The sequence below is a fragment of the Phyllobates terribilis genome, unplaced genomic scaffold (assembly GCF_046119375.1).
Source record: "Phyllobates terribilis strain yellow unplaced genomic scaffold, ASM4611937v1 Scaffold_7__3_contigs__length_470593459, whole genome shotgun sequence".
Classification (NCBI taxonomy): Eukaryota; Metazoa; Chordata; class Amphibia; order Anura; family Dendrobatidae; genus Phyllobates; species Phyllobates terribilis.
The window spans coordinates 300,672,435-300,744,523 of record NW_027362767.1 but is presented as its reverse complement, the minus strand read 5'-3'; the positions used below and the strand labels follow the sequence as shown (position 1 = coordinate 300,744,523).

The following is a 72,089-nucleotide window of genomic DNA, read 5'->3' as shown; positions in this document are numbered from 1 at the left end:
CACAGTTTTATCTGGTCTGATCTAGCAGTTCTCTGAATGCTGAGCTCTGTATAACTCCGCCCACACCACTGATTGGCGGCTTTCTGTGTACACTGAATAGATAGAAAGCTGCCAATCAGTGGTTGGATAATACAGTGATAATCTCCTGGTGATTAAACAGTGATTTTATCAAAACTACAGCAAGCAACCCAGTAAGTGACAGATCACGGGAATCAGGGCATCTGTCTCTGTATTATTTTTCTCTCAGATTAAGTGGCAAAAACCTGGTGATATATTCCCATTAACACTTTATTTGTTCATCATAGCAAATAGCATAATAGCTCCTGGAAAGCAACAACATAAAAGTGTAAAAAAAAACGCCAAACCTGACTGTGACACCAAAGGTTTAAAAAGTAAAACTTATTTTTTTTCTTGGTTAATTCGAAATATAATCATAATTGTTTCAGCTGTCCATTGGCTGTACAAGGAAAAGTGAGGCAGTTTGAGAATAACCTAGATCCAGTGACAATACTGTGCATTAATACTTAAAGGGGTTGTTAACTACTAGGACAACGCCGTCTCAATTTGAATGTTTGCCCCCGTTAAAATAAAGACACCTATACTCACCTCCTGTGCCGGTGCTGTTCCAGCGGAGTTGGCTCTCGCTCTCTTGTGGCTGACTGCAGCCCATTGATGGAATAGAAAGGCGACAGTGACAGTAGTGAAATTAATTTTTTGTTTTTTTTTTCATTTTAAATGGAGGAGTACAGCATTTAAGAAGGAGTTGTCAAAGTAATGTCTTAAGTATTTGATGACCTATATACAGGATAGATCATCAATAGCAAATCGGAGGGGGTCTGACACCAGCCCCTATACGGATCAGTTGTCATCTGCTTTGGCAGCGGCTGGATGTAAACACTTTGAACGGAGTTGTTGAGAACAGTCATTCAAAGTGCCGATGTGTTATTGATGACCTATGCTCGAGACAAGTCATCAAATACCTACTCCCAGACAACCCTTCTAATTCCCTGACTTCATCAGGCGTGATGGAATAGCTTGAATGATGGGTCCCAAAGCGGCATCCTGTATGTATTTTCCATTTCCAGACAGTAGTTAGAGAACAAAAGAGTAGTTGGGTCAGAATTATATCAGAGCAAAAACAAAAATAGCTTCAGATTTCAAGCTTGGTACAGCTAGGCCTCATGCATCAAAACAATGTTTGCTGCCCATAGCAACCAATCACAGCTCAGATTTCATTTTTCTAGAGCAGTTTAAAAAAACAAAAGCTGAACTCTGATTGGTTGCTACAAAGACAATCTTACTATAAGACAGTTTAATAGATGAGGTTCTTTATATTCAATTATGTCTCGATAGACATGTCACTTTTATCCCCTTATCTGCCAATTTATTTATAATGTTACTGACAAATAAAGTTATTGTAACAATGGCTTTGGCTAGTGGAGCAAGGGTTCACTTACACTGGGAAATGCCAGCGTTAAACTACTGCCTACCGGTAACATGTTTGCCAGTCTTCGGTCATTTAATAGCCTTTTTACACAGGACAACTGCGGTTCAGATGTACACTAAATGATCTGTCATAGATGGTTCGGTGCGAGTAGGCTGCCATAATATTCAGCAGTGCAGGCCCTATTTAAGGCTCATGCAGACGTCTGTGGATGCGCGAGATTTGCACAGAGCCAGCGATGACACCGACTCTTGCAAATCATGTTATCACACTGCTCAGTCTATTACAACCTCTTCTCTCTCACTACTCCCATCTGCCACTAAGAAAGGGGAAAGTAGACACAGCCAGGAACCGTGTGCTGTCAGAAGATGTAGGACAGATATCAAGGTGAGTGATAGAAGCTCTACAACATTAGAAAGATAGAACCTTATTTAAGAAGACCATTTAGAAGGTTGCTTAACTTTTCATTTAGGAAACAAAGAAACAATAAACATTTCAATGGAAATATGTTCATAACCTTAAAAGGGGTTGTCCAACACAAAAACTCATATTTAAAAAACGAAACAAAAAAAATAACATCGCAGTTAGTTACCACCTTTGGTAGGGAAAACTGGTGGAAAATGCAGAATACAAGGTCTATAGAAAAGTGTACTTCTTCATGTACACATCTAAAACTGTTTTTTTTTCTGAAACTATAGGTAAACTTTAATATCAAGTAGAAAACTTTAAAAAATGTATAATACAGCCAAGGTTACGTGGATTTACAAAGTAGATGACCTGGTGTCATCAGGTCTAAGTTGTCTATTTAATAATGTATCCAGTTTGTATTGCAAAATCTAATGACTATACAACTTCAAAGAACATCTGACAGGTTTGTATTTTTAAGCATCTGAATGCTAATAAAGGTGTTTGCACAGATAGAAGATGCCATCATATAAACCCTTGTGACCAGTAAGTATCACTGAATGAACACACATTGAGGGGAAACATTTGATCATTCTATCTGTAAGGACCCCTTAGACTCTGCTTATATTATTATTTTAGGATTCGTTGACAGTCTTGATAGAAACCACAATGGAACAATTTCACCCATTAGAAGTAGATGTGGTCTGTTGCAAAATGGATCCAGAAGAGCATCGGGACAACATAGCCCAAAAAATAGTTATGTCACATGACAGATGCTCGTTAAAGAATCTCTAATCCCTTTGCTGTTATGAAATGTGTGTTTAAATCTCAAATATCTTGTTCAGTTTATGCAAGTATTAAATGCCCTGCCCTCTGTTTCAGCACAGATAGCTCTTACCAGTTCCAGAACTAACCCCACTCATGGTAAAAATTAATTTAAATATGATCAACATCATTTATTGGAAAATGGTTCAAAAGGCTTATCAGAATTGTGACATATACGATACTAGCTGATAGTACTAGTCAAAAAGATTTTGAGATGCATTGAACATTCCGGTCATAGTTTTTTAATGTTTACATGATTATAAATGATGTCTTTGAAGTTTTATTGAAAAAAAAACATTGAGAAAAATGCAATAGTTTTAGCGTGTTATGTTATGAAAACAATTATATATCTTTAGCGTGTTATGTAAAAAATATATATATATATATATATATATATTCTATGAATGTACACATGCTTTCTTTATATTATTTTTTTTGAAAATCAACAAAAAGGGGAAACCTCACTTCTCCTTCATTTCTAAAACCCATTTTAAAAAGTAGTCCTGGTGTCCCATACAGTCTGTGAAGATGGTAGATATGAGATAGCATGAAGATCTTGGGAACAGTAACTTTTGGGATGATTTGGAAAATATCTCGCCATTGGTCCTCTGTGATTGTGTTAATGTTTTTTCTCCATTTACAATATCACGTCATAGGTTGTTACTTACGCGGGACCTCTGATAAGACATCGACAAGGACTTGTTCACACATTGTGTTTTTGATGCTTTTTTACATACTTTTTTTGAGCAAAAAAAAAAATGCAGCATTTTACAGTAACAGCAAAATGAAATGGGGCATTTTTCCTTGTATTGCTTTTTTAACTATAGTCTATTTATTATAAAAAGTAACATATGAATTCTTTCAGTATTTTATTTCACTTTTCCCCACTGAAATAAAAATGGTTTAGCAGCACCCAAAAATCACAACAAAAATGCATCAAAAATCACACCAAAATGGGCGTGAATTCAGTTGTAATTTTCTGGCCATAGTATGTATTTTTCATGCAGAAAAATAGTATAAATAAAACCTTTTATATACAGGGTGGTCCTAAAGTAGGTGGACAGAAAGTGTAATAAGGTTATGAAGGGGGAGATTTATCAAACATGGTGTAAAGTGAAACTGGCTCAGTTGCCCTTAGCAACCAATCAGATTCCACTTTTCATTCCTCACAGACTCTTTGGAAAATAAACCATTTGGTACTCAGGCCCCAAAGAGACAAACCATTTACCGCATTCGTGACAAATTCAATGCCACTGGCTCAATCCTTAATGCTCCAAAAACTGATCGACCCAAAACAGTCTGTACAGAAGATAATAAACAACTTGTTGCTGAAACATTGGTTCAGAGTCCAAAAAAGTCCACCAGAAGAGCCTCTTTGGAATTGGGAATATCACGAGTTTCTATCATGCGAATCCTGAAATCTATTGGGTGGAAAGCTTATCATCCACGTCTAATTCATGGTTTATTGGAGGATGATCCAGACAGGCGGCTGCAATTTAGTGAGATTATGCTTAACGAAATTTAAGAAAATCCAGTAATTTTAGATAACATCATGTGGAGTGATGAAGCTTCTTTCAAATTATCCGGCCATTAACAGACATAATTGTATTTACTGGTATAATGAGAACATGCATTTAACATTAGAGCAACAACTAAATGAGCCTGGTGTCAATGTTTGGGGTGGTATTTAAAGTTTTGGTGTTTTAGGACCAATATTTTTTGATGGAACAGTCACAGGAGATAAGTATCTCGAAATTCTAATGAATCAAGTTGTTCCCCAGTTACAGCAACAGCCTAATTCAAATGACCTTTATTTCCAACAAGATGGGGCCCCTCCATATTATTCAAGAGTAGTCCGCGAGTATCTTGATGAAACATTTCCTAATAAATGGATTGGCCAAAGAGGCGCACTTGATTGGCTAGCACTTTCACCAGACTTGACCCCAATGGATTTTTTCTTTTGGGGAGCACTCAAGGACAAAGTTTATAGTCGAAAACCAAAAAGTGTCAGTGATTTGAAAAATTACATAAGAGATGCATTTCAAGAAATTAATACCCAAAAAGACTTGTGCAAAAAAGTTTGTCGAAGCGTAAGAGGCAGACTTCAAAGCTGTGCAAATTGTAATGGAAAACAGTTTGAGCCCCTGCGTTGATAAAAGTTAAGGGCTTTTGTATTATTGTTCAGAATGAAATTAAATTGTCACTGTTATGCTTTTGTTAGTAAATATAATTTTAGATATAAATCAAAATAAATGTTATTTTATGGCCACCTACTTTTGGACCACCCTCTATATTTTTGCCTGATGAAGAGGATATAACAGCCTCGAATCGCGTAGCAAATAAATATGGATTTTCAAGATCACTCCTTTGTGGCATCGGTTCCTGGGCAGCGCTATCGATCACCCATTCCAATCATAAGTCATCCGAATTTCTTGACTCCCATTGGAACCCAGTGGGTGAAGGTGCAGCCCTCAGGAAGCATCTTATTTCCTACCTGTGCAGAGTTGTGCCTGTGAGCACAACCTCACAGGGTGAGTAATCATCAGTGTTCCATCCACCTTGTATGATTTTCACTAGGGGCGCTTCCCTTTTTTTCTTTATTGTAAATATTTAGAAGCAGTTAAAATTGAAAAAGGAGGTCACATCACATGCCTGAAAGAAAAGGTTCACATTATTGTGCAACTCACAGACTCGTGATATTGCGTCATTTTCTAATTTTAAAAAAATAACCATCTAATATTTTTTACTCATTGGTTTCGCATTTTCCTCTTTTAGGATTTGTTTGGAAATCTGATGTAGTTTTAGGTCAAATTTATGCAGAAATATGGAGTGTGAAGGGTTCACAAGCTTTCAAGCACCACTGTACATTTGAAAAAACGTCAGACCATCTATTGGTTGGCTTTGTTTAGACCAACATTTTGGTGCTCATTGTCACATGAAGCCAAGCCACCTTACCAATAGACCATTCCAACTTAAAGTGTAAGGCCACGGCCCCACTATCAGTATTTGGTCAGTATTTTTTCTCAGGAGTGGGAGCCAAAACCAGGAGTGGGTGATAAATGCAGAATTGGTGACTTGTTTCTATTATACCTTTTCTCTGATTGTTCCTCGCCTGGGTTTGTCTCCCACTCCTGAGAAAAAATACTGACTGAATACTGACCAAACACTGATAGTGGGGCCGTGGCCTAAGGCACAAAAAGTGCTTACAACACGTAATGCTCTGCATTTCATCTGCGCCATCTTTTTTGGCACAAATTGAGCCAGAATTCTGGCACATTTGTTACCCAATGTTTCTTTTTATCCATAAAGATTTATACATTGCTTTGTTTTTACAAAGTAATGTATAAATATTTATTGATCACATTAAGGCCTCATTCAGATGTCAGTGTTTTGACGTATGAAAAAAAGGGACCAAGTTTCATCAGTGATTTTAATCAGAGTGTCATCTGAGTTTCATCAATTTTCTTCACTGATAAGAAAAAAAGCTTCTCCATCTTCTCCTATCTATTAGGCCACGTTGACACGTTCAATATTTGGTCAGTATTTTACATCAGTAATTGACAATCAAAACTGCAGAAGTGGTGACATGTTTCTATTATACTTTTCCTCTGACTGTTGCACTCCTTGTTTTGGCTTCCAAATACTGATGTAGTTCTTTTGCATTATACATACAGTATAGAACATGATTGTAATACAGCTTATGATATATGTACATTTTGATGTAACTATATGTAAAAGCTACACTTTAAGTTCTCCCTTCCCCTTACCCCACCTTTTTCCATCTAATCTACGGTACTTAAATAAACAATGTTTTTTCCCTCCTCTCCATACTATCTTTCCCTCCCCTTTATTTATGTTGGTAAATAGTTAAAAATTCAATAAAAATTATAGAAACAAAAATACTGATGTAAACTACTGACCAAATACTGAACGTGTGAACGTGGCCTAAGTCAGTGAAAAACTTTCACTGACTCATAGACTTTCAATGATCGGTTTGATAAGATAAGATAAGATAAGATATACTTTATTTATCCCGGAGGAAATTGCGGTATCACAGCAGCAGAACACAGATCTCGAACATGACACATATGATAACAAAACATTTGGAATGCTTTAGACATTGCTTTTCAGACATTTGTTAAACACCCCCATAGCTGTTGGAACAAACGATCTCCTGTATTTTTTGACAATCAGATCAATATCGGACATGTCTCTGCGATTTTGCACGGACCACTTACTCCACAAAATGCACTGAAATGTGAACAGCCCCTTAAACTATCACATCTACCAGTGCTACCTGTGAAAAACAAGGATAGCACTCGTACGTGAAAAACTGTCCTGTGAATGAGCCCTTAAAAGAAATTTGTACAATAAAAATCAATACACATATAAAAATCTAGAGAAATTAGGCAAACATGAAAATGTCTTCAAATACATTTCTGCTTTCAGCCTGTTAAAATGGAAGTATAACTTTAGTGTGAACAAGGCTTTTATCATGTATTGCTATTTGTCAGCTTTAGAAAGACCTGAGGAATAATAGCATTTTAGACCTCTGTTTAGCTGATGGCTTTTCACAAGGAGGAGAGGACAGCACTTTATACTGACCGTTCCTCACTTTGTACTTGTGGAGCAGTTTGATAAATACTTGCTTATTTTTGGAATCACTTTGTCAGACTGTGCATCAAATAATAGGCAGAAAAAGAACATCATGCACATGCAACATATACACTTTTACACGTTAGCCCGGTTTGTTAAGCTGTGTAGAAACTTTCTATTATTTCAAACTAATTATTTTATCAAGATGTTTATAAAGAGGCAGATTATGGCATGGAAATAAAAAAAAAATCTATTCACCATGTTGTTGTATTTCTATTTCACCGGAATCCAAGTTCAGTTTCATAATTTAGACATCAATGGTATACAGAATGATGACTGATAAAAGCTAGCCGTGGTTCTTGTCTATACTACCAAAGGATTGTGTATCATATAATATTAGACTTATTTAGGTTCTAAAAATACAAACTTTCGTCCCACAATTTTGGGAAAACCTGCTTACTTCAAAATCTACGTTGTGCCATTCCTTTATTAGGATATGTTCACACGTTGCGTTTTTGCTGTGTTTTTTGCAATGTTTTTATGCAAATTTCTGCAAATTGAAAGCTGCATTTTACAGTACCGGCAAAAGCTATGAGATTTCAGAAATATAATGCACACACATTGTTTTTTTCCCCGACGGAATTGGAAAACTGCTGCGTTTTTGAAAACTGCAGCATGTCACTGCAGCATTTTTTCAACCATAAAAAGCAATGAGTAAGTGCAAAAATGCAGCAAAAAATGCAGGTATCAGGTTTTGCTGCGTAGGCTATGTGCCCACGTAGCAGATTTGATGCAGAGCGTTTTTGCCTCTCTCTGGCAGAAAAAAACGCATGCAGATTTACATGCGTTTTTTCTGCCAGAGAGAAGCGTTTTTTCAGCGTTTTTACATGCGTTTTCGCATGCGTTTTTTCAAGCACTTTTCCAAGCGATTTTGAGCATCACTTGGAAAAGTGCTTGACAAGTTGATCACACAATATAAATCCATGCAACCGGCATGGATTTATAAGTGTGAACAACTTAGATGCTTTAAATAGTAAAAAAAAAAGACTGAAAACGTTAAAAATAAAAAAAAACCTGTATATTCACCTCTCCAGCGGCCACCGGTCTGCTCTCCGGTCTCCTCCGGTCTGCTCCCGGCCGCGTCGTCTCTCTTCAGCGTCCCGCAGTGTACTGTCAGGACCTGCGGTGACGTCATTTAGTCAGCTGATGGTCACGCGACCATCACGTGACCGCCGACGTCAGTGGTCGCATGACCATCAGCTAACTAAATGACGGTACCCAGGTACCACACGCACCGCGATTACGCTGCAGCGTAATCGCGGTAGAAATGGTCATGCTGCGTTTTGCAAAGCAATGCGAATTCAGCACGCAAATTAGCGCATCATGTGCACAGCACATCCGAATTGACATTGCTTTGCATGGCAGACTGTTTTACTAGCGTTTTCGCGGCCATAAAAACGCCACAAAAACGCTACGTGGGCACATAGCCTTATAGTTACAAAACAGCATGTACACCAGTATGTGAAAGCCATTTATTTTTGTGATTTTCCCAAGTCTAAACCCAAGTCTTTGTCTCCTCACCTAAAAAAGGCAATTAGGATTAGTACAGTTTAATTAAATTAGTGATGCGTGTAAAGTAAACATTGGCCGACTAAATGTAAAATTGAACAATACCTGATCAACTCAAGAGCTGACCAAAGTGTGCAAGTAAACAGTGTCCTACAATCTCAATGCGCCGCCTTAGGTAAACTATTCCCCACCAATTCAACTCCAACAGTGTCCCTATAGCCAGCCAACCAGTCTTCTGCCTTGCGATGATAAGGGGAAAAAAAAAAATAGCTGTATGGAAACAGAGATTCTGGTTTGGTTTTATACCTAACAGTCAAGTATTAAGGTTCTTTAACCGCTTCCCCTATTAAGACATTAATGAACATCCTGGAAAGGGGTCTACAGATGTGGACAGCAGCATTTAAATGGAATGCATGCCGGTGATCACACACACGGGCTCCCATGGACACCTGCAACGTGATTGCGGAGAGACTAATGGGTTACTATGACAGCCGGGAGTCTGCTGAAGACCCTCATCACTATCATCTCAATCCTCCTATAAAGCTCAGCCACAGCCTGAGCTCCACAGGAGACCAAGATTTTGCTATATACTGCAATACCATGGTTTGCAGTATATAGTACAAATGATCAAATGATCCAGGTGCAAGTCCTCTATGGGGACTAAAAACTCATGGAGAAAAGAAAGTGTTTAAATATATAAAAAGTTCAAATTACCCGTCTTTTCCCCCCACTAAAAAGAAAGCAAAAAAAAAAAGAAACACGTGCAAACGGCCGTTCTTAAAAGTCTAAAGTATATTAAAATATGGAATTAATTAACCCAAATGGTTAAACGCCGTAAAGAGAAGAAAAAAAACACCAGAATTGCTGTTTTTATGATCACACCATCTCCCTAAAAAATGCAATAATAAGTAATCAAAGCATCTGATATACACAAATTTGGTATCAATAAAAATATCAGCTTACCATTAAAAAACTACCCCTCTGTCAGCCCCATCAACAGAAAAATAAAAATGTTATGGGTTCATGAGAATTGGGACACAAAGAAAAAATACAATAGTTACTTTTTTTTTTCATCACTTTAGGTAGAAAAAAAAATCAATGTATGTTCGATATCGACGTTTTCAGACTGACCTGAACAATTAGGTATCCAGGTCATTTTTACCGGATAATGAATGTGGTAAAAACAAAACCCAAAAAAACTATGACGGAATTGCATTTTTTCACCATTTCACCCCCTCTTGGAATTGTTTCCGGTTTTCAGTACATTATGTGATAAAATATTTGTTGAAAACTACAACAAAAAAAGTAAAAAAGCTCTTGGGGAGGAAAGGGAGGAAAATATCACAGTGCAAAAATAAAAAATTCATTGGTCATTAAAGGGAACCTGTCACTAGTTTTATGGCTTATAAACCATGCCAATCAACTTTAAAATCATGTAAATGGGGTCCTACAATCCATTTTATATACTCAAAGGTGCCCCTGCATACCTGTGAAAAAGTGTTTTATCCATGTCCTGTGCTGCATGTAAATTGTGGTCTGGTCCGATGGGCGAATCAAGATTGTGATCAACGCCACCCTGGTTCCTTCTAATGCCGCCTCTTCTATCTGGATTGAAGTGGATAACGTCTCTATGTCATCCATACGGTGCTCGAAATCTTGCGCCTGCGCAATGGAATTTAAGAGCTGTGCAAGTGCGCTTCAGTCCGCCCTATTGAACAGCCAGGGAGCTGGTGACATGCAAGTGAAGCTGGCGCCTGCACATTACATGACTTTGCACTGTGGTCTCTGATTTTACTGCGCCGGCATAAGATTTCGAGCAGTTTACCACAGGCGAGTCAAAATGTGTTTCCATACTAAATTAATGTAAAGCATGCCAATACCAGTGTCACAGCAAGTTTTACGTTTTCCTATTTTTCCCTCCCATTGTTTTTTTTTAATTATTATTTATCATTTGCTCTTTTGAATTTAACACGAGTCTCTATACAAAAAACTGTTTCACTTGATTCATTTTTTTCAGGAGATATTCCACATTATGTACTTAAACTTCATGGGTGCCAATAACGACGAGCAGGACTGTAGAAGAGGCAGTGTTTGAAGGGATCAGGGAGGCGCTGATCATAATCTGGATTTGCCCATCGGACCGGACCACAATTTACATGCAGCGTGGGACATGTATAAAAACACTTTTTCAGAGGTATGCAGGGGCACCTATAAGGATGTTGAGGGATTGTAGGAACGCCATTTACATGATTTAGCAGATGATGGGCCTAGCCAAAAAACTGGTGAAGGGTTCCTTTTAAAGAGTTGATATTGACATATAGAATTATAACCTCCAATAGGTGGCACTAGAGTCCTTGTTCTCTACCTCTGCGAGAAGCTTTCTGCATATTATGTGAGGCCTGTGACTGTAAACTCTGATACTGGACTTAAATACAACTGTATTTACAGGGGCCGGACTGGTTCTAAAAATCAGCCCTGGCACAAAAACCTCACCAGTCCACATAAACTGCGGTATTTCACCCATCAACGAAAAATGGCAGCGCACAATGCAAAGTTCAATGAATTTTGCTTTACTTTGTTATGCCTCCCTCACCACTCACTTAAACGTGTAACCACAACATCAACACAACAAGGGATAGAAATCCCAATCACACGGTCAAAGACAAATGTACATTATCACGATACAACCAACAATGGTATATAGTGACCATATAGTGACCAGATATCAGCTCTGCAGAATATTACCATGCTGCAGACTATACAAAGGTATGCAGTACTGATCAGGCATGATATATACCAGTTAAAGAGCTTCTGATATCACTCCTGACAAAAGGTTGGACACACCAGTTCATGCAATGTTTTTGCTTTTCCTTTTTGAAATGTGCACATTATATATTCAGACGGAAAGCAGCAAACAGAACACACATGGAAACGAGTAAAGAAAAAAGTGTATGAGTTAAATCTTAGATTCCTCACGGGAGCCCTTTCACTGCGAGGAGTTCTTTACACACACTTATTACTGTCTGGAGCAGCTTCATCAGGTAGTCACCTGGAACGGCTTACCGACTGTCATGAAGACATTACCAGAGATGCCTAGCACTTTTTGGCTACTTTTTCTTCACTCTTAATTGACTCGTCCGAAACCATTTCAAATGGGTTGAGGTTGGGTGACTGTGGAGGCCGTGTCATCTGCTGCAGCACTCCATCCTTCTCCTTCTTGGCCACATACCCTAACACAGCCTTGAGGTGTGATTAGGCCCTTAGTCCTTAAAGAGGTTTTTAATTGTTTTTAGGGCATAGACCTCATCTGTATAAAATAATAAAATTAGCGTTATTTAACCCTTTCAGCTTCACTTCCTTTCCGACACTGCCCCCGCTCTTTGTTGATAGGTTGCTGCGATGACATAACAGTTATGACCGCACCACTGCAATGGCAGAAAAGCAGCAGTGGAATGGCAGGGGATAAGTTAAGCTGGTTTTATTATTGTCACACAGTGCATGCTATGTACTATAAACCTTAAAAAGTGAAAAAAACATCTCGCAGTATTTGTAGGAAAGCAAAAACGCTCTAAAAACGACATGAAAATATGCACAAAAAACTTTAGGCTGCAGTCCACCAACACTTAGACCACATTCACACGTTCAGTATTTGCTCAGTATTTTACATCAGTATTTATAAGCTAAAACCAGGAGAGGAACAATCAGAGGAAAAGTATAATAGAAATGCGTCACGACTCCTGGTTTTGGCTGACAAATACGGATAAAATACTGACCATGTGAACATGACCTTAGGCCGTGACACACTTTGAAAATCCAATGTTGGCATTATATGCTGCTGATGCAGCACACCATCTTGTGAGTGAATGTGGTCACCTGGCGACCTACAGGAAATCCAAATTATTTTTTTCCCACTTGTGTATCATGGCAACGTGCCAATTACAATGTGACCGTATTCCTAATGTGGTACGTAATAGCAGCAGCACAGCTTGATCTTTGACAGCACAAAGTGTTTCACAGCAAAAGTGGCTGTGTAGCCCCAATATTAGGTATATCCAAACAGTATAAAGACTACAGTGCAAACTAATATACTGCATGTTATCAGCAATTCACTCCAATACATTTATGCAACCATTCTATCACAGCACTCCTACACAATAAGTAAAAATCATCCACATGACAGACCACATGCAGGTCCCGTCTTGTGGGTTTCAGATTAATAAAAGCTGCAAATCCAATAACATGTGAGAAAGCTCTCTGCACCTGCAGTAGTATCATCCCGGGTGCTCGGCAGCCAGAGCAGGCATACAGGCAAAACCAAATTGAAGAAAAGTCGGCACTTCGTTTTCCTTGGACATATTCTTCATTATTTATCTATGTGCTAAGACAACATTAAAATAGGTATCCAAACCCTGATGCGTTTCGGAATTAGAGCTATGACTGACTAATCCCTAAACATGTCAGTGTTTGGATACCTATTTTAACGTTGTCTTTGCACATGCACTAATAATAAAGAATATGTCCAAAGAAGAAAGAGTGCTGACTTTTCTTCAATAAAAGCCGTGACATATAAAATAAAATTAGCATTTTGGATTGTAAATATTCACATTTTCCATAGAGAGACCGGTCAGGGGCGGACACTGAAAGTAACATGCCACTGCATAGGAATTGTGTATGTAACACATATTGCATACTATTAACCATGTTCCACATACAGTATATAAGAATATCACAGTGCAAGCATCAGAAAATCACAGAGAACGTCACACAAGCACAGCGCGCACGACACACGCGCACGACACACGCGCACAGTGCTTTGACCCCATTCGCAGTGCTTCTGTGAACAGTACACACTAAGTCAAATGCAAAGAGGGCTATTAACATGAATGTTTAACAAGTGAGCAAGGAAATAATAAGCCTCTCACATTGTAGTGTTAGGATATTACACTGTTAGAATAAATACTGCTTAGAAATTATCTTCTGTTCTTAATTGTGAGGTTTGCTGATAACACGACACACAAGCGCAGCATACACATCACACAAGCGCAGCATACACATCACACAAGCACAACATACACGTCTCACAAGCACAGCATACATGACACAAGCACAGCATACATGTCACACAAGCACAGCATACACGTCACACAAGCACAGCATACACATCACACAAGCACAGCATACACGTCACACAAGCACAGCATACACATCACACGAGCACAGCGCTCCAATACATTCCAGACTACACGTTTTCTTCCAAAATGACTTTGTAAAGGCCTTTCTGGGCACCTGAGCAGCTCCACGTGCTATATCTTCCCTACTGCTAAACACAGCCAAAGAGCAGATCTGACAGTAGAGATCGGCCACACACAGAGTGAGAATGGAGCTAGGAGACTGAAGCAACTCTATCTCTTCCTCCACATCACGTCCTAACAGCCAGCATCAGACTTTACAGCAGGGCGTTGTATGCACTGTGGACATGTTAAGGAATCAGCAGAGGTGGAGACAGGCAGCCCACCAAAAATCTGGCCCGGTCGGGCAGAAAGATAGTTCTTGGCTGCTATTTGCTTTTAGTCGATTTCTGACTTTCTAAAAAGGTACTTTTTAACATTTTAAGGAAGAACTGTTCATTAATATAGTCCATGGTCTCCATATAAACGTACTACATTATTTTAAAGGCAAGTACTTGGCATAGTGGCATAAGGGTATGTATTAATGCTTTTGTTCCTTTTTGCGTAGGATGACAAGAGCTTCCATATGTATTCAGCCCTCTTTTAATGTAGAGTGCATATAACAAAGAATTCTACATATGTGCCCATATTGTTATTAAACAATTCATGTCTGAAACAATCTGTTTTAACTTAAAAGAACATATTGTATGATAATACTTTCCTATGTACAATGCAAAGAGGGTTGTATGGATAGAAATGGATTATAAGACTGCTAGAAGAGTAGGTGTTTATACAACACAAAAGTACATTCCTGGCTTCTCTATGAAAAGCCATGTTTTACTGTTCACTGTGTTTCTATGAACAGCGCAAACTAAGTCAAATGCAAAGAGGGCTATTAACATGAATGTTTAACAAGTGAGCTAAGGAATAATAAGCCTCTCGCATTGTAGTGTCAGGATATTACACTGTGTTTGAATAAATACAGCTCTTAGTAATTATCTTAATGCTTCTGTTCTTCACCGTGAGGTTCGCTGAAAGGCACGTTGTGAGCCTAACCTTCAATTTATCTTATTATTTAGTGGAAAATAAAGAGAATACAAAGACTCCGAGTTTACCGTTCCTCCTGTTGGCTTGGTAAATGGAGAAAAAGAAAATAATAGTTTCATTTGGTGGTAATAACTATGAGGTTTATTCAAAGCCTAAAAAAACAGAATAAAAACAAACAATGTGTGACTATGGTTAACTCTAAAATTCTTCATGTACCCTAATGAATTTTCATGTAGTAAGTGTTCTGGGACAGCACTTTGCTGATCCATTCAGTCTCTATGGGACTTATGGACAGTGATTATGGCTGCAGCAGTGCCATTCCTTCAATGTCATTTAAACCAATGAGTGTATAATACACCCCTTTAGGGATGAACTAATACCTACTACCAAATTACCCGAGGGGTAAATGAGCTGTGATTAAGGAATGCACTAAAACATGACTTACTGTATTATTTATCTATAACACTATTTACCACTTTTTACGATAATTAATAAAATTCCTCCAATGTCAGCACTGCTATTCCCTGTGGGCCAGGTGACTTCACTGAATTGCGTGGCCGCTGCAGCCACATACTCGGCGGCAGCTCCTCAATATTCTGTGAGGAGTAGACGTCATCTCTGACAAAATACTAAAGGCTGCAGTGGTCGCGCGACACAACAATGTTACATGACCTGCAGGGAATAGCTGCACCTTCATTGCTGCTAGTGGTGAATATAGATTGTGTTGTATTCTATGGGGCATCAAAAGGACTCCCAGTCCTGTGACGACCACACAGCCACACTACCCACATCTCTCCTATATATGAATGAACAAGAAAACTGTGCCATTCAGCCCGTGGCAAAAATACGTCCTTGATTGCATTCCAGATGGAGGATTCAGAAAGAGAAAAGTGACAGCCGTTTCACACTGCCAAGCGCTTCATCCAGGGTCCCACATATGAATGGTTCATATTTAATGACTGCAAGTCGAGGTCTTTATAAATGGAAGTTATGTACAATTTATATTAAGCATTGGATGAACTGTATAATAGGCTTTATTTGGTGAATACCCCTTTGTCAAAATGCTCTACAATTAAGAAAATAAATGACATAAATATATAAATGAATTACCAAAATGTTATTATATTGTTATTACTTAGCTACACATTAAATATTCATTTATACTGTGTAAGAACTACAAAATGAGAATATTTCAGTGGAATGCAATGAGGATAATTCTGAAAAGCCTTTACCACTTGGTACCAATAATATAGTGGCATCCAGAAATATTTCCCTGAACACATTTAGAATTGAAAATAAGTTTCTTTCTTTAGACAAGCCTCAGTGAACAGTTATAACCCGTTCTATGTGCCTGCTGGTACATCACATTTATTCAGGACTATAATGATTGATTACAATATTTATGACTCCTGCTGCGGAGGTAAATAAGTCATGGACATCCACACAACCCGCATATTTTTATATATTATATATATTATATATATATAAAATCATCATACATGAATGTTCCAAGTTTAACCAATCAAGTACTTGGAATTATATCACATCCGATGTTTCTTCTATACATAAACCATACACACTATCTTATATGATTACAAAACACAAATATTAGTTACTGTAGCTCCGATGGGAAGGATAAAATATTCCTCCACGTTCTGCTAACCTGATTTATACACATTATTTAACACTATCTTGAATTCCTAATAGAGAAGATTTTTATGTGCCTGTGCAGCTGGGAGAGCAGATTGTTTCCCACACATGTAAGGGGTGAATGGGAACAGGGATGTGTAGAATGTATGTATGCTACAAGCATCAGCCTATAATTCTAGTTCTCTTTTTGGCACTTAATATAGCTATAAATCTGGTTACAAACGGAATGATGCAGCAAATATGTATAGTGTATTGTCTGCAAATATCGCCACTGGTTTATATATTGTAATTTTTTTTTAACATGCCAAAGGTGTACCCATCTACAGTGCTCAGCATAAATGAGTACACCTTCTTTGAAAAGTAAGATTTTAATCAATATCTCACTAAACACAGGAACAATTTCCAAAATGTTGATAAAACTGCCTTTCATAGAAAATTTTTCAACTCATAACATGAAAGAAAGGTCAATATTATCACTTTCATTACAAAAAAATTCAGTTTTACTCAAATTAGTTGATGCAAAAATGAATACATATAATTCAGCATAGGCCAGTACGTATTTTAATCCAGCATAGATACAGCAATAGAATTTATTAAAATGTAACTTTTATTTGATAAATATAAAAAAAACAAAGTGCTATGTGCAAATAGGTGTATAAAATATACCCAGTGATTTATAAAAGTAAAAAAAGCATGGTATATATACCCAAATACCATAAACTTTTACACCATCATTTCCCCATAAGAAAGTCTCACATAAAGGGTAAATGATGTATGCTATAGGTATCAAATAGATACAAGGCTATATAGAGTCAAAGCCTTATAGAGACCCAAATAAATGACAGTAGTACAAAAAAATCTCTGCAGTTGCTAACATGCATCACCAAGTAAATAATAGCAAAAATCTGGCACTCCAAAAATATGATGAGAAAACGATTTTTATCATGAATTTTTATTATCAGATTCTTCAAAATGACGTTTCGGCCTCATATGGCCTTCATCAGAACTGTAAATCAAATTAACATAATTATATATGAGTATAGCCCCCATATTGTAGAATGTGTAACATAACAGTTAATCCATATATGAATCACACATTTTATATATTAGATATAAAGATAAATCAAGTATACAAAAAAATAATATTTAATAGAAAGGGGATAGTGGCTGCTCTCAACAGGTGTGATTCACAGACATAAAAACCAAATAACAGACATAATGGAAAAAATCCAAGGATATATATCAATACAGATCATAGTGAGTTATCATAGATCATTATTACCAGGGTTCTGCCCAATGGGTGTGAAGAAGCAACCAACCAATGGCTGTAAAATAGAAAGATATGCCATGGATCAATAAGAGCAATGTGTACAATCATATCACAATAGAATCCACTACAATCGCAAGGTACAAATTGCAGCTCACCAGGGTCAGAAGAGAAGTCTAGGTTATTCAAATCAGGCTGTATAAGAGGAAAAGCACTGCCGTGCTGGAGATGATGCGGTGTCTGCCATGGGGATCCAGCGTGTTTATATACTTCCTGGTTGCGGCGCTAAACGAGCACCCGGAAGTCACGTGATTGTTTGTTAGGCGCGTCACCGGAAGTGACGCGTCAAAAGGAATATGTCGCCGCTAGGCGCCATATTGGTGGGATACAAGTGATATCATGTGTACCATAATGTAACGTCTATCCAGAAAAGCCATAGCAATATTATATGCAAACGTCTGACTAGTCAGACTAAACGGACCCTTGGGGGATACCTGTATTATATTGATATAAGAGACACTGATCAAATATGATCAAACTAACTGCAAAAGCATAACCAGAAAATAAAATGAGGGATGGAAATGTAAATATAAGAAAAATTAGGATCAAAAAAAAAGAAAAAAAGAGGGGAAAGTAGAAGGAAATAAAATAATTATAAAAAACATGAAAATTATTCCTTTTGCCCGACTTATAAATTAGATACATTTGAATTAGACATGGACCTTCAACGCTTTTACAGAACTCTACGATTAAAAGTTCATTTTGGTGTAGATCAGACTGCTACAACTGCTCCAATTACTAGTGCCCCTACACTATTCAATTTGGGTGATTTGGGCCTTAAACTTAAGAGCAATTTTATGCCATTAAAAAATAATCCACAGGTAGAGACATTTATAGGTCTGATCAATTGTGAGATTGACCTTTTTAAAAAAGGTATCTCTAATGTCCTACCAACATGTCTAATTCCGAACACCTAGCTCTGCAATCTCTGATTAAGGACAGAGAATTAATTATAAAGCCTGCAGACAAGGGTGGAGCAGTGGTTATAATGGATCTTAAAGATTATATGGAGGAAGTTACCCACCAATTATCTGATACTAATGTTTATTTACCACTAGCATCTAATCCCACATCCAGAATAGCTTCAAAAATAAAGATTACTGTGGATAAATTCCTGGGGAACGGTACAATCGATAAGAAAGTAGGGGAATTTCTAATTAATCATTACCCTATTACTCCTATTTTTTATGTGTTACCCAAGGTACACAAAAGACTTCATAAACCGCCAGGACGTCCCATAGTAGCATCCACGGATTCTATCTTATCACCTCTTAGTGTTCTACTAGAGAAGGTTTTGTCCCCTTTAGTTAGGAATACTAAGTCATTCATCCTGGATACAGGTGATTTCATTAAAGCGATCCAGACTATAAAATCGGTACCCACCAATTCCATTCTAGTAACTTGGGACGTTAGTAGTTTATACACGTCTATGAAACACCATAAAGGTCTAGAGGCCATTGAAAACTTGCTCTCTTCCTCATTTGACAACAGGAATAAGGTAGATTTTTGTATCGAACTTAAGAATATAGTTTTGAAAGAAAATTTTTTCATGTTTGGCGACCGCTTCTTTCTCCAGGTACAGGGTACAGCGATGGGGTCCAATGTAGCCCCGCCATATGCTAATTGTTTTATGGCTCATTTCAAAGAAAAATTCATCTATATCAATTATCTTTTTCAGCAAAACGCCATATTGTGGCGACGTTATATAGATGATATCTTTTGCATATGGCGGGGCTCATTGGACTCCCTCCTCATGTTTCATACCCAACTGAATGAAATATGGCCAGAACTACAATTTGTTCTACATTATGATGCCAAGACGGTTAGTTTCTTGGATACAAGAGTCACTAAAAAGAATAATGGGCACTTGGAGGTGGATCTTTTCGTCAAGGAGACTGATCGTAACAACTTGCTACATTTTTCGAGTTGTCACCCGAAGGCTACAAGGGAATCCATCCCCATATCCCAGTTTAGTCGGGTAACTAGAATTGTCTCTGACCCTCAGACCAAAATTACACGTTTGGATGAGATGGAAAGTAAACTTTTGAATAGAGGATATCCACAGGCACTACTGACAAAATGCAGGTATAGGTCCAATTCCCGTAGGGAACAAACGGGGAAGAGGATTCCCCTAGTACATACTTTTCACCCATTCATGTATAAGGTACATAAGAGCATACGTAAATTTTGGCACATTCTAAAGGAAAGTTATCCTTTAGTGGAGGAATTCAAGTTACCCTTTATGCTATGCTTCCGACGGCCTACTAATTTACGCGACAGACTGGTACGAGCGGATGTTGGTTCCAGCCAGACACTTCCTAGACAAATCTTTTTACACACCCCCAAAAGAGGAACATTTCCCTGCTTGCACTGCCCTCAGTGCAATAATGTCCAAAAGGGTGATACATTCTTTCATCCCCAAACGGGAGAAGCCATTAAATTCACAGAATTTTATACATGTGACTCCTCATTCGTTATTTATGCCATAAAGTGCCCGTGCGGTCTCGTGTATGTTGGTGAGACTACCCAACATATACGTGACCGCATATCACAGCATAAATCTAGTATCCGTTGTGGCAAGACCTATTTACCTATTCCATTCCATTTTGAGCGTATGAAACACAGTATAGCTCAGCTTAAATTTCAAGTTCTTGAATGTGTGCCAGTCCCTAGGAGAGGAGGCAATAGGATTAAAACATTAAAACGCCGTGAAGCCTTTTGGATACATAGATTGGATACCTTAGAATCAAGGGGCATGAATAGGGATTATGAAATTTCAAGTTTTATCTAATTCTTTTTCCTGTCTTTTTCTTTTTTTATTTATTTTTATAATAGAGCCGTTTAAACTGAGTCCCACCGTCAAAACTGGTTGGTATGATTATATTTGTATCATAATTATTTCCTACGCTCCTTTTTAATTTTTATTGTTTATTTTTTATTATTATTAGTTTTTTTTTTTTTTTTTTTTAACTTTTTATTATTTGCATTTTATTTTTTGATAATTTTCATGTTTTTTATAATTATTTTATTTCCTTCTACTTTCCCCTCTTTTTTTCTTTTTTTTTGATCCTAATTTTTCTTATATTTACATTTCCATCCCTCATTTTATTTTCTGGTTATGCTTTTGCAGTTAGTTTGATCATATTTGATCAGTGTCTCTTATATCAATATAATACAGGTATCCCCCAAGGGTCCGTTTAGTCTGACTAGTCAGACGTTTGCATATAATATTGCTATGGCTTTTCTGGATAGACGTTACATTATGGTACACATGATATCACTTGTATCACACCAATATGGCGCCTAGCGGCGACATATTCCTTTTGACGCGTCACTTCCGGTGACGCGCCTAACAAACAATCACGTGACTTCCGGGCGCTCGTTTAGAGCCGCAACCAGGAAGTATATAAACACGCTGGATCCCCATGGCAGACACCGCATCATCTCCAGCACGGCAGTGCTTTTCCTCTTATACAGCCTGATTTGAATAACCTAGACTTCTCTTCTGACCCTGGTGAGCTGCAATTTGTACCTTGCGATTGTAGTGAATTCTATTGTGATATGATTGTACACATTGCTCTTATTGATCCATGGCATATCTTTCTGTTTTACAGCCATTGGTTGGTTGCTTCTTCACACCCATTGGGCAGAACCCTGGTAATAATGATCTATGATAACTCACTATGATCTGTATCTAATATATATATAATCGTCTTATCCCGTTTGTCTGTCTGTCTGTTCAGGAAATCCCGCGTTGCTGATTGGTCCGGCCACGGCCAATCAGCGACGCGGGATTTCAGAAAAATATGGCGGCCGTTAGCGGCTCATCTGCCGGACGGAGGTCAGCGGCGATGCAGCAGGAAGATGAGCGGCGCTAGCCGCTCATCTCCCGCCTGCTGCAAGCACAAGTACCCTGACGGGCGGCGTCGCTGACCTCCATGCGGCTACCGTCGGGAGATCAGCGGCTTGGCCCGCTGATCTCCCGACGGCAAGTGTGAAGGGAGGACCGGTGAGCGGCGCCGCCGGTCGGGATACTTCAGCTGCGAGCAGCCGACCATCTCCCGGCTCTTCGCAGCGGAAGTACCCGCACAGGCAACGCCGCTGCCCGGTCCTCAGAAATACAATTCGCTGATTGGTCGCGGCCGCCGGCCGCGACCAATAAGCGATATTGGCGCCAAATTTAAGCAGGCTCTCTGTCCCTCACTAACACGGTTCGCTGATTGGTCGCGGCCGCCGGCCACGACCAATCAGCGATATTGGCGCCAAATTTAAAAACCGCTGTGCTGATTGGCGCTAAATTTAAACAGGCTCTCTGTCCCTCACTAACACGGTTCACTGATTGGTCGCGGCCGCCAGCCGCGACCAATCAGCGATATTAGCGCCAAATTTAAAAACCACTGTGCTGATTGGTCGCGGCTGCCGGCCACGACCAGTCAGCGATATTAGCGCCAAATTTAAAAACCACTGTGCTGATTGGTCGCGGCTGCCGGCCACGACCAGTCAGCGATATTAGCGCCAAAATTAAAAACCACTGTGCTGATTGGTCGCGGCCGCCGGCCACGACCAGTCAGCGATATTGGCGGCAAATTTAAACACCGCTCTGCTGATTGCGTCCGGTGTACCGCATACATATTCTAGAAAACCCGATACGTTTGAATCGGGCCACCATCTGGTTGATATATATCCTTGGATTTTTTCCATTATGTCTGTTATTTGGTTTTTATGTCTGTGAATCACACCTGTTGAGAGCAGCCACTATCCCCTTTCTATTAAATATTATTTTTTTGTATACTTGATTTATCTTTATATCTAATATATAAAATGTGTGATTCATATATGGATTAACTGTTATGTTACACATTCTACAATATGGGGGCTATACTCATATATAATTATGTTAATTTGATTTACAGTTCTGATGAAGGCCATATGAGGCCGAAACGTCATTTTGAAGAATTTGATAATAAAAATTCATGATAAAAATCGTTTTCTCATCATATTTTTGGAGTGCCAGATTTTTGCTATTATTTACTTGGTGATGCATGTTAGCAACTGCAGAGATTTTTTTGTACTACTGTCATTTATTTGGGTCTCTATAAGGCTTTGACTCTATATAGCCTTGTATCTATTTGATACCTATAGCATACATCATTTACCCTATATGTGAGACTTTCTTATGGGGAAATTATGGTGTAAAAGTTGATGGTATTTGGGTATATACAGTACAGACCAAAAGTTTGGACACACCTTCTCATTTAAAGATTTTTCTGTATTTTCATGACTTTGAAAATTGTACATTCACACTGAAGGCATCAAAACTATGAATTAACACATGTGGAATTATATACTTAACAAAAAAGTGTGAAACAACTGAAAATATGTCTTATATTCTAGGTTCTTCAAAGTAGCCATCTTTTGCTTTGATGACTGGTTTGCACACTCTTGGCATTCTCTTGATGAGCTTCAAGAGGTAGTCACCGTAAATGGTTTTCACTTCACAGGTGTGCCCTGTCAGGTTTAATAAGTGCGATTTCTTGCCTTATAAATGGGGTTGGGACCATCAGTTGTGTTCTGCAGAAGTCTGGTGGATACACAGCTGATAGTCCTACTGAATACAGTTAGAATTTGTATTATGGCAAGAAAAAAGCAGCTAAGTAAAGAGTGGCAATCATTACTTTAAGAAATGAAGGTCAGTCAGTCCGAAAAATTGGGAAAACTTTGAAAGTGTCCCCAAGTGCAGTTGCAAAAACCATCAAGAGCTACAAAGAAACTGGCTCACATGAGGACCGCCCCAGGAAAGGAAGACCAAGAGTCACCTCTGCTTCTGAGGATAAGTTTATCCGAGTCACCAGCCTCAGAAATCGCAGGTTAACAGCAGCTCAGATTAGAGACCAGGTCAATGCCACACAGAGTTCTAGCAGCAGACACATCTCTACAACAACTGTTAAGAGGAGACTTTGTGCAGCAGGCCTTCATGGTAAAATAGCTGCTAGGAAACCACTGCTAAGGACAGGCAACAAGCAGAAGAGACTAGTTTGGGCTAAAGAACACAAGGAATGGACATTATACCAGTGGAAATCTGTGCTTTGGTCTGATGAGTCCAAATTTGAGATCTTTGGTTCCAACCACCGTGTCTTTGTGCGACGCAGAAAAGGTGAATGGATGGACTCTACATGCCTGGTTCCCACTGTGAAGCATGGAGGAGGAGGTGTGATGGTTTGGGGGTGCTTTGCTGGTGACACTGTTGGGGATTTATTCAAAATTGAAGGCATACTGAACCAGCATGGCTACCACAACATCTTGCAGCGGCATGCTTTTCCATCCGGTTTGCGTTTAGTTGGACCATCATTTATTTTTCAACAGGACAATGACCCCAAACACACCTCCAGGCTGTGTAAGGGCTGTTTGACCAAGAAGGAGAGTGATGGGGTGCTACGCCAGATGACCTGGCCTCCACAGTCACGAGACCTGAACCCAATCGAGATGGTTTGGGGTGAGCTGGACTGCAGAGTGAAGGCAAAAGGGCCAACAAGTGCTAAGCATCTCTGGGAACTACTTCAAGATTGTTGGAAGACCATTTCCGGTGACTACCTCTTGAAGCTCATCAAGACAATGCCAAGAGTGTGCAAAGCAGTCATCAAAGCAAAAGGTGGCTACTTTGAAGAACCTAGAATATAAGACATATTTTCAATTGTTTCACACTTTTTTGTTAAGTATATAATTCCACATGTGTTAATTCATAGTTTTGATGCCTTCAGTGTGAATGTACAATTTTCATAGTCATGAAAATACAGAAAAATCTTTAAATGAGAAGCTGTGTCCAAACTTTTGGTCTGTACTGTATACCATGCTTTTTTTACTTTTATAAATCACTGGGTATATTTTATACACCTATTTGCATATAGAATTTTGTTTTTTTTATATTTATCAAATAAAAGTTACATTTTAATAAATTCTATTGCTGTAACTATGCTGGATCAAAAATGAATACACCCCACATAAAAAAATTACATTAGTATTCTGTATGACCCCCATGAATTTTAAGGACAGCGCCAAGTCTTCTGGACATGGAATGAACAAGTTGGTGATACAGATATCTTTTTCCATTCTTCAAGAACGACCTCCTTTAGAGCCTGGATGCTGGTTGGAGAGCGACGTTCAACTTGTCTCTTTAGAATTCCCCATAAGGTGTTCAATTAGGTTCAGATCAAGAGAGACTTGGCCACTGAATCACTCTCACACTGTTCTTTGTCAGAAATGCAACAGTGGCCTTAGGTGTGTGGTTTGTATCATTGTCATGCTGCAGAAGCGTACGTTAACCAAGGGTACTGAGTGATAGTAGCATCTTCTCTTTCAATATAGACCAGTACTTCTGTCAATTCATGATACCATCAATGAAATGTAGCTCCCCGACACCAGCAGTACTCATGCAGCTCCACATAAGGATGCTGCCACCCACACACTTCACTGTAGGCACCACGCGTTTTTCTTTGCACTCACCTTTGAGACGCAAAACAGCTTTGAAGCCATCAGTTCCAAAAATATTTATCTTGGTTGTTACGCACACGCCCAGACAGACTGGCGTGAACGTGGTTAGTGATCCCACTGGACCATGAACCGAGGAGTGCCTGGAGGGGCGTGACTAAGTATCAACTCGGTCTGACCAATGTCGCACGGCGGCTCAGTCGACTCCGTGAACCAGGGTGGAACCGAGCAGAGAGACCAGGTGCTACGCCAGGTCAGACCCCGGTCACAGCTGTTGACCCACACCGGGGAATGCAGGAACAGGCAGGTTAGGCTGCCATACTGACAGGTGGGCACTGGTAGGCACGGCTGGTATGCAGACAGGTGGGTACTGGTAGGCACGGCTGGTATGCAGACAGGTGGATACTGGCAGACACGGCTGGTATGCAGACAGGTGGATACTGGCAGGCACGGCTGGTATACAAACAGGTGGGTACTGGCAGGTAGGAATGCAGGCAGGATAGGGACCAGTACAGACTGGGATACAGGAACAGAGCCGCAAGTGCGGTAGACAAGCAGAGCAGAGCAGAGCAAAACCCGCAGGTGCGGCAGACAAGCAGAGCAGAGCAAAACCTGCAGGAGCGGTAGACAAGCAGAGGAGAGCAAAACCAGCAGGTGCGGTAGACAAGTAGAGCAGAGCAAAACCCGCAGATGCGGTAGACAAGCAGAGCAAAACCCGCAAGTGCGGTAGACAAGCAGAGCAGAGCAAAACCCGCAGGTGTGGTAGACAAGCAGAGCAGATACACACAAGGTACTTACAATGAAGTAACGAGTGGACACTAAACTCACAAACAGAAGTACAGAGACAAAGAGTTGGAGTTAGGTGCAGGTTCAGACACTGCGAGGAAAAGGAAAGATAAGAACATAAAGACAAACAAGTAACGGGCTAGGACACTGTTCAGACAGGAACTGAACAAGGAACAAGATACAGGCAATGGACCTGGGTATACAGCCCCCAGGGTGGCGGAACAGATTAGAAGTCACAGATACAGGTAACAGGCCTGGGTACTCGGCCCCCAGGGTGACGGAAACAGACAAGATACAGAACAGAACCTGGCAACTCAGTTGCATAGAACACACTGAAAGAAAGTGTTGCTCAGGCACCTCTTACTGGGTGGAGGGGGTTTAAGTATCCAGTGACTCACAACAATAAGCTGGGGACGCATTAGGAGTGCGCACACAGTAACAATAAGAATCAGGCAGTAACCGCGCCGCCGCCCTAAGCAATCAGACAAGAGACATGCACACAGCAGGTACTGGAGCAAAGTGTGCAGCCTGGACTGATAGGTAAGATGGCGGTCTTGCATGCTGGGAGGTGGTAAGCCATGCCAGCACGCCGCCAGGGATTTTACATTGGTCTTTCCACTCCAGAGTATATAGTGCCAGAACTCTTCATATTTTTCAGCATGGGTGCTGGCAAATAGTAGGCTGGCTTTTTTGTGCATGGGCTTTAGGAGAGGCTTCTTTCATAGACGACACCCATGCATGCCATTCCTCTGCAGGGTACACCGTATTGTGTCACAGGAAACACTCACCCTGGTTTTGCTTTCTACTTATTTAGCTAATTGCAGTGGACTTGCATGTCAAATTACTTTAACCCTTCTCAAGAAAAGACGCTCATGTTTAGGTGCTAACTTCTGTGGTCTGCCTGGATGTCTCTGTGAGATGGTTGCAGTTCCATCTTTGTTATATTTTTGTATCACCTTTGCTACAGTAGTAAAGCTTTGCTAATCTTCTTGTAGCCTTCACCTTTTTCAAAGAAATTATTTTCTTTCTCAGGTCTTATGACATTTCTCTTCCATGTGGTGCCACTGCTGACAGCATGAAATGGGTAGGGGTTTTCTCTGTTAAGTAACAACCTTTTATAGTCTGCTGGACACCTGATTAATGAATAATTAGACTTACCTGAGGTTGAATTCTTGTTAATTTGAATTTTGTAGTCTAAACTTTAACTTTGCTCCTAAGACTTTCATGGGGGGGTACACATTTTTCCAACATTGTCTTGTACGAATTTGTTAGGAAAATCACTTTTTTGGATGTGCAAAATAACAATCTTGTTCCCAATCAATGGCCCAAATTTGTGGCAGTATTTTGTAGTATGGCATCCCTTAGAAAATTTTCATTCTAAAAGGAAACTAACGGTTTTTGGACAAATCTGTAGAGTTGTACTCATTTATGCTGAGCACTGTATATCTGAAGCCAACTGCAGAAGCATCCAATGTATGTGGAGTGAAGCAAGCTACACTTGCCTCAGCATTACCTGAGCACTGAACATGAGCTGGGTGGCACCAGTGCAGGCTTCAGATACCATTCCAGCCTTAGGGACATCATTCCAGTCAAAGTGTTAAAGGTTAGGGTACAGGTGAAATGACTTTTTACATGCGGTTCTACCTCCATAGTTGCTAATAAATAACTTGCAGACTTCAAAAGAAGGCATATAACTTTTTTATTTTATATAATGCACTTACTGATAATACAGAGAGGGACGTCTTTAAAAGTTAAAAAATAAATGACAGTATAACAGTACAAGGTGGTGGTGGTGGTAGTGGTGGTTTCGGGACACAAGAGCTAGTAATAGATTCCCTTTATCCCCTTCCCAAAGTATGACATGTTTGTGTGTCCTACGTTGGGTCCTGATGTATGGAGTGGGCTCATGAGCGGAATCCGTAGCATACCCAGCAGATGCGGGCTGTGTTATACAGAACTTCTTTTGAATGCTGCTGTCAATCACTGATAGTGGCAATCAAATGTGATATTGCTGGTTCATGTGCACTGGCTTCTGTCAGCACCCCCAAGCGATGCGATTGCAAAGTGCCAATGGGTTGTCAAGGTAGTCCTTCCGTGAAGACGAGACTTCATAGGAGAATTACATTTTTCACTATACGCTGTAATACAGTTGTATTTTTATTTATAAAATAAGGAATCAAACAATTGTAGGTTCAAGACCAGGCAGTGTGTGTGTGTGAGTAATATAGATGTGCATATTACACATACACACAAACACACATACAAATTATACACATACACACATACCTATCTCCCAAAAATTAGTCAGGATATCCAATATTGGTGCAGAGATACTTTATACACCCACACCAACTATGTTCAGCTCTCTCTACGGAGCCTTTATCAAGGCTTTTTTTTTTCTTTTCAGAAAACACAGCCTAACATGTTTTTTTAAAGCCTAAAACACTATAGAAAAAGCAATCAAATCACCTTACATACTCCAACTTGTGGTAAATAAAAACGTCAATTCACAATGCAAAAAAAACAAGACCTCACACAATGCCATTGATGAAAAAATAAAAGAGTTACGAATCTCAGAAAACGGCCACACAATTATTTGGAAGAAGGGGAGGAAAAAACAAAAGCGTAAAACAAAAATTGTCTGCTGTGAGAAAGGGGTTAATCTTCAGCTCTGGAATCCCGAGTCCCATATTCCCCCTCACATATATAAGAAATAATTTGTATTGAGCATTGACTAAGCAAATGTGCTGCGGCTCCATGCGTTTAACTTTGCCGTCTCCATATCCGCATAGCTACAAAGCCTCAAAGATGAAAATAAAATGAAACATTGATCAATAAACTGTGTGTACGGGTGAGCCAGCGACAGATGTGGAAATAGAGGGCACATTGTGAAAGATCTCACTTGTGTTTCAGAATCAGCTTTGTACAAAATGTTTAGAAGTTGCTCTTTGTGCTGTCATTTCTTCAAAGTTTATATTCACATTTTAACTTCGTAAAAAGATATAACATCAAGAAAAAGAATCTGCTTCACAGAAACAGGAGGTTATGTCTTGGTGACACTAGTGGACAGTCTCTGCCAAACAGCAGCGCGGTCCTCAGAGGGTTTGGGCAGAGTTTGGAGGATCTCTCCAATAAAAGTAACCAGATCCTTAAAAAAAAAAAGAAGTCATTATTAGTATAAAGTGGAAACAGACAATGCACAGTAACAGTAATGGCATCCACAGCAGGTTTCCGCCCACACTTGTATGTCCTTATTGCATATTGTTAGTACAGAATAGTGAAGATCCTAGCAGGCGTGACATGTGCCAGGATGTATTGGTAGTGTGCCCTGCAATGACGCGCGCTATGCTTTTACAGCAAATGGCTGTTTTTGTTGGTATGGTATTAGAAAGTGAAACTCGTGTTTTTCATATGTTTCACCTATTTCCTTGCAAATGAACAACACATTTATTTTGTTCACATGCTAAACTAACATTGCATACTGCCACGTGCTAAGAAAAACCCTGGCTAAATCCTAAAACTACTGTTAAGGGGAATCTATCATCAGGTTTTGCCATCTAATCAGAGAACAGCATAATGTAGAGACAGAGAGACTCTGATTCCAGTGATGTGTCACTTACTGGGCTGCTTGGTGTAGTTTCGATAAAATCACAGTTTTATCAGCAGGAGATAATGACTAGAGGACTTGTAAACCTGCTGCCATTTAATCATTAATATTCATAAGCTTTGTATAACACCGCCCCACCAAATCATGCTGTACTTAGATGGAGTAGCAAAAACTTGGCTACAGTTTCCCTTTAAGAAGATACCTGTAAGAAGACTTATTATTGTCTGTGACTGCCCTTTCAACTAAAAGAGGTTGTTTCCTGCTTGCCGGGTGTGGTGCGTGCCTGAAGATTGACAGTTCCAGCCGGCGGCATAGCTGAGCCGCTGGCCCAAACTGTGTGCTCTCAGTTGCTGCTAGTAGAGGAGTGCAGGGGCACTGAAGCTGGCTGGATCCTCGCGAGCATGCACCCTTTGTTAGGAAACTCAGCTGATACACTGAAGAGGTGGCCGGTAATCTAGGCAACAAGCTCTAAAACATAGCATTAAAAATCCTTCAGATCTTGAGAGCAGGGAAAGTTTTGAATATGTAAATTGCAATGTTGCTTTTTTACATAACCCATTAAAGGGAGTCACCCCCAAAATACATTTTAAATGAGCTAAATAGTGCTATATGGGACTTCTCCCCTATAACAACCATACTAGCACTGTACCTTTATTGGTACTGTAGCTGAGAAAAAAACTTTAAATGAATTTCTAAATAAGGAGGCTTCGGTGCACCCTTGGCGTGGCTAAGAGTTTGGTAAACCGTAACGCTTCCTTATTTGCATATTGGGAGCACCTGGTCTCCTCCTTGTCTCCTTTCTTCTGACAAAGCTCTCTGCACTTCCAGGTGTATTAGTGCCACGCCAAGGGTACGCAGAAGGCTCTCCATTTGCATTTGAATTAAAAGGGATTTTCTCAGGTATGATACCAGTGACAGGTACAGAGCTAATATGGTTGTTATAGGGGATAAGTCTCTCACAACACTGTATAGCTCACTTAAAATGCATTTTGGGGGTGATTGACTCCCTTTAACGTCCTATGATGTGCACTTTCAGCATAGGTCGATAAGGAACGCATAATGCAGTCTCAGGATCTGAGGCTGCTTCATACCATGGAGATGCTGACTGTGCTGCATAGCCAGAATCGGACTACATCAGCGACCAGAGCTTTCTCTTATTGCTGTAGTTACTCAATTAAATGTCACTGTATATCTATCACACCAGCTTCCACTGACTCCTTGCTACGCACTTGCAGGGAATCGATGAGATATCTATCACAGTAGGAGGCCTGCTGAAGGCACCCATAACTGCCATCTTGGTCCTCCAATGAAGCTCAGGTACATTAAAAATAAGAAAAAAAAAAAAACATATTTGGGATCATGCCTATCAAAATCTAACATTATTGAAATAGTATATTAAACTCTGAAAACAAAAGAGAGAACAAACGGCAGAATTGGAATTTTTCGGTCACTACACTAAAAAAAAAATTCAATAAAGAGAAATCAAAATGTTGTATGTACTCCAAAATTGTGTCAATAACAAAATACAGCTCAGTCCACAAAATGGCAAGATTTCACACATCTCCATGGAAAAAATAAAAAAGTTACGGGTCACAGAAACTAAAAGGTTTTTTTTCCGACACTAAATGAACTAAAAATTTGGGTACGTTTTGTATTGCCATAATCATAGAATCATGATTCTAGGTCATATTTACCTCCCAATAAATGCCTTAAAAATAAAACTCCAAAAGCAATGGCAGAATTGCATTTTTCCCGCAATTTCACTGCACTTGGATTTTTTTCAAAATTTTCAGTAAATTATATGGTAGAATCAATGCTGTCATTCAAAACTACAATTCGCCCTAATATGGCTATCTCGGAGAAAAAAAATTAAGTTATGGATGAAGGAACGAAAGAGCAAAACGGAAAAAATTCCTGGGTTTAATATGATGAGTAGTGTTGAGCGATACCTTCCGATATCAGGAAATATCGTATCGGATTGGATCGGGCCGATACCCAAAAAGTATCGGATATCGCCGATTCCGATACCGGAAACCAATGCAAGTCAATGGGACACAAATATCGGAATGAAAATAAACCCTTTCTTTCCTTGTAGGTTAATTCTACATGAAGTAAAACAACTAAGAATAATGTAGAATGACATGAAAAGCCGGCAATTCAGCAGCGGCATTCACCGGTACCCGACAATTTACAACAGAAAGAATAGAGCTTCACACATAGATTAGATAGATAGAAACATGTCAGTCACATATATATGAAGTACAGTGACAGTGTTGCTTACTGTACTTGTCATTTAGTGTAAAGGATTTATTAAAAAAAATATTAGTGTTTTCGTGCACCGTCTCTTTAAAAAAGCCGGCCGGCAATTCAGCAGCGGTACCCGACAATTTATAACAGACAGAATAGAGCTTCACACATAGATTAGATAGATAGAAAAATGTCAGCCACATATATAAGAAGTACAGTGACAGTGTTGCTTACTGTACTTGTCATTTAGTGTAAAGGATTTATTTAAAAAAATAATAGTGTTTTCAAGCACCGTCTCTTTAAGAAAGCCGGCCGGCAATTCAGCATCTGTACCCGACAATTTAGAATAGAAAGAATAGAGAATCACACATAGATTAGATAGATAGAAACATGTCAGTCACATATATATGAAGTACAGTGACAGTGTTGCTTACTGTACTTGTCATTTAGTGTTAAAATAAAGGATTTAAAAAAAAATTGGCGTGGGGTTCCCCTTAATTTTAGGCTCTAGCGGAGGTTAAGCAGACAGCTGGGGCAAATGTTTGAAGCCTGGGAAGGGGGTAATACCCACGGAGCTTCCCAGGCTACTAATATCAGCCCCCAGCTGAATACCTAGCCTTTACTAGCTATTAAAATGGGGGAACCCCCCCAAAAAAATGACGTGGGGTCCCCCCTAATTTAATAGCTAGCAAAGGCTAGGCAGACAGCTGGGGGCTGATATTAATAGCCCAGGAAGGGAGCCATGAATATTGGCCCCCTCCCAGGCTAGAAACACCAGCCGTCAGCCGCCCCAGAAATGGCACATCCATAGGATGCGCCAATTCTGGCACTTAGCCTCGCTCTTCCACGCTACCCTGGTGCGGTGGCAGGGGGTAATAGGGTTGGGGTTGATGTCAGCTTATAATGCCAGCTGACATCAAGCCCAGGTTAGTAATGGAGAGGCGTCTATAAGACACCCCCATTACTAACCCCATAGTCAAAGTTAAAAGAAAACACAAACACCCAGAATAAAGTCCTTTAATTGAAATAAAGACACAATTCTTTATTGTTCTAAATTAAACCATACTTACCATCACGCCCATTCCAGCTGAAGCCAACGATCTCCTGCAATAAAAGTAAAATAATAAAGCAACCTCATCCTTACCTTTCCATGGTTCCCACGACAGCTTCAGCTCTGCTACATCGAGATGACAGGCTGGACCGCAGCAGAACGCTGCCATCCAGCCTGTCATCCCGCAGACACTGAGAAGCGCAGGCATGCTTGCGCTCCTCAGTGTCTCTCTGTGACGTCATCCAGATGAGCCGAGTTCATGTCCAATGAACTCAGCTCACCTCATGCACGTCACTGACAGCGTGGGAAAATTCTCCTGCACTCAGCGCTTCAGCGTGAGAATTCTCCCACGCTGTCAGTGACATACATGAGGTGAGGTCATGTCCAATGAACTCAGCTCACCTCATGCACGTCACTGACAGCGTGGGAAAATTCTCACGCTGAAGTGCTGAGTGCAGGAGAATTTTCCCACGCTGTCAGTGACGTACATGAGGTGAGCTGAGTTCATTGGACATGACCTCGGCTCATCTGGATGCCGTCACAGCCAGACACTGAGGAGTGGAAGTATGCCTGCGCTTCTCAGTGTCTGCGGGATGACAGGATGGATGGCAGCGTTCTGCTGCGGTCCAGCCTGTCATCTCGATGTAGCAGAGCTGAAGCTGTCGTGGGAGCCATGGAAAGGTAAGGATGATGTTGCTTTATTATTTTACTTTTATTGCAGGAGATCGTTGGCTTCAGCTGGAATGGGCGTGATGGTAAGTATGGTTTAATTTAGAACAATAAAGAATTGTGTGTTTATTTCAATTAAAGGACTTTTTTCTGGGTGTTGTGTTTTTTTAAATACTTTACTAGAAATTCATGGTGGTCATGTCTAATATTGGCGTGACCCCATGAATTTCGGGCTTAGGGCCAGCTGATAATGCCAAGCTGGCCTTAACCCCTTTATTACCCAGTGAGCCACCGCACCAGGGCCCTGGATGAGTTGGGTACAGCGCCAGAAGATGGCGCTTCTATGAACGCGCCATTTTCTGGGGCGGCTGCGGACTGCAATTTGCAGCGGGGGTGGCCCAGAAAGCTTGGGTCTCCCTGCGCTGCGGATTCCAGCCCCCAGTTGCCTAGTTGTATCTGGCTGGGCACAAAAATAGGGCAAAGCCCCACGCATTTTTTTTTTAAATTATTTCATGAAATTCATGGAATAATTAAGAAAAAAAGGGCTTCCCTATATTGTTGTGTCCAACCAGGTACAAATAGGCAGCTGGTGGTTGGGGGCAGCCCATTCCTGCCTGCTGTACCTGGCTGGACACAAATATAGTGCGAAGCCCCACGTCAATTTTTTTTTAAATAAATCCTTTATTTTAACACTAAATGACATTTGAGGAGTTAATAAAGATGCAGTCCCTAAATTATTATTTATTTTTTAATTAATTTTTCCCAAAACTTTTGACGTGGGCTTCGCCATATTTTTGTATGCCAGCCAGGTACAGCATCCAGCTTCTATGAACGCGCCATTTTCCGGGGTGGCTGCGGACTGCAATTTTCAGGGGGGGGGGGGGGGGCAGAAAGCTTGGGCCTCCCTGCGCTGCGAATTCCAGCCCCCAGCTGCCTAGTTGTACCTGGCTGGACACAAAAATAGGGAGAAGCTTCACGTTTTTTTTTTTTTTTAATTATTTCATGAAATTCATGAAATAATTAAGAAAAAAAGGGCTTCCCTATATTGTTGTGTCCGGCTAGGTACAAATAGGTAGCTGGTGGTTGGGGGCAGCCCGTTCCTGCCTGCTGTACCTGACTGGACACAAATATAGGGCGAAGCCCCACATAAATTTTTTTTAATTATTTCATGAATTTCCTGAAATAATTAAAAAAAAATTGACGTGGGGCTTTGCACTATATTTGGGTCCAGCCAGGTACAGCAGGCAGGAACGGGCTGCCCCCAACCACCAGCTGCCTATTTGTACCTGGTTGGACACAACAATATAGGGAAGCCCTTTTTTTCTTAATTATTCCATGAATTTCATGAAATAATTAAAAAAAAAAAAAACGTGGAGCTTCTCCCTATTTTTGTGTCCAGCCAGGTACAACTAGGCAGCTGGGGGATGGAATCTGCAGCGCAGGGAGGCCCAAGCTTTCTGCCCCCCGCTGAAAATTGCAGTCCGCAGCCGCCCCGGAAAATGGCGCGTTCATAGAAGCTGGATGCTGTACCTGGCTGGCATACAAAAATATGGCGAAGCCCACGTCAAAAGTTTTGGGAAAAATTAATTAAAAAATAAATAATAATTTAGGGACTGCATCTTTATTAACTCCTCAAATGTCATTTAGTGTTAAAATAATGGATTTATTTTAAAAAAAAATAGCGTGGGATCCCCCATAATTTTAGTCTCTAGCGGAGGTTAAGCAGACGGCTGGGGCAGATGTTTGAAGCCTGGGAAGGGGGTAAAACCCACGGAGCTTCCCAGGCTACTAATATCAGCCCCCAGCTGAATACCTAGCCTTTACTAGCTATTAAAATGGGGGACCCCCCCCAAAAAAAATGACGTGGGGTCCCCCCTATTTTAATAGCTAGCAAAGGCTAGGCAGACAGCTGGGAGCTGATATTAATAGCCCAGGAAGGGTGCCATGAATATTGGCCCCCTCCCAGGCTAGAAACACCAGTCGTCAGCCGCCCCAGAAATGGCGCATCCATAGGATGCGCCAACTCTGGCACTTAGCCTCGCTCTTCCACGCTGCCCTGGTGCGGTGGCAGGGGGTAATAGTGGTGGGGTTCATGTCAGCGCCAGCTGCCATGAAGCCCAGGTTAGTAATGATGGGCGTCTATAAGACACCCCCATTACTAACCTACAAAGTGTTAAAAAGAAAAAACACACTACACCCAGAAAAAAATAATTTATTTGAAATAAAACACACAATTTTATTTAATTCTTAGTTTACTAAAAATAATAGTTACCTGTCCACGTTCCTGCGCTGATCTCACATGCACAGCTGTCACATCTGGAGATGGTGACAGCTGTGCATGGCTGCTGTAAGCTCACGCTGCCGGGAACACGTCCGCTCCCGGCAGCGGGAGCCACTGACTGAGGTCACCGGAGTGCATTCAGGCAGCGCAGCTCCGGAGACCTCCTTTACGGCACTGCTGTACCGTGGGAATTTCTCACGATACAGCAGGGCCGTAAAGGAGCTAACCGGAGCAGCGCTGCCTGAACTCCGGTGAACCCTTACGGCCCCGTCATTCTAGCGGCGGCAGCGGTTCAGAGCGGTCACATTCTATGTGGCTGCTCTGAACTGGAGATCTTCGTGGGACACTCGTGGACTGCTACGGAGGGGTAAGGATAAGGTTGTGGTTTATTATTTTATATTTTATTACAGGAGATCGATGGCTTCGGGGAATTAGGTGTCTTGGTGAGTATAGGTGTAGTTTTTTATTTTTTACTTTATTTTAGGTGGCGATCGGCGGGGACAGGTAATGTATGAACTAATTTATTGTAGGCAACCACTGGCCACCAATGACATGTATTTAACATTTATTGGGGACACAGTAGGGCAATTTAAATAGCAGGATCAGTCTGATGGGAACTACTGCTCCCATCGAGCTGATCCTGCTGGCAGGAGTGGACGGGGGACAGACATAGGCCGATGGGAGTAGTAGTGTCACATCGGCCTATGTCTGCCTGCACGCACACACACCGCACACACCCGCACACATCGCGCACACCCGCACAAACATCGCGCACACACCCCGCACACACACCCCGCACACACACTAATCATGACGGGCTGATGGTCTGGGAGGTGAGGCTGACCTGTGCGGCCGTGGGAAAGTTCATGTGAGTTCATGCAGTCAAGCATGAACTCACATGAACCCTCTGAGGGCAACGCGGCGACTTCAAATGAACAGCTGATCGGCATCAGCTGATACCTCAGCTGTTCATTTGAAATAACCGGCGGGAAAGCGCAGCACAGAACGGGAAAGCCGGCGGTGAAGTCTTTTCACTGCCGGCTTCCCCGCCCGGGTCCTTCACTCCCCGCTCCTTGGAGCTGCGCTCCCCGCCCGGTCCTAACTTACGATCGGGATGGGAGGTGGCGAGGGGAGCGGAGGATCGGGGTGGGAGGCTGCGGGGAAGCAGTATGGGGCTGTGTGATTGTTTAAAAGCCGGCGGCTTTATACCGCCCGCCGGCTTTTAAACAATCAGGAGAATTCTCCCCCGCTGGGATGGCATTCTGATGACAGGCTGGATCGCGCTGCCATCCAACTTGTCATCCTTCACAGACACTGCAGAGCGCAGGCATTATGGGAACTTCCGATTCCGGTATCCGATATTGTAAAAGTATCGGAATTAAGTATCGGAATTCCGATACCGCGAATATCGGCCGATACCCGATATTACAGTATCGGAATGCTCAACACTAATGATGAAACAACCCCTTCAATTGGCATTGGGCAGTCGGAGATACAAGATTTGACTAAACATCACTCTTTAGAAAAAATGGATGTCTCTAATTACCATGTAAAAAAAAAAACGACATTCTAGGAAAAGTCGGATCTTATGCTGCACGGGAAGTTGTCACAACCCGGATCTCACAACCCTCACACTCCCACCCATGTCCACCGTTTGTGAGATCCTATAACCCTCTATGGCCCCTGTTATTGTCAAATCGCGAGATCGCATACTCTTAACTATAGCAGTGCTGCCGTATTATTTACAGTACTCCAGAATAACATTTTATGGTGCTTTAAAGGTAACTTGACAGCTGATACATGCTGCCCGATCCACAGGCAGCAGGTGTCAGGCACTGGATGTATGACCTTAAACAGGTATGTTTGAGATTCTGAAACACTGCGCTTTTTCAGCGAAAAACATACTTTAAAAGCCGCTGAGGACAGAGCCGTACTGGAGACTAGTCAGACAGGCGGATCTCTGGTGGCTTCTCCCAGCCTGCTGCCTTATAGTGACAGGTCTCTTCCTATACGCGCATGTGCATATAGCAGCTATCAGGTTCACTTTAATTATTTAAAAAGTGAAGGCATGGAGCGGTGTACTGGCCTAGTGCCCAATAAGATGTTCAGTGTTAAGGCAAACTAGTCACCAGAAAAAATGCTATTAACCTGCAGAAATGGAGTTAATCTGCAGGTTAATAGCGTTACTAACCTGCCCGGCGCCTGCACTTAGCTGAACGCTGCAGGGAGAAAATTTACTTTATTTCCCCCAGCAGTGTTCATGCTTCAGCCACAGGGGCGGCGCCAGCGCTGGTTCAGTCACTGTTCTGAGTATAGAGAGCGACGTCTCTAACCGCGCGCCCCGACACTGACTGACACACGCTCTGCATTAGGGCCGGCTGTCAGTCAGTGTGGGAGGCGCAGTCACAGCTGCCGCTTTGTATACTCAAGAGTGGTGACTGAACCAGTGCCAGTGCCACCCACGTGACTGAAACCTGAACTCTGGAGGGGGAAATAAAGTTAATTTTCTAGCCGCAGTGTTTGGCTAAGTGCAGACGCCGGGCAGGTTAGAAACGCTATTAACATGCAGATATGGAGCTAATCTGCACGTTAATAGCATTTTCTGGTGACAGGTTCCCTTTAAATCAGTTTTCAGCAATTCATCCACATCTGTCTTATACCCATCCAGCAATCTTCTTTGGTGAGAGGTCTGCTGGACACTGAACATTTGGAAGAGATCACAGGAAAAAACTTAACTCCATAACTATTTTCTACTTGATGTTATCGGCGTCTGTGGCACAATAATGGCAAATCTAACTATACCTTGCTACACTTGTCTTCCTCCAATTTCTTATGGAGCAAATCAGCTTCTAGTTTTGTCTTTCTCAGCCTAATAAACTGACATTTAGCCAGTTCAGCTCTTTTCTTGCAGCAGTCAGGGCAGGCGGCAGGGTCATGCATCTCAGTCCTAATGACCTGACAAATAAAATGTGATTATCATCATTATTAATAATAATCTATATTGATACAAATTAGTGCCTAGATTAGAGACAATCCATCAAGGAATAAGCATGCGATAAATGACTACTATAAAGGACAGTGGTTATTTGCCAAATGTTAATATTTACCTGGTTTATGGTTTCTGTCATAAGCTGTAATTCAAGTCTGCTCATCATTTCCTGGGGAACAGGACATGACTGACAGATGCTTATTGCTTTGCGAGGATGGGTTAGCAGTTTGTCTTTTTTATGTCTGTGATTTTTTGGTGGTTGGCGCAAATGTTTTATCTTCAAAGCGCAAAAAGACTGCAATGCTTGAGCCCGAATGCCTGCAGGTTCTTCGTGAACAACTGTGAAGTGGGATCACAGATATATGAGCACAGGTAACCACTGCATATAGGAATCGGGACAAAAATATCATTATAGGATTCAGTTCACTACTATTTTCAAGATTCCTGCTTGCCGTGAATGAATTAAGCTATTCTTCTTTACATTAAAAAAATTAAAACCAGTCTGATTAATGCATAAGTACGGCGCATTAAAGGGAATCTGGGAGTCCCCTAAACATCCCCATAATAATGTAGAGTCTTAATCCAACATTAAAATCATTCCCTTAATGCGCCATGCTGCTATTCATATGTCCAAAAATAACTTATCGCTGTCACTCTCATAAGCAAATGATCTTGGTTAGTCTGGAGGGGTAGAGCAGTTTGGTTTCACATACTTAAATCGCACCCCTATGTGCATGAATGACATTCTCAACACTGCCCACATCTCTGGCAATTGCAATCTTGCACATTGATGTGACTTCTTTCTTTCCTGGGTAGATGCAATGAAGCTGGGTGACCTCTCCTTGGCTTCATAGGCAGCTTGTGCCCGTCCAGAGAGGAATCAAGTAGGGAAAATGTCAAATTGCAAGAAGAAATTTTAGTGAACATAGGAATGGCAGCATGTTACATCACAGGCATGATTTTAATTTATGCATTATAGCACTAAATCATTATGGAGCAGTTTAGGAGGTTTAGGTTTCGGACAGGTTTCATGTATCAGAGTTCTATCTTGTAACAAGCCATGAAACTATGTAAGCAGCTAATGATCGGGGGCAAGTTTTAAGTGGCGAGATTCCAGAACTATGATATTAATGACCTATTCTTAGAAGATCGGTGGTGGTTCAACACCCAGAATCCCCACTGATCAGCTGTTTGCAGCTCTTATGACAGTTGGATGGAGACAGTGCACAGTGGTGGGACACTACTGCTCTGTGTATTGTTCAGTTTTTGTTCTCGGGAACTTTAGCTCAGTTTACCTTCACTTGACTGGGAGCAAAGCTGTTGATCTGTGAGGATGCCAAGCAACGGACCCCCAATGATATGACACTCATGACCTATCTTAAGGATAAATCATTAATACAATTCAAAGTTTGTGAACACGCCCTAATACAATAATTTATCTATGGCTATGTGTCCATGGCGTCTTTTTTCCGCCTGGAATCCACTTAAAAAAAGAGCCTCATAAAACAAACATAGTGCACAGTAATGTCAAAACGATATTGCTGTGCACATGTTCTGTCATGTTTGGAAACCCTGAAGAGGATGAATAAAAGTAACATGCTTATTGTTTGTACGGCTTCCTGCCAGAATCCACCCGCTCTCTATACTTCACAGTACAGAGCGATAGCTGCCGGCAGGGTCATGCCGCTTTAGGACAATGACCGCCAGCGTTTTCCTGAAGCGGCTTTTGCTAGGAAAACTAGGCGCTGCGGGGTTTAAATGATATTCAATAAATAGGTTTTGGGTTTATAGTTGACATGAAAGCTAAAATTAGTGTGACTTATATCACAATCTTACCAAGTCTAAAACAAATTATCTAATAGAAAAAAAAAATTTACATAGTTAACGAATTCTTCAAGTGAACCATAGTAACATATGCAGTATAAAGCACAACTGTTACATTTCCATACACTTAATTTCTAAGTAAACAGCAATACATAGTAGTACATCATTTACTAAAAAATGTTATAGAAAATATAAACTTGTATTAATGCTGAAGCAATAACAAATTCCAAAATTACCCAACGTCACAATAAATGTATAGTCTAGAAAAGAGGTGGTCAAGCTACAGGACAGCCTAAGGGCTCAAAACAGTGGTGTACTGCACCATGTGCCAGCCCCCTTCCTGCCTGGCGTTTTGATTTCAACAGTATCTGCATTTTCAGGATAGGGAATAACTTTCTAATCGCTGGGGGTTTGACTGCTGGGACCCCGAGCACTCTTGAGAATAGAACCAAATGGAGCAGAGGTCGATCATGCGCACTGCCTCTCTATTCATTCTTATGGGAGTGCGAAGACCAGCAGAACGCTACACTTGGCTATCTTCGGCAGTCCCATTAAGAATGAATAAAATGGCAGTGTGCATAATCGATCACCGCTTTAGAACCCCAGTTCTTGGGATCAGTGGGGATCCCAAGGGTCAGACCCCCAGCTATCGCAAAGTTATCCCTATTCCATGGATAGGATTTAACCTCCAAACTTTAGAATACCTTTTCAAATGTCACTCTACACTATTTACAGTATGTAACAAGGTCGCTGTAGAAATCTACCTATACAGGTAGTGCGGTCGCTGCACGCTGATGTCCACTAACCTGTCTGTACCTCTTTGCATGCAACAAAATTTTAAATTCAATAGATCAAGCAACTTTGTTTAAAAGGTGCAAATTGTCTAAATCCAAGGCCCTTATATATTATTTGACAGTACATAGAAGTTAGACCACACCGTTCACCAGATAAGTGGGGACAAGGGTCACATCTCAACCAATTTCTATTTTTACAGGTACCAAGGTAATTGAACACAGGATGCACCATGCTCAGCCTTTACAATGTAATCTATTTCATACCCAGTCGTCGTCGGAGGTCCTAGGGACTGCTACAAGCATGTATTATAAATACTTTTCCAGCAAGAGTATAGACTTTCAGTATATGTACATACCCTTTATGTGCTTGCTTGAATCCGCATCATTGTAACATGTATTGAAAAAAAATCATAGACTAATACGCAGACTATTTTAGAAGAGAAGAGCGTTCTGCTTATTAAGTCTTAATGTACTAAAGCTAAAGACCCCCATTAAAACTTTCTATTTAAAGTATTGTGTTATGTTATTAAATTGACTATTAACATGTTAATGCACCTAGCTTCTTGCTAGTCTAAGAATAAAAATACTTTAATTATGCTGTTGAACGTATTAAACAGGATCATCCCCGGTTTACGTAATAACAATTAAGAGGTAATCAAGGCTGCATCTAAGTGCATAAAACAGTAAGAAAAAGCCCCGGGGACAATGGTGAAAGCATCAGGACTGCCTGAAATAAACAGATGTTATTGCACTTGGAAATTGAAGATTGCCATAGTAATTGATTTAGCTCCACTTTAACTCTGTTTAAAAAATTAAATAAACTGTTTAAGACAAAAGCCAAGATGTAGCATGAAAGAAGCACTGGGTAATACTGTTGTTCCTTAAGGTAAGGAGTATCCTATGCTGTTGTCAGCCAGTATCAATATATATTCATAATTGGCACGTATCAAATTAAAGAGCGCCATTAACAAAAGAATCCAGCTTGTACCTTTCAGTGGGACAATTTGGTGATTTTCCACAAAGCAAACATTATTATTTTATTTCACACATATTTCTATCTTTGAGGATCGATTTTCAATAGGTATGTAAAATCAGTTATATTAAAGGGAACCTGCCAGCACATTTTTACATGTAGAAGTAAAGGCTGGATAGGCGCTTTCCACCAACAGAAACTAAATCTTTTTTTGTAGAGGTCCGATGTGACAATCATGAAAACTAATGTATATGCCGAATACAAATCAGACTGGAAGTGCACTGGAACTGCTTCTTCCAAGCGCACAGACACAGCTCAAGTGCACTTAATGTCTGATATGCAGATGATTTTTACCTTAGATTCCTCAAAACTGGCACATCAGACCTTTACAAAAAAAAAAAGAGTTTTATGTCTAGGGAAAACTAGCACCTATATAGCCATACCACTACTTGCATGCACAAAAATGTGCTGTCAGGTTTCCTTTTAAATTGACTCTAAAACTAGAAATATTTGATTAAAGCAAGCACAAAATTATCTCACTAGTTATTAGTCTGCAAGACTTTCTGAATATTCCTAAAAACAGGCTTGTAGAAATCCTGCAGAGAAAACAGAACTTAATCTTCTGCTAATTTCTTGCATTTTCGGTCACATTCAAACCAGTGTATTTTCAGAAAAATGGATAGCATCCTGACCAATGTAAGTGAAGTTGCTAGGTTGATGAGCATTTTTCTATACAGACAAAGTCCATAAAGGGAAAAAAATGCAGTATTTACTAGTCTCTTCCATTGTTTGAATGAGTCTAACTTAAGAAACTCAAAGGCTAAGCTCAAAATGGTATGAGGCGCGGGGCCGGAGGCACACTCACAGGCGCGGGGCCGGAGCCACGCTCGGAGGTGCGGGGCCGGAGCCACGCTCGGAGGTGCGGGGCCGGAGCCACGCTCAGAGGCGCGGGGCCGGAGGCACGCTCAGAGGCGCGGGGCCGGAGGCACGCTCAGAGGCGCGGGGCCGGAGGCACGCTCAGAGGCGCGGGGCCGGAGGCACGCTCAGAGGCGCGGGGCCGGAGGCACGCTCAGAGGCGCGGGGCCGGAGGCACGCTCGGAGGCACGCTCGGAGGCGCGGGGCCGGAGGCACGCTCGGAGGCGCGGGGCCGGAGGCACGCTCGGAGGCGCGGGGCCGGAGCCACGCTCGGAGGCGCGGGGCCGGAGCCACGCTCGGAGGCGCGGGGCCGGAGCCACGCTCGGAGGCGCGGGGCCGGAGCCACGCTCGGAGGCGCGGGGCCGGAGCCACGCTCGGAGGCGCGGGGCCGGAGCCACGCTCGGAGGCACGAGGTCTGAGACTGGACATAGTGACTATAGTACGGACCGTAAAATACATCATTAAGCTGGGTAACAGATGATGAGTGGGGCATTAGGGCAGGGGTGGGGAACCTCATGCTCATGGGCCATTTACAGGCCCTTGATGACCTTTTATCCGGCCCCTGGGCAGATTCCTGTGGACCGCAGTATTTGGGCCGGCAGCGGTATTTTTATTGCCACAGGCCCATTTATTTCTTCTTGCTCTGTGAGCACACGCAGTGTTCACTACTGAATGCTGAGGCGTGTGCAATGAAAGATTACGTCCTGACACCGGTGCCAGTGTCAAGACGTACCTTGTGGACGGAGTTAGTGCGCAATTTGTATGGCCCCAAAGGATGGTATAAATATCCAAATGGCCCCTGGCAGAAAAAAAGATTCCGAACCCCTGCTTTAGGGGGTTGTCCACCCCTGGTGAAATCTTCAGTAACTGATGCAGCTACTTGCGGTCATGTGCTGACTAGAGTCTTGACTATGTCTTGCGATATTCTATTGATAGATGAGCCTGAAACTCGAGTCAGCAAGCAATACAAAGTATGCAAATCGTGTGACAATAAATGGAAACGGTAAGTGGAGCAGAACCCAAATGGTGTGTCCATTACACACTGTTAGGATTCGGCAAGTGCTGCAACAAGGATGGACAACCCCTTTCACAAAGTGGGTGGTGTGGTTAACTTTTTACACTACTACAATCTTTTTTCATAGCAAGGAGGCTTCTGCTGCAGCTACTTGTCTTACAGCTACACACAGAATGATGAGGAGGAGGAGGGACATGGCTGAGTGTCATGGGTGTGTCAGATGTATCAGACAGTTGCTCTGGATCTGGCAGCAGAAGGTCTCTGCGTTTGGCATTGCAGAGGCCTTCTTAATCATTCTTACTTTTGGATCCAGCGGCAACCTCTCTCCTGCTCTGATTGACACACCCTTGTCTGGGTGTTTATAAACTCTCAGTCTGCTTCAGGGAGTCGCCGGTGATATTCTCATTTTCCCTTGTGAAGGCTTGGAGCAATAGCAGTCAGATAGTTTCCTCTCTGGTGCCCTTGGAGGACATTTGGTGTTATCTCTCTGGTGTCTGCTCAAGCTAAGTTTTCCCCCTGTTGTTTGTCTCCCTTGTCTTTAGTTTATAGTGGGTACTGACCAGTGCTCACCCCCTCCCTATCTAGAGCCTAGCTCTAGGGATATACAGAGATTAGGTTTCCTGCTCGGCGACAGGTGCGGGACCTGTCCTACCATCCTATAGGGAAGGTAGGACAGGTAGGGTGATATTAGATCAGCCTAGGGGTCTCCACTCCCCCTTTCCCTAGCGTTTCGGATACCCACCCTTCATCCCTTCGTGTTGCACTTTCCCACATTGTGCGTGACACTTAGCTCTTGAGGCACACTCAGAATACTGCTTTATATATTTCTCAGTATTAATTGCTATATCAGACTAAATATGATAAAGATAGAACATGCATAAAATAAATACACTATCTCCATAAAATCCTGTTGAAACTAGGTAAAGAGCTGAGAAAACAATGTCAGCAGCAAAGGGAAGGGTGTAATGTTTTTCTTTTGCTGCATGGATGACACATAAGGAGAATAAGAATTTATATCCATGTAAACAGGTGAGGATCCCAGTATGTAGAGATTAGAGATTGGGAAAACTCTACTACATCTATAATTGAAATGACTCTGAATTTTGCAAGTTTATTCAGAAATGTACATACATTAAGACAAATGAGTGAGAGGGGTTGATAGATGAAAAACATTAATTACTTAGGCTTCCTTCAAACATCTGTGTGTCTTCTATTTCTTTGTTAGAATATTTATTGATTATAGCCTATTTGGCTGTTTAAATAGCTGTGTTTTTTTGGTGGACCAAGTGTCTGAAAATAAAAGGGGTCCTTTGTTAAGCTACGTCATGTCTGAAACTCGACCATTCAATTTAAGACTCTGTTGGACAGCCATTTGTTTGTCTTCCAGATACTGTCTATATTTCACTGTTCAATGGGTAAGCTAGGAATACTTATTTTTTGCATACGAGGAGAGATGAAGAAATAATTGGTAAAAATTAATGCACTGACCAAACACTGATAAAAATCTTACCTAAACCGACAGAAATCAGCCTGTTTTTACACATACGAGAAACATACATATGACTGAATGAGGCCTTATCCACATGATAAGTCTATGATTCCTAAGGCTCGTGCCGATCACAAGAAAAAAAGGTCCTGTGATCCCAGTATGAATGGGGCAGAGATCACGCATATGCACTACTAGTCAGACCCAGCAATCTTAAATGTATCACCTATCCTATACATAGGTGGATAACGGTATTTCTTGGACCAACCCCTTCAACTTATTTAAAACTACCAGTCTTACATTAATGTGTAATTTGCCACAAAATATTATCTACAAGACCACTTAATTGACTGTAAATAGACTAAATCTTTTACAGATGAACAATACTTGTAAATCAATGCTCCTGTCAACTAATAACCTTCAGGAATGAATGTCTTTGACATGATACAAATCCAAAGACACCTCATTAAGCAGCCGGGGCATGGAAGTCGTCCTTGTGTTATTCACTGGTAGTCATTCTGTGTAAGTCAGCTAACAGTCCAGTGTAAATCTTGAGTGGTCTCATATATATGTATATAATATATATAAATATTAAATTTAACGTACACACACACAGATGCACTCACCAGTTTCATGCTGTTGGTGAAATGGATTATTTGGCTGGAGATTCTCATCACGAAGAGTCTTTATCCATTTCTCAATCAGGCCTTTTCCTACAATAAATCCACAAGGTCAGAGATTTCAACAACTTCTATTACTCTGCAAAGCTATCAAACCTGACAAAGCCATTAGTTCATTACAGGACAATTCCCACCAACGCTCAGAAGACTATACATGATGGCCCCGATTCATCCTTTTTTGTCTTGTGGAATTAGTTGCCAAATTCATGAAAATAGTGCATGCCGTTCACGAATTTGGCACACAGTCGAAAAAAATTGGCTTTTTTTCTGCCTTGAAATCTTCTGGAATCGCTAAACTCAGCCCACAAAGCATAAAAAAAAACAAAAAAAAAAAACAGGTGAGCACATATAAAACAGACTTCAAAAAAGGCGCAAATAAAATAATGATTTGAGTACAAACAAAAAAAAGGCGCAAAACACATAAACTAGACAAAAAACAGGCCCAAAAGGCAATGATGAATCGAGGCCGATATGTAGAAAATCATAACTGCAAATTTTGTTTTACTTGTTCTTTTTACAATCGGTCCAAAAGACTAAAGAGGTGATAGAAATTAAGTTAGAATTTCCAAGATTCACATTTACTGATATAGTCACTGATCATTTTGTGAAATCGGATGAGTGGTTAGGGTAAGCACATCACCGGCAATTAGAATTTTGCCTCACGCCAATAAAATGTAGAAATTCTGGCGTTCTATATTTTCTGTGAATTAAATATAATTGCCACAACCTTTGAGCCTCGGAAAGGGAAAGAAGAGGTTTTAATCCCAATATGGAGTCCCACTGATCCTCCGGTATCACTCCCACATGGGCTTCCCATTGAGTTTTAATAGTAAGAGGGAACTTATTTAGATATACATTGTTGAGCTTCTAGTTACTGGGGATTGATAAAACAAGTTAGCTCTGAATAAGTCAGATCATATCTGTTGTTTGATACCACATTCATCTCACACAAGTTTATGGAGACATCTTTCTAGAGAATCAAGAAAACATTTTTTTTTCAAAAGAGATTATAGAGAAAATCCAAATGTAAGCGGAGACCATGCAGGAAAAAGATCTGATAGTCATAAATGATGACTTTGATAGCATAGCGGTCTTTTTCTGCTGAGTGTGGAATACTGACCTTTTACTGCAAGAACAAAAGAGAGAAGAGGCTTTGTTCATAGTAATGCAAGCTTTATGATAAATGCCTTGTCTATATTGTTGCTGTTTTAAAAGTGTATCTCCAGGCAAAAGAAGTTAACTGAAGTCTTACAATGCAGATATCTCAAGGACGCTCGAAGAAAAATGTCCTTCCTAGAATAACAGCCTCAGTGCCATGTGCATACATAACTGCTCTCACTGATGGAGATTACAAGACCTCACAGAGAAGGTAAGGATGAGGTGCTCCTGACACCTGTCAAACAGGCACTGAAGGAGCCCATACATATTATAGATCAATGAGGGGGTGCTGATTTCATTGGGACTGGCTGACCATATAATGGGTGTAGTGAAAACCAGAAATAGTGCTTGAAGAAGGCTCTATTGATGATCAGAATCGTAGCACGTATTTAAGAAAGGTGAATAAAGACCATCACTGTTTTTGAATCTTGGAGTGCTGCTCTCTTATCTCTATTTGTATAGGAGGACTTGAGCCAACCTCTTGCCAGATCTGCTCCCATTCTGATAGGATTTTCGAAAGCGTTGCTCCTTCCTGCTTGTGCTTTTTATAATGTGTATTATGGTGCATGGACTCCTCTCCACCCTCACTTGATGCCAGGGACAGAAAGGGTCAGGCATGTTTGACTTTATATACCTAACCATTTGTTTTTGAGTGAGATAAGTCACCACTAGAGGAGTCGGTCACTTGTGCAAGTATATGAGGCATAGGTGTAAGGAGAAACCTAGAAAATCTCAAAAGCAGAATCACTTGAGGGGTATGTAGGTGGCCGGCCACAATCCCCAATATCACTATGTTGTAGCACCCTAGGTTTGTTTATGGTTTATAGCAGGGCTGTGGAGTCGGTAAGCCAAACCTCTGACTCCAACTCCTCAATTTCCATGACTCCGACTCCCTCATACATGGCTCATGTTTAAGTGATAAATTTACTGTAGCACAGATTCATCTCAGCTAAAAGTCTAGACCCTTAGATCAGGAATAGGACAGACATTTATAGGACATTTCATAACTTTCCCAAATTCTTATGAAAAAATATTCCCCACAAACTGCATTGAACTACTGTACCCAATTTATTATATATTTTAGAAGTTGGAGTCGGTCCATTTTATACCGACTCCACAACCCTGGTTTATAGGACTGAAAGTTTTCAAGGAGACTGCTCAATATCTATTGAAGCACATCAGACAGGCGGACAGGGAGTAGGTCAAAGGAACCCCCAATAAAATAAGGTGTGGGGCGACAGAAGAAAGAACCAAATCAGAGCAAAACATACATTCCCAGCTTGACAGTATCTATTGCCTAGAGATACAGCTTATCAACAACCCCTATAAAGAGTATCGATAAGGGGCTGTGTGACTGCAGACTTATGAATCCTCCCAGTGCATGCACTGTGCGCTACGGGGATTCACCGGTTTCTGAGCCAGGACCGGAGGGTACATATGGGTTATACATACTCCCGGCCAGAGCCGTCTAGTGGGCGTGGCCTCGCTCCATACCCTTGTATGAAGTGAGGCCACGCCCACTGAACGGCCGGGTCACTAGTCGGGCACGGCCTCGCTCCATAAAAGTGTATGGAGCGAGGCTGTGCCCACTGGAAGGGTACTGGCTGGGAATATGTATAACTCATACACCCTCTGGTCTCAGCTTAGAAACCGGCTAATTCCCGCAGCGCACAGGGCGTGTGCTGGGGGGAATCAATGATGTTCAGATCAGGGGAATGTGAGGGCCATTGTAAAACCTTCAGCTTACGCCTTTTGAGGTAGTCTATTGTGGATTTTGAAGTGCGTTTAAGATCATTATTAGTGATGAGTGAGCAGTAAACTGCTCGACTGCTCGGTACTCGAATCGAGCAGGTCGGACACTCGGACCTGCTCGACTCGAATACCGAGGATACTGTAAATCAATGAAGGACCCGAGCATTTTTCCGGGAGACCTGCACTCGACGGCCGGGTAGGCGGACAATGAGAGAGAGATCTCTATTAGTAAAGAGGGAGCTCATTTAATTCTGAATCAGCTGAGCCACACTGCACTGAAGCCGGGAATTCCCCTGCTGGGAGAGCAGGGACTCCTCTGTCAGTCGGACTCTTTGGGAGTTGAAGAGCTCTGGGTGCGTGGTCTCCCTCTCCCTGTAAGAAGCTCACTTGAATCATCTGAGTCACGCCCCGCACTGAAGCCAGGTATATCCATCCAAGAGAGATCGACGTGGACAGAGATCGACGTGGACAGAGATCGACGTATATACCTGGCTGCAGTGCAGGCTCAGATGATTCAAATGAGGTTCTTATGGCAGAGAGAGAGACCACGCCCCTGGAGCTCTTCAACTCACAAAGAGTCAAGCTGACAGAGGAGTACCGATCGAGTATCGAGCAGTGCCGAGCACACTCACCCATCACTAATCATTATCCATTTGTAGAAGCCATCCTCTTTTCAACTTCAGCTTTTTTACACCTGGTGTTATGTTTGCATCAAGAATTTGTTGAAATTTCATTGAATCCATTCTTCCCTCTACCCATGAAACGTGCCATTGGCTGCAACACAACCCCAAAGCATGATTGATCCACCCCCATGCTTAATGGTTAGCTAGATGTTCTTTTCCTGAAATTCTGTGCCTTTTTTTCTCCCCTTTTGTTCACTGTGGCCAAAGAGTTCTAATTTAACCTCATCGGTCCACAGGACTTGTTTCCAAAATACATCAGGCTTGTTTAGATGTTCTTTTGCATACTTCTGACGCTGAATTTTATGGTGAGGATGCAAGAAAGGTTTTCTTCTGATGACTCTTCCATGAAGGCCATATTTGTGCAGGTGTCTCTGAACTGTAGAACAATGTACCACAACTCCAAAGTCTACTAAATCTTTCTGAAGGTCTTCTTCAGTCAAGCAGGGGTTTTGATTTGCATCTCTAGCAGGGCAGTGGAGTTGGTAATCTAAACCACCGACTCCGACATTTCCCTAACTTCCAATTCCAACTCCAACTCAACAGCCCTGCCTCACTACTGAGCATGTACATAAAAGTGCAGCACAGATTCATCTCAACTAAAAGACTAAATCCTTAGATCAGGAATAGAACATTTCATAACTTTCCCAAATTCTTATGAAAACATTTACAGCACATTCTGCATTGTACTAATGAACCCAATTTATTATATATCTTAGGACTCTGCAGCTCTGTTCTTTAGCAATGCTACGAGCAGCTCTCACTGAAATTTTGCTTGGTCTTCAAGACCTTATCTTGACCTCCACTGTTCCTGTTAACTGCCATTCCTTAATTACATTTCTAACTAAGGAAAGGGCAACTTGAAAACGCTTTGCTATCTTCTTATAGCATTCTCCTGCTTTATGGGCCGCCACCATTTTCATGTTCAGAGTGCTAGGCAACTGCTTAGAAGAACCCATGGCTGCTGTTTTTTTGGCACAAGGTTAGAGGAGGCTACGTTTTTATAAAGTTGGGAAATTTGTATCACTTAGCCTTTCCTAATGAGGACAGTGAACAAGCCATAACCCTAATAGGCTTATTAAGGTCTGAAACCTTGGTCAAAGTTATCTCAGCACACAAACCTCCAAGTTCACCCAAACTTTTGCATCGGCTAATTTTCCTTTTTGTAAGGCTATGTGCCCACGTTGCATTTATGAAGCAGAAAATTTCTGCTGCATAAATGCAAGTCCTCTCCCGGAAAAACGCATGCGGAATTCCGCACGCGTTTATCGCGCATTTTTCGCGCGTTTATCACGCGTTTTCCACATGCGGAATTGCCTTGCGTTTTTTATGCATTGGACAAAGGCAATTCCGCTTGCGGAAACGCAAAATTAAATGACATGCTGCGGATTTTTGAACGCGGCATAAACGCTGCGGAAAAATCCGCAGCATGTGCATAGAACTTGCGGAATCCCATTGGGGACCATGGGGTGCGGATATACATGCGTTTTTCAAGCGTTTACGCTGCGGAAATTCCGCAGCATATACGCTTGAAAAATGCTACGTGGGCACACAGCCTAATTCTTAAAATGTAAAAAAATTTAAAAAATGTTTTTTTGCATAAAATACAAAAGGAAATATGTCATCTTTAACTTAAGGCCTTTTAGAGATCATCTCATCTTCAACTTGCTTAACTGTTCGCAATAAGGCTATGTGCCCACGATGCAGATTTGAAGCAGAAATTTCCTGAGCATTTCAACATCTCCTTGGCAGAAAAACGCATGCGGATTTTACATGCGTTTTTACATGCGTTTATGCATGCGTTTTTCCAAGCGGTTTTGAGAATCACTTGGACAAGGGCTTGATAATTTGGTCACACAGTATAAATCCATGCAACTGGCATACATGCGGATATTATGCGGTTCCATGCAAGTCAATGGGCACGATTTCGCTGAGAAATCGAGCCCAAATTGGTTGTGCTGCGGATTTTTCCGCAATGATAATCCGCTGTGGAAATTTCCACAGCGTGTGCACAGCTCATGCGGATTATCATTGGGATACATCCCAAACCTCTTATCAAGCGATCTTAATGCGTTTCCGCGGCATTCAATCCGAATCGTGGGCACACAGCCTAACAGTAATTTTGACCAGGGATGCCCAAACTTTTACATGCCACTGTATATTTATAATCACATATATATTTATCTCACAAGTGGAGGTTTAACACTTCATGACAGCTTGTTAGAAGCCTGGCTGAGTAAAAATAAAAAAAAAAAACCTTAGTTTTTAGAAACCCTAAAGAATTGTGGGTGGACAGAAAATCTATTTTACAGTTCAATAATGAGAAGGCGATACAACGGAGACACATCGCTTACAGCTCTCATTCTGCTCTGACGGCGATATACTGCACAGGATGAGGTGAACCATTATGGGTTCTGCTATTTTCCTAGTTAATACTTTGATCTCGGAGCCGGGGAAACATTCACACAAGTTTCCAGATGACACCTGTATATCACGAGTATTTCCAAAGCTGATAGATACAGGAGTCCATGGTTAACCCTTAACAACCTGTCCAACATTTTATCATTATATTTTTGCATTCCGAGAGCCAGAACTTTTTCTTATTTCCATCAATTTTTTTTTTTTTTTAGTTTTGTAGCATGATCTATATTTTTAACGTCTAGATTTAGGGTAGATAAAAAATATATATATCTTTTTGTGGGTTTTGCCTAAGTTTTATTTTTACTACGTTCAGTACATAACAAATTATATTTCTTTTGTGATAGATTTTCTGTGTATCACCCTATCCTAATCAATTATTTTCTTGATACCAGAGCAGTGTGATGGCCTGTCTTCTGCGGGACGAGCTAAAGTTTTCAGCGGTGTCATATGGGCGTACATATGACTTTTTGATAGCAGTTTCTCTCTTTTTTTGCTGGGAAAGAGAGATAAAGTATCCAAAAAAAAAGCATCAATCCTGGCATGGTTTATATTTTACTAGCAAAATACCCGCTGCTTTGCTCATGGAAAATCATATGTTAAATTTTTGGTTACGCTGATCTATGCATTTCTGCAATATGCTGAAGATTTTAGCTTTGTTGCTGAATAATTATATCTTAGCTGGACAGGACTTTTTAAACCATTACAATAGCTACTTCATTAACACTGGGAGAATTAAATCGCCTTTTGTGTTCACCAACCAGTGTTTTGTCTGCTCTTATTACAACCTGAAATTCGTCACTTGGCATTCTTTCTAAGGCTGTTTTAAAAAGCTTTACTAACTGATTGTGTTGATGGAAAAATCTTTTCAAATTCAAAACAATGTGTTTTTTTGTCTCAGGTATAGCTTCACAACCCGATCAACTTGCATCTGTTTGCCTCCCAAAAAATATACAGTACAGACCAAAAGTTTGGACACACCTTCTCATTTAAAGATTTTTCTGTATTTTCATGACTATGAAAATTGTACATTCACACTGAAGACATCAAAACTATGAATTAACACATGTGGAATTATATACTTAACAAAAAAGTGTGAAACAACTGAAAATATGTCATATTCTAGGTTCTTCAAAGTAGCCACCTTTTGCTTTGATGACTTCTTTGCACACTCTTGGCATTCTCTTCATGGGCTTCAAGAGGTAGTCACCGGAAATGGTTTTCACTTCACAGGTGTGCCCTGTCAGGTTTAATAAGTGGGATTTCTTGCCTTATAAATGGGGTTGGGACCATCAGTTGTGTTGTGCAGAAGTCTGGTGGATACACAGCTGATAGTCCTACTGAATAGAATGTTAGAATTTGTATTATGGCAAGAAAAAAGCAGCTAAGTAAAGAAAAACAAGTGGCCATCATTACTTTAAGAAATGAAGGTCAGTCAGTGCGAAAAATTGGGAAAACTTTGAAAGTGTCCCCAAGTGCAGTTGCAAAAACCATCAAGCGCTACAAAGAAACTGTCTCACATGAGGACCGCACCAGGAAAGGAAGACCAAGAGTCACCTCTGCTTCTTAGGATAAGTTTATCCGAGTCACCAGCCTCAGAAATCGCAGGTTAACAGGGATGGCTTTGCACTCAACACACACACACACATTTTCTCCTTTATTTCTATAGAGCCTAAAGTTGGGGTGCCAAATCTCAGGAAGGGGGGGAAGGATTTAGAGTTTTAATGTTCGCAGTAATTTTGTCTGGTGCTAAAGACGGGCCGTGCAAAATTTCACTCAAATCATGTGAAAAATGTGGTTTTGTATTCAGTGGGCTAACACACACAGATTTCTGCTTTTTATATACAGATTAAGCATTCACTGTGTAAGTTAAATACCATGATAATGTTATAAGTCAGATTGTTAGGGATACCACAATACCAATTATGGGTTAACTTTTTTTCTTTTTCTGACACAATAAAACTTTTTAATAGGAAAAAAGGGTGATTACATTATCTGCAATAACATAGCGGACAGGGGGGCTTTTATTAGTCCCACTGACTGCCACCATTTCACTCCAGGGTGGCCCCTTTAAGGCTGTGGTTGCAATTGACCATGGCATCTTTGAGCGGCCTTTCAGTTTCTGCATTTAGACAAAGATTTTCACAGAGTTCAGACTGTTGTTAAAGGGAAGCTGTCAGCAGGTTTTTGCCACCTAATCTGAGAGCAGCATAATACAGGGACAGAGACCCTGATTCCAGCGATGTATGGGTTACCGGGCTGCTTGCTGAACTTCTGATATGTTTTATCAGCAGATTATCAGTAGAGGACTAGTAAGCTTGCTGCCAATTAGACCTCCATATTCATAACCCCACCCCCACCACTGATTGGTAGCTTTCTGCCCATGCACAGTGTACACAAAGAGCTATCAATCAGTGGTGTGGGCAGGTTGTACAGAGCTCAGAGAACTGCTACATTTGCAGCAGAGAAAAGTTTTAATCAAAACTGAAGCACTCAGTACAGTAAGTGACATATCATTGGAATCATGGTCTTTTCCCCTCCATTATGCTGCTCTCAGATGTAGTAGCAAAAGCCCGGTGATAGACTACCTTTAAGTAAATACACATAAGGTAATTCATACATACCAACATTTATTATCTGAAAATCAAGACAATTAGGGCCCATCTCCACAATTGCCTTGGACTAACCAAAACAACAAAGTTAGGACATGGTTTTGTTAAGCCTAAGTGGCCCAGTTTGAGGGTCTATTGCAAGACTGGTACTTCAATCGTATTTACTAAAAATTGTGTAGAACTAAAATAGAATATTTGGAAATATTTTTAACATTAAATACCTTGATCATCCTCCATGTGGTCATCTTCCACTGAAGCAGACTCTACATACGATTTCTCAGAAGAATAAGTATGATGAACGTCCAACTCAGAGGAGAGTGATTCAAAAGATTCGTCTTCATAGTTCCTACTAGAGTCATTGATATTGGGACTGAAGGAATCACTTCTCTGCTGATGACTGGATTCACTTACTTACTTACTTCAAAGGAATCGCTACGATACTTTTCAGAATGTTCTTCGCTAACGGAGTCAAAGGCGTCTCTTATATATCTCGCATTTGATTTGTCAGAGATAGATTCAAATGTGTCTCCAGAATATTGCAATGCAGCGCTCAGAGAGTCACTCTTCTGCAGGACTTCCTCATAATTTGGACTTTCTTCACTGACTGGGGATAGCGCCATTACAGCCCTGTAAAATAAAACATACTAGGTTAAAATAGATATCGGGAACAAACAAAAAAGTGGAATGTTAACCAACCCACGGAATAATGAATATATTAAAAATGAATAACCAAGGAACCGATATCTACATTATCAGATGATGCTACAACCATTCGGCACAGTATCATTATGCTACTATAGTGTTGTCTCAATGTAAGCAGTAGCGGAAATGTGCCTGCCATTAAGCCTTTGTATTTAGCAACCACAGTACATCTTCTATAGCATTGGGACACTATAAGGCTGGTTTCACACGTCAGTATATTTCCGGTACCGGAGATATCCATGTCCCATGTCCCGTGTCCATGTGTGTCACACGTGTGGTAACTGTGTGCCGCATCAGGATCACACGTACCAGCGCTTGGGAATCAGTGGTACACTTAGCACTGTAGCTGAACGCTGCCCTCATCATGGTTCCCTGCTGACACAGCGATCAGCAGTAGCAGGGATAATGATGAGAGTAGTAGTCTGCTCCCGGTGTCTCCACCTGTAAAAATAAGAAAAAAATAAAAACTCCTTATACTCACCTGTCCTAAGTGTCCCCCGCTGTAATCCATCTGACCGATCATGCCGAGGAGTCGGGAAGAATGACTCCTGCAGCGCTGGAGTGGTACTTTAATGTTTGATGACCACGCTGTTGTGTAACCTCTGATATTGGACCTTCTCCATATTGCTTACTCGCTACCATAAGTGACGGCCCACTGTGACACTGTTCTATTGAATGGATAAACCAACCGGTACCACAGGTGATAATATTTGGTAACTTTTGTATATATGCAATTTGGGAGCATAACACTATATATGTCCCTTCATGTGAACATATTTTCAGGTTTTACCAATATTATGTAAAAATTATATTTTAAGGCTGTGTGCACACTGTTTGTTTTCGCGTTTCTTTCCGAGCGGAAATGCACCAAAAACGCTAGGTAATCCATGAGCCAGCTAATGCAATGACAATCCTGAAGAGCTGTGCACATGATCAGGAACTTTCCTGTGAGGATTGTCATTGCATTTAAATCTGCAGCTTGTCAATTCTTTGTGCGTTTCTGCAGCGTTTTTCACCCATTGACTTTAATTGAGTCAGTCAAATCCACAGCAAAAACGCAGGTATAAATATATTTGCGGATTTGCTGTGGATGTTTGCTGTGTATTTGACTGACTCATTTCAAGTCAATGAGTCAAAAACATGGCAAAAATGCACAAAGAATTGCCAGCAGAAGACTACTCCTCCCATCATCAGATGGCCGCTCCCGATGACAACAGCGAGAGCAGGCGTGGCTATGGGGAGAAGTAGTCTCCTCAGCAGGCGTCTGTGCGCTGTGTAAAAAAAAATAAAAAAAATCATTATTAAAATAAAAAACACCTTATTCTCACCTGTTCACCATCATCCCGATGTCACACAGCGATCCGATCACCCGGCAATACACTGACAGGAGCAGGATCTCTTCCGGCAGTGTACATCGCTGCGCTGCTGGGACTGAGTTCACTGGAGTTCATCAGCTGAAGATCAGCTGAGAATTCCGGAGACCTCACTTACAGCATTGGTGCTGCGTGAGAATTTTCTTACGCAACACTGATGCAGTAAGGTCAACAGAGCACTCAGATGATCTTCAGCTGATTGAACTCCAGTGACCTCACTCCTGCAGCACAGCGCTATACACTGACAGGAGTAATTACACTCCTGTCAGTATATACAGTGCTGTCTTCTACAACAGTCACATCAGTGATTGCTGGTGTGGCTGCTGTAGAAGTGACCCGGATCGTCGTGGGACACTGTGGATTACGTCATCACGGCGGACAGGTGAGGAATATGGTTGTTTTTTTTTATTTTTGGTTTCTTACAGGAGATGAGGGCTTCGGGGATTGGGCGTTAGGCGAGTATACAGTGTTTATTTTAAATAAAAGATTAAAACTGTGTGGAATTTTATTTAAAATAAAAGACTTTATTCTGGCCGTGTCTTTATTTGAAAAAACATCAAAAACCCTACTACAGGGTTAGTAATGGGGGCATCTTATAGACGCCGTCCATTACTAACCTAGGCTTCATGACAGCTGCCAAAACAAGGCTGACATGAACCCCAAGCCTATAACCCCACTTGCCACCGCACCAGGGCAGTGGTAAGAGCGGAGGCTAAGTGCCAGATTTGGTGTATCTTATGGATACGCTAGTTCTGGGACTGCTGAGAGCTGATATTATTAGCCTTGGAGGGGGCTAGTATCCATGGTCCCTTCCCTGGCTATTAATATCAGCTTACAGCTGTCAGCCTAGCCTTTGCTGGTTAGATTTTTTAGGGGGACCCTACGTCAATTTTTTTCTGGGGTCCCCCTATAATCTAGCTAGTAAAGGCTAAGCAAACAGCTGTGGGATGTTATTAATAGCCAGGGAACATTTTTGGCTAATGGCCCCTTCCCCAGATACTAATATCAGTTCCTAGCGGTCGGCTTTCCCTCTACTGGTTAAGAAAATGACGAGGGAGCCCACACCATTTTTTTAATTATAAGCTATGTGCCCACGATCTGGACGTAGCAGTGCTGCACAAGTAAATCCGCATGTGTTCACTGAACCATGAGGATTTACCACATTCAATACATTATTGTGGTCAAATTTCTTTTTCGGAGACTAGCGACTCCGCAAGTGAATTTGACATGCTGTAGTCCTGAAAGACGCGCCAAATGTCAGTTTCCGCGGGTGATCCGCAGCCTCAGATGCACGCATAGTGGACATGGGATTTCTAAAAACCCCATCCACTATGCTGTAACATCTGGCCGCAGCAGCAAAAATATGCTGCATCCAAAGCGCTGCTGGTTGCTGATCGTGGGAACGTAGAGGCTAACCAAACAGCTGTGAGCTGTTACTAATAGCCAGGGAACATGTTGGCCTAATGGGCCCTTCATAGGCTAAAAATAGCAGCTCCCAGCTGCCCCAGAAATTACATGAATGGCAATTGATGCTAATGGGATTAGGGTTTACGGGATTAAGTGTCGCTGACACCAAGCCCTTTGTTTAGTGACGAAGAGGTATCAGACACGCTCATTACTAAAAAAAACCCTGTAAGTAAAGAGTTAAATAAACACACACAGACACACAGATTAAAACACTTTATTTGAAATGCAACAGACACATTCTTTAATCATTTAAATTAACCAATATACTCACCCTAGGTCCGACAGTAATCCAAGGTTTAAAGCGATGTCCCAGGTTTTTTTTTCAAATATCTTTAATTTTATCCAAAAAGCATTCATTGCTGTACAAAAACACAACAAAAAATGCATCAAAATCACGGCAAAATGCATGTTTCTTCCGCAGTGTTTTTGCTGCCATGAGATGCAGAAACCTTGCAGAAATTTCTGCAATCAAATCCTGAACATGCGCACATAGCCTCAATGTCCGGCCACACATGAGTTTTAATGTAAAAAAGGCACAAAATAACGAGCATAAAAATCACAGATTTTTGTTCTTAGCAGTAAAATAAAAAACCCTCTTTGAAAGTTTTAAAATTTCCTGACTGTCTATGAACACTCAATGAAACTACTTCACCATGTCGCAATGGATTCATTTTGTTTTCTTTTATTAACTTTAGACATAAAAGCCAAGAGACTGAGAATTTTGGATAATGAATAAAAACTAGCGCTCACCCTGTATTTGGTTCTTATGAATCCTCAGCACAAAAAAATCCACTCCTGCTCAATGCGGTAAGACGGTAATAGTATCCATGAATAGGGATTAAATATTGTCTGAAATGAATAGGATGAAGATATAATAATGGATTCGATTGTGCCCGAAACGTCCTTTTAATTACGGTGGAATAAAGATTATGGAAATATTCCTTTAATTCCAAAATTGGCAGGAATATCTTCTATATTTAACAATGATAATTTTGTCAAAAATCCTTCACTTGAAATTAAAACTTGCAAAGTGTCAATGCGACCAATAAAGTCAGTGAGTAGGTGAGCTGATCCCACCAGCAATTAAAGGGTTGTCTGTGCTCTTTTGAAGCCATGTACAAGTGCTGTGACCCCACACTGTGCTCACTAATAGGTTTGCAAAGGTCATAAAAGAACAAGGGATTAAGATTAATCAATCTGATGGACCATGATGTACAGTGGAAATTAAAAAGGAAGAAATGTAAAAGAAGATTAATCTACAAGGCTAACATGACTTTTGTAACCGGTGGAAACTGCCTGTGTCTAATGAAATCGAAGGCAGAAAGTGTTGTGATTATTCCAGCGACTGTGGGCAGTAGAATTTTTTAAAACGTCCAGTTTATTTTGTACACATTAAAATACAGGAATCCATGACTAAGGTTCCTATAGCTGAAACGCGTAGGATTGCTGTTCCTAAAGTCTAGCCCTGTGGCTGTAACATGCTGCACTGTATAAACTGGACGTTTTAAAAAATTCTACTGCCCACAGTCGCTGGATTAATCACAACACTTTCTGCATTATCTTCAATCTGCCTGGAGCCAAAAGCTAATCCGTGAGCAGGGGAGAATCCAGAACGTAGGAGGACGACTGAGAAGAAACGCCATGATGCCCCCATATGCTGGTGCTGGGGGGCCACCATCTATAGGCAGACACTGCAGATTGTAATATAACACATACTACAATAGAGGAATATAGAACAACTAGAGCAAGTATAAACAGTGTATATAACTGTATCCATAGGGCCCTGCCTACACCTGCGGCCATGACAACACATCCTTGTGTCACACACCTCCATGATACTCGGCCACAGGTGATATAAAGACACCAGCACACGGGCAACAGCTGCACCATGCAAAGAGCAACTTACACACAGAGCAGAGGCGCAGCACGGCTCCACCAACACCGTCTCCCTGGTAACACTGTGCACCAGGAATAAGAGCCCGGGCACAAGCTCCGCCCGTGATGTTAGTTCCTAGATATAAAGTGACCTATGGCCAGATGGCGAGCAGACTGTACAGCGATCACAGGCGACAGCACCGAGGATTCTACCAAGAGCAGACATCTCCAGATGGATTTATTATTTGCTAGTTGTCTCAGGGATTGTGAAGTAATGACAGAAAGAGAGGTGGTGATGTGTATGTGTGTGTGTGTGTGTCAGCCCTGACATCCCAGCACCACTCCTCACAGTGACCTGTCCCAGCACCGCTCCTCACAGTGACCTGTCCCAGCACCGCTCCTCACAGTGACCTGTCCCAGCACCACTCCTGACAGTGACCTGGCCCAGCACCGCTCCTCACAGTGACCTGTCCCAGCACCACTCCTCACAGTGACCTGTCCCAGCACCACTCCTCACAGTGACCTGTCCCAGCACCGCTCCTCACAGTGACCTGTCCCAGCACCGCTCCTCACAGTGACCTGTCCCAGCACCACTCCTGACAGTGACCTGTCCCAGCACCACTCCTCACAGTGACCTGTCCCAGCACCGCTCCTCACAGTGACCTGTCCCAGCACCGCTCCTCACAGTGACCTGTCCCAGCACCGCTCCTCACAGTGACCTGTCCCAGCACCACTCCTCACAGTGACCTGTCCCAGCACCGCTCCTCACAGTGACCTGTCCCAGCACCACTCCTGATAGTGACCTGGCCCAGCACCGCTCCTCACAGTGACCTGTCCCAGCACCGCTCCTCACAGTGACCTGTCCCAGCACCGCACCTGAGAGTGACCTGTCCCAGCACCACTCCTGATAGTGACCTGGCCCAGCACCGCTCCTCACAGTGACCTGTCCCAGCACCGCTCCTCACAGTGACCTGTCCCAGCACCGCACCTGAGAGTGACCTGTCCCAGCACCGCTCCTCACAGTGACCTGTCCCAGCACCGCTCCTCACAGTGACCTGTCCCAGCACCGCTCCTCACAGTGACCTGTCCCAGCACCGCTCCTCACAGTGACCTGTCCCAGCACCGCTCCTCACAGTGACCTGTCCCAGCACCGCTCCTCACAGTGACCTGTCCCAGCACCGCTCCTCACAGTGACCTGTCCCAGCACCGCTCCTCACAGTGACCTGTCCCAGCACCGCTCCTCACAGTGACCTGTCCCAGCACCGCTCCTCACAGTGACCTGTCCCAGCACCGCTCCTCACAGTGACCTGTCCCAGCACCGCTCCTCACAGTGACCTGTCCCAGCACCGCTCCTCACAGTGACTTGTCCCAGCACCGCACCTGAGAGTGACCTGTCCCAGCACCGCACCTCACAGTGACCTGTCCCAGCACCGCTCCTCACAGTGACCTGTCCCAGCACCGCTCCTCACAGTGACCTGTCCCAGCACCGCTCCTCACAGTGACCTGTCCCAGCACCGCTCCTCAGTGACCTGTCCCAGCACCGCTCCTCACAGTGACCTGTCCCCGCACCGCACCTGAGAGTGACCTGTCCCAGCACCGCACCTGAGAGTGACCTGTCCCAGCACCGCTCCTCACAGTGACCTGTCCCAGCACCGCTCCTCACAGTGACCTGTCCCAGCACCGCTCCTCACAGTGACCTGTCCCAGCACCGCTCCTCACAGTGACCTGTCCCAGCACCGCTCCTGATAGTGACCTCTCCCAGCACCGCTCCTGACAGTGACCTGTCCCAGCACCGCTCCTCACAGTGACCTGTCCCAGCACCGCTCCTCACAGTGACCTGTCCCAGCACCGCACCTGAGAGTGACCTGTCCCAGCACCGCTCCTCACAGTGACCTGTCCCAGCACCGCTCCTCACAGTGACCTGTCCCAGCACCGCTCCTCACAGTGACCTGTCCCAGCACCGCTCCTCACAGTGACCTGTCCCAGCACCGCTCCTCACAGTGACCTGTCCCAGCACCGCTCCTCACAGTGACCTGTCCCAGCACCGCTCCTCACAGTGACCTGTCCCAGCACCGCTCCTGATAGTGACCTCTCCCAGCACCGCTCCTCACAGTGACCTGTCCCAGCACCGCTCCTCACAGTGACCTGTCCCAGCACCGCACCTGAGAGTGACCTGTCCCAGCACCGCACCTGAGAGTGACCTGTCCCAGCACCGCTCCTCACAGTGACCTGTCCCAGCACCGCTCCTCACAGTGACCTGTCCCAGCACCGCTCCTCACAGTGACCTGTCCCAGCACCGCTCCTCACAGTGACCTGTCCCAGCACCGCTCCTCACAGTGACCTGTCCCAGCACCGCTCCTCACAGTGACCTGTCCCAGCACCGCTCCTCACAGTGACCTGTCCCAGCACCGCTCCTCACAGTGACCTGTCCCAGCACCGCTCCTCACACTGACCTGTCCCAGCACCGCTCCTGATAGTGACCTGTCCTAGCACCAGTTCTGATAGTCCTCTACAATCTAGCAGTATTGTAGTGTTGTGAGCACACAGTTATGTCTGTCTCACACACTTTATCCTGCGGCTACCCGCTGATATGTGTCACCCAACAGCAATTCCCTGGCAAGTTGCACAACCAAAAACATTTGTTTGATTTGCTGTTGGATTATTTTTGTACAGCTGCAATTTTTCTGTAAAACAAAATGGCAGCCAACCCTCATGGAAGTCGCATTCACATGCAGCCTGCATTGAAGTCACATGTGGCTGCGACTTGTCTGTGATTTAGCCAGCTGTTTTTCACAGCAAAATCACAGACAAGTCACAGATGTGGCACAAATGTTTTTTGGCCTCACAACTTGTGTGAGAATTGCTGTCACGAGACACTTGTCATCATATAAGTCCCAGCCTTTGGAAAGATCGGTGACTTTGAATCACAATAGGTCACAGGTCACAATGTGACCCCATAAGAAATGATTAAATGTTGTAAAGCGAAACTGCAATCTCAATGTCATGTGTCACGTCATGTAGTCTTAGCCCAAAGGAGGAGATGTACCAAAACTGGTGCAAAGAAGAATTGTTGTAATCTTCTATGGCATATGATCAGATTCCTCTTCTAATTTTTCAGAAAACAGTGACCTGAGTCCATTTTTCCTTTGCACTAGTTTTGATACATCCCCTCGAGATCGGGTCTGCTGTGGCTCATAGAGGGATGTTATGAGTAGGGGACCCCACTTTATGACTTTAATGTGACCCTCCACCCTCGGACTGAATAGTGACTGTACATTTCTCATGTAGTCTCAGCCTACTTGGTGTCCTCTTTTTGCCTTCTCCACTTAGATCCATGTTCGGTTCTTCCTGCTTTCGAGATTACTGCAGCAGTGGGACGGAGAGTGCAGTGGTAAGTCTAAACTATACATGTCAAACTCTGGCCCGTGGGCCCAATCTGGCACGAAGGATGGTTTCTGGCCCGTGACACCAGAACCACCACCCCTATGTGAGGGCATTATTCTGTAAGGAGGACTATGTGGGGCCCATAATATTGTATGGAGGACTATGTGGGGCAATTATTCTGTATGGAGGATGTGACATGCAGAAGTAGTGTTGTTGCAGAGTGTGACACGCAGAAGTAGTGCTGTTGCATTAAAAGCATTCAGCAACTATTAGAAGTAACACAAGCACAGGAGACAGGAAGTGTTGTGCTCCAGAAGCATCCCGCAACTAGAGGGGTTAACACAGTCACAGGAGAAAGGGAGTGTTTTAGCAGAGCCCCAGGGAGATTGTGGGGAAGTTGTTTACTGTCTGGCTGGAGCCGAAGAGAAAGGTGGCTTATGATGTGTATCTCACAGAAGTCAAGGGAACAGAATTCAGGTCAGGAGGGAAGCTAAACAAAGGTCAGTTAGACTCCCTGAGCTAACAGTGTGGAGTATTATCGGCCAGGAAGATAAGGACTGGAAGGAAGCCTGTCATAGAGATCATCTCCCTCATCACCCCCCCCCCCTCCATCTCCATGCAGGATAAAGAATTCTGTGTACTATTGAGTCCTTGTGAAGGAAAAGCCTGTGGTTGTGTATACATTAAAACTGTGCTGCCGGATAATAGACCGTGTACTGCTGTGCTGCAAAGGAGACTGCGCTGTTATTACTGGAGCCTGTTGCTCAAAGAGACATTTGCATTGCACTGGCCGTGCCTCATTAAATGTTACTGTTCTACCGTTTATGAAGACTCTTGTCAGATGTGTCTGGTCAGCAACTGAATCTATCGTGTGCCTGAGAGAAGGTGCAGCCTATGGTCGCCCAGAGTACCAGTTCCCCCAGGATTCCAATGAATTCATGTAACCGGTCTCGCCCCTATCTGAACTTAGGCGGCCTGCGTCTAACATTGGTGACCCATACGGGGAATCCTGAGCGGAAATTAGCGTGTAGAGGGAGAAGAGGAAAAGTGTCTGGAAAAACACAGCAGCACAGCACCTCAACTTAACTCTGCTACATCAGTTAAAGGGGACCAGCCCTAAAGAAAAACTAACTAGCAGCAATGAATGTGGAAATACAAATGGACAGAATTAGTGAGCCTCTTCTTCAGTTAACCTGTGAAGAATTGAGAACAGTAGTAGAATATATAAAGATAGCAGTAGAACAGATTTCCAAAGCACACAACTGCAGGCAACTGCTAGCTGCCATTAATGCAAAAATGGATGAGCTGGGGGAGAAAGAAGCTGAAGACATCATGGGGACATTCCTCCAGGAACTAACACAGTTTCTAACTAGGTTGAAGTTGGAGGATGGAGGGGCGGCTCCAATTACCAAAGGTGGGAATTTCCATCCGCAGACAGAACTACAGGAATTGAAAGAACAATTCAAAGCCCTAACAGCCCTGCTGGAATCGACCAAAACCTCTGAATGGGTGATAGACTCAGACAGGACCTTTAACCTGCTCGGGTTAGATAAATTAGGGAGACAGTCCTCTCTAACACTACAAATCACCATAAGGAAAGAATTCAAGATCCTGGGACAGATTGGAGAGTGTGAACAGAAAGAGAGAGTGTCTTTATAGGAACTTGTTGCACCAGATCGATGCAGGCTTACAGAAAGGCTACCAGCCAGATGAGGTTGTTGAGGGGGTGGTGAAAGCGATCAGTCCAGGACTGAACCTCCGTAGTATGGTAGAAATGAAAAGTCAATTGACCTTGCAACAGCTGAAGATGATTTTAAAAGGGCACTATAAAGAAGAGAGTACTTCAGAATTGTTCCACCGACTCATTAACCTCTCACAGAAAAATTAATCACCCCAAAGTTTCTTGTTCAGAGCAATTGAACTGAAGGATAGACTGTTGTTTGCATCCAGAGATGTAGAAGCGGAAGAGAAGTTTGATGCTGGACTAGTCCAGAAGAAGTTCTTGAGATCAGTGGGAATGGGATTAATCAGCAAAGATATCAAGTTGCAGCTGAAACAGTACCTAGAAGATCCTGGCATTTTGGACGAAGTCCTAATTGAAAAAATGAATGCGGCCGCTAGTTTGCAGTCAGAGAGCGAACAGAAGTTAAAGAAAAGCTCTGCTCCTAAAATCACCAAAATGAGTCAGCTGAAGTTGGAGACCCCTGGTAGCCGGTCCGAAGATCATCATGGAGACCCTCCAGTGCCACCTCCGAGAGGGAACCTTAAATCACCAGCAAAAGAAAGGACTGCCAGCGCTGACTGGGAGAAAGTAATAGGAGAACTGCGAGCCGAGTTGATTGAGGTGAAAAAATTGATTCGTTCCAGGCCAGAACCGGTATCCCTCAGACCAAGGAGTGGGTTCCAAAACAAAAGATACCCGGCTTGTGAAGCGTGCCGTTGATCAAATCAGAGTACGATGTGTGTCCACTGTCTAAGATGTGGTGAGGAAGGACATTATGCCAAGGAATGCCAATGGTCATGTTCGTTTGGGTTAAAAGACAGGAAGTTGCCAGTGCGGGGCTACTGGTAACCCCGACACAGAGGAGGCCCCAGAATGGCGCATGAGGTAAAACAGCTGCGTCCGTACTATTCCCAAGTGTGTTCCCGTCTACAACAGCTGCAAGGGAGACAGGGGCATCAGTTACTTAATGCTCGGTGCGGAGGTCAAACGATGTACTCCTGGGAGGAGGATTCCTCGGTCAGTAAAGATAGCCTAATCGCTGAAAGGTGCTTTATACAGTGCCAGCTAGATGGACTCCTAGTAAAAGCACTGTGGGACACAGGAGCCCAAGCGAGCCTTTTAAATGGAGAAGGCGCTACCTGCCACACACTTGCCTTTGGTCACTAAAAGAACTCTTGGGACCAGTGGAACTCCACCGCAAAGCCATCAACCAGATCGAAATTCTTTTTCATAGGCTGGGTGGAAGTGACTTTCCAACTCGGGGCCACGAAGAACAGCAACACCATCAAGCTTTTGGTACCTTTTCTCATGACCAGTGATCAGAACATGGCAGAGGATCCTATCCTGGGTTATAATGTAATCAGTGAGGTCATCACGAAACACAAGGCAGGGGCGCTAGTGGTGGATGCAAGCGCCACATCGCTCGCCATACCCAACGCCAAACGTGATTCATAGAGTAAAGAAAGCACAGAATACAATGGACCTAAAAGAAGTCAAGTTGGGCTTGCGCCCAACCATCATCCCTGCAAACCAAATGGTGGGGGTGAGGTGTGGAGTCCAGGTAGAACCGGAAAGAAATGTCCAGAAAAGACTGTTTGTGCCAAAAGACTCCTCAGAACTTCCGGAAGGCCTAGTTCAAGGTGAGACTGTGCTTACGATTCCTACTGGTGGATTTGCTCGAGTGACAGTACCGGTGATGAATACTATGAAACACGAAATTAGACTGGATCCAAAGACTGTGCTAGGTCGCATCGAAACCGTTAAAACGGTATATCCAGCCAGTGTGAGACCAGCCAAGAGGTCTACAGTGAATTCAGTCTCCCCACCAAGGAACAGGAGTTGCCCAGGGGAGGAAATTGCGCAACCCATCTCGGGGTCCTGGGATCCCCCAATACACCTGGAACACTTGTGTGCTGAAGATCTACCGGTAGCAAAACTGATGCTGAGAGAAGACTGTCATGCTTTCTCCAAAGATGACTCTGATATAGGCTGTATCCCGTCGTTACATTTGAAAATCAATTTGAAAGACACAACCCCAGTAACCAGAAGTTACATGTCTGTGCCAAAACCATTACATTGTGAAGTGAAAGAATATTTACAAGATTTCCTCAACAGAGGTTGGGTCCAAAAGTCGAAGTTGTCTTATTCCTCTCCCATTGTCTGTGTTAGGAAGAAGGACGGTACGTTGAGACTCTGTTGTGATTACCGGGACCTAAACCGAAAGTCAGTACCTGATCGACACCCGATACCAAAGATCCAAGATATGCTGGATAGCCTATCAGGAAGCACCTGGTTCTCTGTCCTTGATCAGGTTAAGTCATACCACTAAGGGTTTGTCGAAGAGTCCAGTAGACCCTTGACAGCATTCATCACACCATGGGGATTATGTGAGTGGATCCACATACCGTTTGAGCTCAGTTCAGCTCCAGCAGAATTCCAGAGGAGCATGGAGATATGTTTAGATGGATTGAGGGACGATATCTGCCAGCCGTACTTTAATGACAATGTGGTACACAGAAAAACCTTCCGGAAGCATGTTGAACACGTGATGCCCTCTACCGTCGGGAGTTGAGGCAGATATTAGGATTCCTCTCCTACTATCGTACTTACATTCAGAACTTCTCCAGGATTGCCGCCCCACTATACCTCCTCTTGGGGGGGGACGACAGAAACAACAACACCCATGGAGAAAGAGAAGAACGTGGGTAGGACTGGGCTTAAAAGAAACAACGCCATTTCGTCCCAACAGCACATTCTCTGGACAGCAGACCACCAGGAGGTATTGGAAGAACTAGTAGACTACCTGGTAAAACCACCCATCTTGGGCTATCCTTATTTCAATTTACCATTTGTTCTTCATTGTGACGCTTCTCAAGTTGGACTGGGAGCTGCCCTGTATCAGCATCAAGATGGAAAAATGAGGGTCATCGGTTATGGTTCTAGAACATTGACAGACGCCGAGAAGAATTACCATCTACATTCCGGAAAATTGGAGTTCCAGGCTATCTGTGAACGATTTAGATATTATCTCTACTACAGCAAAGAGTTTGGGGTATACACTGACAACAACCCTTTGACCTATGTCCTTACTACAGCCAAACTGAATGCAACGGGTCAGAGATGGGTCGCTGAACTAGCTGACTTCAATTTTAACATCAAGTACAGGCCAGGAAAATGCAATGCGGATGCTGACGGATTGTCAAGAATGCCACTAGAGCCTGAGGAGTTCATTCATGCAAGAATGCTCGGAGGAAGTCAGTCTGGAAGCAATGGAGAGCACTACCCAAGCAGTACAAGCTTATCAGGAGGAAGACACACCTTGTGGTGTCCGTTGACGGTGGAAACCACCATAAAAGCTAGAGAACACGATCACTCCCGATCTATTCAACAACTACCAAAAGGGAAAATCCGTAGAGCACAACAGGAAGATCAGATAATTGGTAGAATACTACTTTATGTGTACCAAAATCAGTTTCCAAGTAAATGGGAAAGAGACATTTAGTCACCAGCAGTATCTGTTTTAATTAAAGAATGGACGAAGCTCTACCTCAGTGAAGACTGTATCCTGTATCGTAAAGGAGGACAAAACCGGCAGTTGGTACTGCCCAGAGTATTCCGTAGGTTGGTATTCAAAGACCTCCATGAAAACATGAGACACCTGGGAGTGGAAAGGACAACAAATTTGATCCATGAATGTTATACCAATTTCACAATGCCAATTTGTATATAAAGTTATCCAACTTTCACCACTGTCTCAGAATTGGTCAGGTTGACCAATTAAGACGAATGTCAAGGACGACATTCAAAAAGGAAGGAAGAGTGTGACATGCAGAAGTAGAGCTGTTTCTTTAAAAGCATTCAGCAACTATTAGAAGTAACACAAGCACAGGAGACAGGAAATGTTGTGCTCCAGAAGCATCCAGAAACTAGAGGGGTTAACACAGTCACAGGAGAAGGGGAGTGTTTTAGCAGAGCCCCAGGGGGATTGTAGGGAAGTTGTTTACTGTCTGGCCGGAGCCGAAGAGGAAGGTGGCTTATGATCTGTATCTCACAGAAGTCAAGGGAACAGAATTTAGGTCAGGAGGGAAGCTACACAAAGGTCAGTTAGACTCCCTGAGCTAACAGTGTGGAGCATTATCAGCCAGGAAGATAAGGACTGGAAGGAAGCCTGTCATAGAGATCATCTCCCTCATCACACCCTTACCCCCTCCATCTCCATGCAGGATAAAGAATGCTGTGTACTATTGAGTCCTTGTGAAGGAAAAGCCTGTAGTTGTGTATGCATTAAAACTGTGCTGCACTGTGCTACTGGATAAGAGACTGTGTACTGCTGTGCTGTAAAAGGAGACTGTGCTGTTATTACTGGAGCCTGTTGGTCAAAGAGACATTTGCATTGCACTGGCCATGCCTAATTAAATGTTACTGTTCTACCGTTTATGAAGCCTCTTGTCAGATGTGCCTGGTCAGCAACTGAATCTATCATGTGCCTGAGAGAAGCTGCAGCCTATGGTTGCCATGAGTAACGGTTCCCCCAGGATTCCAACAAATTCATGTAACCAGTCTCACCCCTATCTGAACTTAGGCGGCGTGTGTCTAGCAAGGATTATGTGGAGCCCTTATTCTGTTTGGAGCACTATGTGAGGCCATTATTCTGTATGGAGGACTATGTGGGGCCCACTTTTCTATATGGAGGACTATGTAGAGGCCTTATTCTGTATGGAGGACTATGTGAGGCCCATAATACTGTATGGAGGGCTACGTGGGGCCCATTACTCTGTATGGAGAATTATACGGGGCCCATTATACTATATGGAGGACTATGTGGGGCCCATAATACTGTATGGAGGACTATCTGGGGCCATTATTCTGTATGGAGGGCTATGTGGTGCCCATAATACTGTATGGAGGATTTTGTGGAGCCCATTATACTGTATACTGGTTGGCCCACAACTTTGTCCAAGTTTTTCATTTTGGCCCTGTGTGTTTCAGTTTGACATCCCTGGCCTAAACCATGCCTTCTGTCCTTCAGTGCTGTGGGGTAGGAAAGGCAGGACAGGTGTGCTTTAACCCTACCACAGTGCTCCCCTTCCACAATGGTGGCCATATTAGAAGCAAGAGGAAAATAACCCCTGTCTCAGCAGAGGGGGCAGTAGGAGGCTAACAGAGGGGACCTGGTAGAATGACTGCACGGGAGGTTATACAGTCCCAGGGTGGAGAGTTACGTTTACAGGGCATTCACAGAATTGAAAGTTATTCCCTATTTATAGGACAGGGATAACTTAATGACCCCTTGGACCTGTAGGGATCCTCAGAATGGGGGTCTGGGTCCTACAAATAATACAGACAAATCTGCCGTCCAGGTCTATGGAAGAATTAATGCAGGAGAAGGGGATAGGACTTATGTACTAGTAGACTCACTCCCCTGTAATGAGTCAAATACACTAAGTGATGTGCCTGGCCTATTCTTGCTCGACTCAGAAAATGCAATCTCTCACCTTATGCGTCTCAGATATATAGGTTATTGCTGGTTAAAATTGCTTTAACCATGTAAATGCCGCACACTGTTTTGTCGCATCACCTAATCCCAGGAAATGTAAATCCACAATATCTAGTTTGGATGCTATAATGCTACATAGCAGAAAGTGACAGACGAATGAGGCAGTAATATAAAACCTACAAAAGACCTCCAGTACATAATATTATGCATCCCCTCACTAAATTACAGTAGAACTACACCAAAAATCAGATGGCCACATAATATAAATAATAGACCTGCCCAAAAGGACACAAAATAGAGGAATGAAGACAATGAATAAACACTGATAAATACAGTGGTGGCCAAAAGTATTGGCACCCCTGCAATTCTGTCAGATAATACTCAGTTTCTTCCTGAAAACGATTGCAATCACAAATTCTTTGGTATTATTATCTTCATTTAATTTGTCTTCAATGAAAAAACACAAAAAGAATTGTCCTAAAACCAAATTGGATACAATTCCATACCAAACGTAAAAAAGGGGGTGGACAAAAGTATTTGCACTGTTTGAAAAATCATGTGATGCTTCTCTAATTCGTGTAATTAACAGCACCTGTAACTTACATGTGGCACCTA

General features: G+C 42.3%; 1 protein-coding gene across 1 annotated transcript; it reads right to left on the bottom strand.

Moving 5' to 3' along the window:
- Positions 1–27,984: 27,984 nt before the first annotated feature.
- CUNH8orf48 (chromosome unknown C8orf48 homolog) lies at positions 27,985–60,987 on the bottom strand. The gene is given in 7 exon segments (XM_073637897.1): positions 27,985–29,450; positions 38,960–39,112; positions 39,265–39,485; positions 46,780–46,866; positions 55,675–55,864; positions 55,867–56,080; positions 60,902–60,987. Coding segments are annotated over 6 exon segments (963 nt in total). The 5' UTR covers positions 56,074–56,080; positions 60,902–60,987; the 3' UTR covers positions 27,985–29,345.
- Positions 60,988–72,089: the final 11,102 nt, after the last annotated feature.